Source organism: Pistacia vera, unplaced genomic scaffold, assembly GCF_008641045.1.
Source record: "Pistacia vera cultivar Batoury unplaced genomic scaffold, PisVer_v2 Contig111, whole genome shotgun sequence".
NCBI classification, from domain to species: domain Eukaryota; kingdom Viridiplantae; phylum Streptophyta; class Magnoliopsida; order Sapindales; family Anacardiaceae; genus Pistacia; species Pistacia vera.
This window is the reverse complement of record NW_022195149.1, coordinates 655,335-716,282: the sequence shown is the minus strand read 5'-3', so window position 1 is coordinate 716,282 and position 60,948 is coordinate 655,335. Positions and strand designations below refer to the sequence as shown.

The following is a 60,948-nucleotide window of genomic DNA, read 5'->3' as shown; positions in this document are numbered from 1 at the left end:
CAAGTGTATAAATTGATTTCATGAATATTATCATATAATGTAACACAAAGTTATTATCAAACTATTGAAAAAATAAATCAATAAGTAAAAGTAAAATTCCAACTTTAATATTTTTGGGGATCTTTTCCAATATTTTGATCACATATGCATACAAGTCCAATTGATTGAATTTAAAATATAAAAAACCATTCCAATCTAAAAAAATTCCTATCAAACACTTAAACTTGAAGTTCCCAATTTACCATTATAATACAAACAAATCTAAAAATCTTTTTATTATATTTCATAATTAAATATATTAAAAGAATATGTAGTGTTTGCCTGTTTGGCCACAACAACAGGAGAGAGAAACGACGACCCTTAGTTTCTTCTCCTCGAAGCTCCTACGGCCAAAACATAATTTAATTGCTAATTATTCTTACATAATACAATAGATAGCTTTGAGAGCAACATTTGGTATCAATAGTGTCATCATACACTCTTGGGATACTTTGTTAGTTTCTAGCGTCGGTCACCGACGGTCGACACTCACGGGTAATTATTATTTTATTTTTTATTTTTATATATTTATATATTAAGATAATTATGTTTATATTTCTATTAAATTTATAATATTAACTTATAATTAATGTTTAAAAAATATAATCATAAATAAGGTAATTAATACTTACCTTAATTATTAGGTCAATTAATTAAATGATTCCTAAGATAAAGTAGTTTAATACTAGAACCATAATTAATGTCAATTAATATAGTAATTACTATAATAAAATAATTTTATAATGACATAATTGCTATTTATATAATTATATTAATAAATATAAGGATAAATTAGTAAATATTAGGTCAATTATTTAAACGATTAATAAATGTAAGTATAAAGATTAATGCTTACCTTAATTATTAGGGCAATTTGTGTTAACAGTATTCAATAATTGACCAGTTGCTATTTTCCAAGTCAATGTTACATTACTATTCCAAGTCAACTATGGATCAATGCTGGCTTTAATTTTTATTCCAAGCACATTTTATCTTTGTTTGGGGAGACTTTGGGTCAATGGTAATATAATTGCCTCATTTTATTTTTTCAGTAATTTATTTTTTTAACATATTTTCTATAGATATTAGTATATGGGTCTTTATGTCTTTTAATATTAGTATATAATTGTATTTATGGGTAATAAATTACCAATCACACAAATAATAAGATAATTTAATATGGTTCATAAAAATCATATTCAGGAATAAAAAGAAGAGAAACACACAACTTGATACCCCAACGATATTCCGAAACTTGGTACCAAATTTCCAAAGACTAAGCAAAATAATATGATACCTAATAAAATCTTAAACCTATCTAATAATTACTTTAAAAACCCTTTTCTAGGGGTTAAATTAAAATCTCAACTCTTTTTAATTGGCTCAGTAAATTCACTCCAACAGGTAGTGAAAGCCACTCTAGCACTCAGCTCGCTTCCAATCAACTCTAGCACTAGAGTATAGTCGATTCTTGCACTAGAGTTATTTTTTTTAATTTTTTTTTTACAGTAGCATCCCTAACCTCCTCTCATATTTCCAAAATTCTCTCAAACCTCCTCTCTCCACCATTTGCTAACTGAATTCCTTAGGGGTTTGTATATTTTGAAAACATCGGGGGGTTAAAATAAGTATAGCAATTTTTATTGTTAGGTCATTTTCCAATAGAAATTACTAATAACTAATAATAGCATTAATTAATACAAGAGGGTTAGGATAAAAAGTACTCTTCAGTAATCTCATAGAAACATATTCATTCAAGATTAAAAAATTTGTTAATGATTTTAATAATATAATTACGCATAAGATTACCAAATTATTCATCATTTGTTGCTGTATATTGTTAATGTTTGGCTCAAAGATGTAAAAAAGACTAAAATAATCACATGATGAATAAAAAATATAAAATAATCTTATTTAGCAATAATATTATTTAGTAAAACACTATATTGTGGTTTCAGTAAGCTATGAAAGAAAAAACTGATAATTGATTATCTTATAATATAATATTGTTTTATATATGTATAAAAAAATATGTTGAATAATTTTTAGTAATTTGAATGCTATGTTGATAATTTAATTAAAAAATGGTATATTGATTATTTAAATTAAAAACTCGACTCTGAAAGGTTTAAATAAAAGTCGTTCAACATAAGGGGAGTTAAATGATATTGTGTCGAGTATATATTGTATATTTTGGAAACTATGAAGGGCTAATTGGGGTGCAATATTCCCAAATCTACAACATAAGTCATTCAACAGTTCACCCATTTTCCCAAGTTTTGAAATCCCTAACATCATTTTGTTTCATTTCGATTTTATTGCATCGCCTAGATTCCTTCTCTTCCCCGTCGTCCCCGAGCTCCTCTGCCGTTGTCTCTTTCCCTTTCTTTTAGGTCTTCAGCGTCCAGAGACCGGACATTCGACCTTGGCATCGAAAAGCTTCAGATGCTGTTATTGTTCAAAAAGGAAGCAGCTATTCTGGTTGAGGGCTTGTTTTCTGATCATAAGAGCCTAGTGGAAGCAGTGAAAAAAGTTGATGTTGTAATTTGCACCATGTCTCGGGTTCATTTCTGGAGCCACAACTTTTTTTTTTTTGCAGCTGAAGCTTAAGGAGGCGATCAAAGAAGCTGGAAATGTTAAGGTACGATTGTTATTTGTTGGTTATCGGTACGTGTTCTTGACCTTATAGTTGTTAGCTTTAGCTGTGGAATTTTGATTGCTATAGAAGCAATTAACATATTCTACGCCATTGAAATTAACATAATATATTCTGATCCGAATCCAATCCCTTTGCTTCTGATTAATTATATGAACATTTGATAAAAAAATTTACAATGAATGATGTTCTTGATAATTTATAATTACTTTGCTACAATAGTTTTGTTTCTCTATTTTTATATAATGAATAATTAACCCAGCTTTTTTTATATGCACTTATGGTGCTCTTAAAAGATGTTCTGTAGAATTTATTTGTTAGATAAATAATGATGAAATGTTTTCAGAATTTGTAACCTGTTGCTACTGTAGGATTTATTTCTCATGCTTTTGTGCTAAAGTTTTCTATGCCTTCAACTCTTTGTGGGATTGATGCTTTCATGAGAAGTGACTAGAATCGTTGTGCTCATAAACTTCTTTCTGCGTATATAGAAGGTGAGTCTTTTGATGTGCTTACACTTGGTTTTTCTTTTTGAATTGCATCAGCTTATTTTAACTTACTCTGGATGAGTTTTTTGAATTGGATTAGCTTATCTTAATTAGTCTGGATGGGATATTTTTTGAGTTTTTGAATTGGATTGTTTTGATTCTTTTTCTTTATGTATGGTGAAAAAATATTTGATATCATGTACTTCAAATATTAATTAAGATTTTTTATCTGTTTAGTTTAGGATTACATCTGACAAACATGATGCTTCCGTCTTTTTGCTTTGTTACATAGGACAAAATTCTGATATGAGTTGTTTCTTCAGTATTAAGTATCTTGAGAGTGCTGTTAGGGATCCGTTTGTAATTGAGCTCCTCTTCTATGGTGAGTAGTAGAAAAAATAAATTAGATACTACAGATTATGATACATAAGACAGGATTATGGTGAGTACTCCAGTTTTGCTTATTTTGAGATAGCTCTCAGGATTCAAGAGTTCAGTTTGTATGGAAGTTTTTGTCGGTGGTGAGAGTAAAAAAAAGGTGAGATACTAATTAAATTTGTAATAACAGGAGTAGCATTCCAAATGAATTAGAATAACATTTGTGGCTAGATTGTTATTGGTAAATTTCAAAGTTAAGAGCAATAGATATATTTTAAGCATAGGAGATTTTCAAATCAAATGGTATCTGGTGCTTTCATTAATTTTTTTTAATTAGAAGGTAATTATAATAATTTTCATTTATTGTCATGCATTTAGGTGCATACTCCATACTATTATTTTTCACTTAGCGGGAAATATTTAAACTTCTATATCTTGCTGAATTTCCTATACATGTGATCAGGCCAAATTGGTGGTTGTGATGAAATGCTTAGATAGTTAATGGAAATCTATGGACTGCTTCATGCATCCAGGTATTTATTTTCAAGTATGTAAGTTTATCTGCATTAATTACTTGAGCTATTAACATCTGATAGATTTGGTTGCATAAGTGCCATATCTTAGAAAGTCTTTACTGGTGATATCCTTGGTGAAAAATGAAGAAAATTGAAACAACATCGCACTGAATTTGTCTTTCATTTGTTTAAAGGTAAGAAGTTTAATGATTAAGGAATTTGGTGTGGTGATACAAGAATTGTTGCTGGTGTAGTGTTGAAACACTTGCAGTGTTGTTGATTTAGTATTGATGGGTTTGATATGTACTGCTGATTATGGTCTGTCATTACAATCTGGAGGAGAATTAAAGCTTGAAGGGTATGTGGATGCTGATTAGGCCAGTATTTCTGATCGTCGTTCTACTAGTGGCTATTGTTTATATCTTGGCTCCAATCTAGTTCAATGGAGTTCCAAGAAACATGTTGTTGTGCTCTCATCCGCTGAAGCTGAATATCTGGCACTTGCACAGGCTTCTATTGAGGTTGCATGGATGCAAAATCTGTTTTAGGAACTCAGTATCTCTGTCACTGCCACTCCCATACTTTGGTGTGATAACACTAGTGCTGGTGCACTAGCTTCTAATCCAGTCTTCCATGCTCACACAAAACACAGAGATCGATGTTCATTTTGTGTGAGAAATGATTGCCTCTAGACGTCTGACTGTTCCATATGTCTCTATTGAGTTTCAAACTGCTGATCTTCTCACTAAGCCACTCTCCGGTCCTCGGTTTTAGCGGTTACGAGATCATCTCACCATTCTTCCTATTGCAGGTGTTTCTACTTCCTCTTCTTTTAATTATGATAAGTCTTCTTTGTCCTCCTCAAATGCAAGTTCAATCTAAGGGACGATGTTAGCAGTCATCCAGAACTTGCTTTGAGGGACGACAAGAAGTTTAATGATTAATAAGAAGTTGAAGGAAGGAATTTGGTGTGTTGATACAAGAATTGTTGCTGATGTAGTATTGAAACACTTGCAGTGTTGTTGATGTAGTATTGTTGGGTTTGATATGTGTTGCTAATGTAGTGTTGAAATGCTTGAAGTGTTGCTGATGTAGTATTGATGGGTCTGATATGTAATTACTGATGCAGTGTCAGTGTGTTTGATAAGAAGATTGAAGTCTTGTGGTGTGATGATAGAAGTTGAAGTATTGGTGTGTTTAATTGCTACTGCAATATTGGTATTTTTGATAAGAAGTTGAAGGATTGAATTACGGAGATTGAAGTTCTGTGGTATGTTTGATAGAAGTTAAAGTATTGGTGAACCTGATGTGTATTGCTACTGCAGTGTTGGTGTTTCTTTTTATAAGAAGTTGAAGGATTTTTTTTTTTTTTTTTAATATGTGGTTGAAGTATTACTGAGGTGATATTCGTATGTTTGATAGAAACTGAAGTACTGGTAATTTTTGATGATGGAAGTGTTAGTATCTTTCTTTGGCTAAGTCTGAAGTCAATTTTGAGTTTGCTTGAGGGACAACGTTAAGGACATGAGCAAGCTGCACTCGAAATTAAATCCAAAAGAGGACTAATGCTGCTGTTAGTAAAAAGGGAACTGACGTTAAAGAAATGAAGCTTTTGTTTTTGTACTCTGTTAATTGGCAAACTTTGGTTAAAAAGAAGTTATCCCGCCAGTTTGAAATTCTCCCGCTTTTAGTTGTTCTAACTTCAGAAGGAAGAGTTCAGTTGTAAGTAAAAATAGTGCTGAAGATGCAGTTGATCCGACGAACAATCTTTTCCTTTATTGTGTTAGTTTTCTGTACAATCAACGATCATGATCCTTTTTCACTTGGATCACCATCTTTGTACATATAAAAAGGCTCTTTTTCTGTTAAATGAAGTAAGAAGAAAGATTCTCTGTTTTTCATTAATAGTGTATGTCCTTCTCTTTCGATTCCTAGGGTTTGGTTACTACAATTCTAGAATAAATCTTCACAAAAGGAAGGGTGTGGTCTTACAAGTATTTCTTCTTCTGTGGTTGCATATTTCTACCACTTGGTTTCGGTTTGTTAGCTGCTCAACCTGGAAAGAATTCAGTTTGTATATCATATCAATTTTGGCAGGGTTAAAGGTAATTGTAGTTGTGAAATTTTATTTTCTGAACATCAAAGAAGAGTTTGATGTAATGCTTGATATTGGCTTTAATTAATTCAAATTTGACATTAAAAGTATATTGGTTTTTCCTCAGATGGCAAATATTTTTTTGTCTATAAGTATGTAGTGTGTGCCACGGCACAAATGATGATCGTCAATTTTACTGTACCTGAAGGTGATTGGTTTTGCCATGACTTTGATATTTTCAGGGCTGACCATAACAAAGCTGAAATAGATATTGGATGATGATCAAATTTATGAACCCGAAAGAGAGTCCTGGTTGCCTAATGATGCATGTACAACTTGGCTGCCTGTACCGAATTCAAATCTGAACTATCTTCAAGACAGGCGAGTGAAACACTTGGCTAGTTTTCTCTCTTGTTTTTTTAATCGATTGTGTTTTTCTTTAAATCCAAGTTATTACATTCACATTATTAAAATCAACTTGGTTTGATATCAACCCAATGACTAAGAAAAAAGTAATTAAAATAGGTATGGTAGAGGTTGCAGTGAGCTTCATTCTAGAGAGTTGGGTGCTTTGCTTTTCCTGTTGATCATTAACATTATTAGAAATAATAAAATTAACTTCTTTAAACCTCTCTGTTTGACTTTTTGTCCTTCCTTCAATCTCAAAAGAACCAGAAATTGTTTTCATATCCCACGTTAACTTTTATCGCTACACAGCTCACTGGCATATATATACTTGACAGTCATGGACACAGCTCACTCGACATAGTGAAGAACAATTAGACAACATCTATAGGACCTTTCCAATGAAGTTATTACTATCCAGGTATAACCACACCAAGTTTGTCAGGTTAATTATTTTGGAGAATACAGGACCTTCCAAACTATTGTTTGACAACACAAGATATTGAAGATAGAAACAACCTATATTTAAGTGCTCAGGTATTTCACCAGACAACTGATTGTGTGATAGATCCAGCATGTACAATGAGCTCATATCTCCAAAAGAAGAGGGAATGCTACCATTCAAAGCATTTCTGGAAATGTTTAAATATTCTAGCCTCGGGAAAAATGCGCCAACTTCAATAGGAATTTGTCCACTGAAGGAATTGATAGAGATATCTAATATTGTTAAACTCATGTGAGAATGTGTTGGCAATAAAAAAGGCCCAGAAAGAGAATTATTTGATAGATAAAGTCTTTCCAACTTTGTATTGTTCTCTATCAACCAATTTGGGAATTCTCCATTCAATTTGATGTCAAAGAGATAAACAACTTGCAAATCATATTGATGATAAAGAAATCTTGGAAATGTAGCACCATATCCATAAGTATAACCAGACAAAGTGATGGAATTTAATTGGAATTTTGGGGTCCAAGAATGTGGCATTGTTTCTATATACATCTGGTTATTGGAGCTCTCGAATTCTTTTAGTTTTGATAGGTTGTAGAGTGGTGTGAGTGAAATTGGGATTTGGAGGAGATTGTTTGAAATTCGGAGGACTCTAAGAGATGTCATATCTTTAAGGGGAGATGAAGAGAGGTTTCCAGTAATTTGATTGGAAGATATGTCTAATGATTGAAGTGAAGTCAAATTGGCTAAGCACGGAGACAATGTATCCCGTAAAGCATTATAGCTAATATCTAACTCTTCCAAATGCACCATCTCACACAAACCTGAAATAAAACATTTCCTTGAATTATCAAAATATAATTGGCTAAGCACGAAGGCAAAGTATCCCGTAAAGCATTATAGCTGATATATAAATGTCTAATATCAATTTTCTCACTTTTTAATTTCACTTCAGCCTAAAAATGCAAGTGATTTTTGTAATAAATCATAAATTTTGTAAATTGTTTCTTTATATTTTTTATCTAAGAAAAGGATCAACTTATTTTTTTCTTTATTGGTTATGATAATGAAAATCAGACTTTGTGTAATTTCTAGATATTCCATAATTTTTTAACAACATACAATTATTGGAACAAATGGTATTTTGATACGGTCAATTTTATTGAGTAGCGTAATATTTTAGATATCGTTATAATTTTTAAATTTTTTATCTAACTTTATAACATAAATGCAATTAATGACATCATGCTAATAATAATAATAATAATAATAAAGCATTAAGAATCATAAAAGAAAAAAAAAAGTCATGAGCAATGGAAGAGAAAAAGACGAGGGAGAAAATCACTAACCTTGATCATGTAATGTGCCATTGAGTCCACAATTCTGCAATGATAACTTCTTCAGAGTAGCTATCGGTCTAATGATTTGACGGAAACTATTGTTGAAAGTAGTCCCGTTCATAAATAAACTTTCTAAACTCTTGAAATTAATAGGACCTACAATATTGACATGATTTTTTGTGAATATTCATGAGCAAAAATGTTCCAAAATTTGAAATTATGAAACTACTCATATTAAAAATCATATTAACTTTTCTAAAAGTATATTAAATTCTTCTTAAGGATTAAATAGGGTGGACTTGAATGGTAAAGTTCCACTTAGAATATCGTATGGCAAAGATTTAGACTTTAGGGTAGGTAAATGCTTACTCTCTTAAAATATAAAATATAAATATTCTCGGAATTTCTTACCCAAAGTTTAATAGAAAGGAAAATTACCATTTGATATACATATATTCATTTCATTTTCTCCTTATCTAACTTTGATTGAACATCAATATTCTATGCATATAAAATTTTGTTCATAGCTGATAAATCATTAAGAGCACCGGCAAGTGTTTTATCTACCTATTGAAAGAAATTTTTAGTAACTAGAATAAAGTTCAAAAATTTTGTAGAATACTAAACATTTTTGTTATTTTTAAAGATTAAATGAGGTGGAATTAAACAGTAAAAGGAATTCAATCCAATCCATTCCAAAAGAGGAAAGTTACTACCCTTTTCAATATTTTATGGCCAACATTTAAGGCTAATTAAAAGTCTGCTCCATTAAAATATAAATATTTGATCTTATTTTTAGAATTCCCAAATCTAGAATATTATAATAAAAGAAAAATTAATTTTCAATATGCATAGAATTAATATTTGATCTCATTTTTGTAAATATTTCATTTTTTTTCTGCATCTAACTTGAATATAAATTTTCTATATATACAAAATTTTTATTGATAACTATTAATCATTGAGAACAATACGAGGTGTTTCATCCCCAAATTGAAAACAAATTTTAATATCTAGGATTAAGTTTAAACATTATCTTATATATGAATTAATGCAAATGAAACTAATCTTGAATTTACCTTGAACTTCTGAGATGCCATTGAGTTCACAACCGATCATTGACAAATGTTTCAGTGAAGCACAAGTTGCAACAGTTTGTAGAAAACTTATATGGAGCTTTGACTCATCCAAGTTCAATTCTTCCAAGGTTGTCAAATTATGCAACTCTGTTAAAGCAATACAACAAATTTAAATGATGTTAGGTAAGTAATTGACAAATTGTCAACAACTTTATTTCAACAACATAACTTTAACTTATTTCTTACCTTGAGTAATCATTGTTCGATTAAAACTATTATATGAAAGGTCAAGTGTCTTTAAGAAGGGGAACAACCTCAATGTTGACTGTAGAAAAATAGTTGCATCAGTGGTTTCAATACCACTCCATAGATCAAGGGTATTCAACTTCTTCAAGCCTCTATAACCTGTAAATTAAAAAACTGAATTATAATTAACAATCTTTAACATAATACAAGGAAAGGATTTTACATAGGAATTTATTGTGTATTGAAGTTTCATTCATTTAATAAATAAGATTATATATTGTTTCTAAAACTCAGTTTTCATATTTTGCAAATTCAAGAAATTGATAAAAATAATTTGCTAGTTGGTGTTAGTAAGGCAAATTTAGACTTAAGTCTAAAACACTGCCGTTTAGACTCTTCTATTAAACTGTACCTTTTTTTGTCAGTTAATAAATGTCTTCTCTCTCAAGCTTCTTTTTGTTTCTAGAAACAGAGTTGAACTTCTTCACTTGTACAAGAAGAAGTCAATTACATTTTGTGAATGAAACTTTCGTGTTCTCTCTCAAGCTCTCTTTAAGTTTTTGCAACTTTATTCTCAAAATCCATAGTTGGAGTATAATGATTTAAACTCAAGATTCGGAACTTTTTGTTTTTCTAAAAAAAAGAAAAAAGAAAAAAAAGAAAATTAAACTCAAGAATTATGGCTTCGTTTGGTTGGATTTTGGGAATACTATTTTTAGTATTCCCAAAAAAATTAAACAGTAAAATACCAAAAAACTCACAATATTATTCAACTTTATTCAACTTTTTTTAAACCCTCTAAATTTGTTAATTTAATTAAATACCCCTAAATATTTTTAATATTTTTATTACGACAACTCCGACCACCCTCTAGCGGTGGTGGCCGACTGTCCATATTTGAGGGTGGATTAAGGGTGTTTTTGTTAATTTTTAATGTTTTATTATAGGGGGTGTTTTGTAAAAAAACAAACATAGAAGGTATTTTATTAATTTGTAAATCATACATCGTAATACCCGCCCAATTCAACTTTTTTTTAACTTTTTTCAAAAAACTTTTCTCAAAAACATAAAATTGTGAACCAAACGGAGCCTATGTTTTGCAAAATAATATTTATAGTACACAGAAAATCTTTTTTTTTTTTTTTTAAATTTACCCTACATTTCCAAGTTAAAATTGTCAAATGCATTTGATTTTAAAGATAATACTAATATACAAACTATACCCTACAACATTTTTGTTTAATATTTCAATAATATGAAACAGTTTTCAAATACACAACAAAATAAAATTTTGTTTTTCATTTTTATTTTAGAAAATGATAATATAAAAATAATTTTACATAGTTGTTCTGTACATCACTTAGTATAACAGTCTTAAATATTGTTTTTGTATTAAAAAATAAACTCATTAAATATTATTACTTAAGTTTAGTTATGGGTATGTGGTTATGGAATGAATTGAGTACCTTTGGAATTGACAAATTTGTCAATCCTATTCCTGCCAATGTGCAGCTCTTCTAAGTTTTCCAAGGATTGTAATCCTGGGAAAAAAGGAAACATAGTTAATTAAAAACTCTTTAAGAAGACATGAGGAATTTGATCAAACTTACCTTCAAGATCAACAGTTCCGTTCAATCCAATATCATATAGATACAAAGATTTTAATGAAGAAAAACCATCCAAAGATGATAATATGCTATTGTTGAGCTTGTTATCACTTAAATCGATTGACTCCAGGTTACTCAAACCTGGAAATAGTTAAAAAAATTTATAAAATTAAACAATTTCATATATTTAATTTAAAAAGTACAATTATATTGTGAAAAAAAAAAAAATTTGATATTATGAGAATGAGAAGCTTGCTAATTACATTGAATATTATACTACAAACAAATCTAAAAATCTTTTTATTATATTTAATAATTAAATATATTAAAAAGCATTTACACAGGTAGAGTCAATGGCCACCGATGCCGGTAATCATTTCCGACAACCGTCAACCAATGGCTGGTGACCTACGACGTCATGGAGTGATTCCAGAGACAAAATGAACATCAAAACGACACTCTTGTAACAATCTACATATCTAGATTACGCCCACACAAAAAAAATGCAGCATTTGACCACTAGAAGAGGAGAGAAAAACAGCGACCCTTCGCTTCTTCTCCTCCTACGGCCAAAACATAATTTATTTGCTAATTATTCTTAAGACAACGATAGATCATTTCGTGAGCAACACTCTGGTGCCGACGGTGTCATCGGACGCTCTCCGGTGACTTTGCTATTTTCCCTGCGCCGGTCACCGGCGATCGACACTACTGGTAATACTGGTAATCAATGTTTTTTTCTTTTTCTTTTATATACTTATATATTAAGATAATTGTGTTTATATTTTCTATTAAATTCATAATATTAACTTATAATTAATGTTTAAATAAAGTAATTAATACGTACCCTAATTATTAGGTCAATTAATTAAATGATTCATAAAATAAAGTAGTTTAGTACTAGAGCCATAACTAATGTGAATTAATATGGTAATTACTAAAATAAAATAACTATATAATGACATAATTGCTATATATAATTACATTAATAAATGTAAGGTAAAATTAGAAAATATTAGGTCAATTAATTAAATAATTAATAAATATAAGAATAAAGAAATTAATACTTACCTTAGTTATTAGGCAATTAATGAAATGATTCCTAAAATAAAGTAGTTTAATACCGGAATCATAATTAACGTCAATTACTATAGTAATTACTAAAATAAAATAATAATAGTTATATATAATTATATTAATAAATGTAAGGATAAATTAGTAAACAAATATATAAAAATTTGAACTCAAGAATTATATTTTGGAAATTTTAAAACAAAATTCATAGAACACAATAAATTTATTTTACCCTATATTTTTAGTTAATAATGTCAAAATCCATTTAATTTAATATTTCATTAAAATTAAAAAAAAATCATTTTTAATATAAAAATTATTTTACAAAACTATTCCCGTTGCCCCTTTATATAAGAGTCTCATAAAAGTTAAAAGACTATCCTAATTAAATATAAATAAAATATTTATTAAAATATATTTTTTTCATCATTACTTTTGAGACTGACATATTGGTCAATTCATGTCCAACTCCTTTAAGTTTTTCAAAGAATATAACCTAGGAAAAGATTAAACAATTTCACAAGATTAAAACTCTTTCATATACATAATTTAAAAGTTCAGTTATTAAAAATTCACAAAAAAATGGTTGAAATTAAGAGAATGAGAATGAGCAACATTCTGATATCGATGGTGTCATCAAACGCTTTTCGATGACTTTGCCAGTTTCTGGTGCCGATCACCGGCGATCGGCACTCATTGGAAATCATTATTTTTTTTTTTCTACTTTTATATATTTATATATTAAGATAATTATGTTACATTTTCTATTAAATTCATAATATTAACTAATAAATAATTAATGTTTAAATAAAGTAATTAATACTTATCCTAATTATTAGGTCAATTAATTAAATGATTAGTAAAATAAATTAGTTTAATTCTAGACCATAATTAACGTCAATTAACTTGGTAATTACTAAAATAAAAAATTATATAATGGCATAATTGCTATATATAATTACTTACATTAACAAATATAAGGATAAATTAGTAAATATTAGGTCAATTAATCAAATGATTAATAAATATAAGGATAAAGTAATTAATACTTTCCTTAATTATTAGGCAATTAATGAAATGATTCCTAAAATAAAGTAGTTTAATACTATAACCATAATTAACGTCAATTAATATAGTAATTACTATAACAAAATAATTATATAATAACATAATAGCTATATATAATTACATTAATATAAATATAAGGATAAATTAGTAAATACATATATAAAAAAATTGAACTCAAGAATTATATTTTGGAAATTTTAAAACAAAATTCATAGAACACAAGAAATTTATTTTACCCTACATTTTTTAGTTAATAATATCAAAATCATTTAATTTAATATTTCATTAACATAAAAAAAAAATTTCATTTTTAATATAAAAATAATTTTACAAAACTATTCTCGTTTTCCCTTGATATAAGAGTCTCACAAAAGTTAAGACTATCCTAATTAAATACTAATAAAATACTTATTAGATTAAATACAAATTGGTCAATCTTATTCCAACCCATGTCCAACACTTTCAAAGAATGTAACCCTAGGAAAGGATTACACAATTTCACAAGGTTAAACTCTTTTATATACATAATTTAAAAGTTCAGTCACTAGAAATTCACAAAAAAATGGTTGAAATTAAGAGAATAAGAAGCTAGCTTATTACCTTCAATATTAACAACTCCTTCAAATCCATTTTCATATAGATATAAATACTTTAATGAGGAGACACTAGTTAGAGATGATAAGATACTGTTGTTGAAGTTGTTGAATCCTAAATGCAATTCCTCCAAGTTACTCAACCTTGATAGCCTCTCGAAACCTACAAATACTCAATCATTTTCAAGCGAATAAATTGCTTCATGCATATTATCATATAATGTATCACAAAATTATTCACAAAATATTGAAAACATAAATCAATAAGTAAAAGTAAAATTCCAACTTTAATATTTCTGGGGATCTTTTCCAATATTTTGATTAAATATGCATACAATTCTAATTGATTGAATTTATGCAGATAAATCCAATTGATTGAATATCTACTAAGAATATAACTTTTAAGAGTTTGAAAATATATTGAAATCCTCAAATTTAATTGTAACTGAGAGATTTTTGAGGAATTTATAATAATGTGAAATCATTTTATTAAAATCATATGGTACTAGCTAGATGCAAAGAAATTTACTGGAAATTAAATATGAACCTAAATTTAGAAATAAGAAAGTTGAAGGGAGGAAGACAATTGACCTTCATTCTCAATACAACCAGCTATATAGTTTAAACTTAAATCAAGGGATTGTAGTTGTTGGAAGGGAGAAAACAAAGAAGCATTTAGATACCACTCTTCCTCCCTTATAAAAGAAAGATCGAGTTTGATGACTCTGCTAGTGATGTTGTCACACTTAACACTTTCCCATTCACAACACTTTGAATTTTCCACCCAACTATGAAGATAATTATTAGTATTGAAAAATGGTTTAAGTTGTAACAGAGCAGCTCTCTCTTCCTCCCAACACCCCTCTCCTGAAGAAACCAACATTATTACTAACAACACCCAAAACCACTTACAATCCATCTCTTAATACACTCTAAAACTCTGTGACTCACATAACACTACACTATCCCCTATTTATAATATAATGAGGCCCTAGTTCTCTTGGACTTGCATGTCTTTTTCAATATATATTTTCCTTTCTAAATATCAACAATATTTTATTCACTCAACTCAAAATATTTAATACATTTGATATAAATATGTTAAGAAACACGAGAGAAAAAAACTCAAACAAATTAAAAAAATAGATGAAGGTTCATAATTAGAACAGTAAAGGATATAATTTTTTATTCAAAAATCTATTTCTCTAAATCACATAAGATGGGATTTTTATTCTCTCTAATCATGTTTTCCTCCTATCTTTTTTTATTTGTTTCAAAATTTTCAATTTAAAATTAAAATAACTTAAATATAAAACCAAATAATATTAAATTAAACGAATTGTACAAATTAAAGAAGGATTTGGCAATCCTTGTCAACTTTAGATCAATGAACACAAATTAATTAAAAGAAACACAAATCAATAAATCATTATGATTAGACTTTAAAATTAACTTGAGGTGTAATTTTATCTTATCTAATTCAATAAATCGTAATAATACTTTTTGTCATTATATTTTAAATACATTATACCAAACAAATATTAAATACTTCTTGTTATTTTCCAAGTCAACTATTAGTTAAACTTTAAAGTTTATGGCTAAATATGGTCAATTCTGTATTTAATAGTCAATTACTATTGTATTTATGAATAATAAATCACTAATCACATAAGATAATTTAATGTGATTCACAAAAAGCACATCCACGAATGAAGGGAAGAGAAACACACCACTTGATACGGCAACGGTATTCCAAAACTTGGTACCAAATTTCCAGAGACAAAGCAAAATAATATGATACTTAACAAAGTCTCAAAACTATATAATAATTACTTAAAAAACCTTTTTCCAGAGGTTAAATTAAAATATAAACTCTTTTTTATTGGCTTAGTAAATTTACTCTAACAGATAGTGAAAGTCACTCTAAAGCTCGACTCGCTTCTAGTCAACTCTAATGCTCGATAATAATTTTTTTAATTTCTTTTTCTTAAAAAGCTAAAATAAATTTTATATACATTTATTATTATTTTTTAAAAAACAATATTTTATATTTCTTTTCTTATATATAAAACTCAATAAACTCTTATCTCCGTTATTCATAACGCATTACCTTTATCCTATTTATAATAGAATATTCTACTCAAGTCTTAGTCTCTAGGCCTCGACAAATAAATTTAATATCATTTGGTAAAAATAAAAAATAAAAGAAAAAGGCTGAAACAAAGTGAATTAATTAAATGGTCCGGTTTCCTTACCAACTAATAAATCACTAAAGAATCATTACTCATTTGTAATTAGACTTTAGAATTAACTTTTAGTTTTTTCTTATCTAAATTAACACAACATTATAAAATAATAAATAAAACATAATTTTTATCAATCACTTTATATATATATAATAATAAAATATACCAAACATTTTTGGAACATCAAGCTATATATATATATATATAAAATAAAATATACCAAACATTTTTGGAACATCAAGCTAAAATTTAGTTGTATTGACTAGCTGTCATTTTCCAAGTCAATGTAATTGGTTAAGACTTAATATATCAAAAATAGAACCAAACACATCTTACACGTCAAATACTCTGGCTGCCTAATTAAAAAACAGTAGTTGACCCGATCTTCAATTAGGGAACTTATTATCAACTCCTTAATTCTTTTGGCCATTTTTTCTTTCCTTTTTATTCCCATAATAAAAAGCAATTACTTGACTCTATATTTATATATTTAAAGTTGTACTTGTTAATTTTTCACATATATGAATAATTAAATTACACCTTTTTTGCTTTTTTTAAATAATGAAAAGTTGTTGGATTTAGTGACTCAGCCCATTTAGGAAGTTACAAGTGGAGTAAATATTTTAATATATTGTTACATTTCTAGTTTTTTTAATTTCTTTTTAGTAGACTCATTTGGAAGAAGCAATTTGGTGGGTGCCAAAAAAAAGAAAAAAATTACACTTGATAGGGTTCATTGGAGGTATCGCTTTGCAACTCAAGTACTTGATGTAAATTTATAGTTACATTGATTTGGATGAAGAGGACATATATGTATAGTTTCAGAAAACTTTCTCAAAACTGCAGATCAGAAAACTTTCTCAAAACTGGAAATTTATGCACTCTATGAAACCATAGTCAATCTGGAGATACTATGAATGGACCCTCTCAGTACTGACTTTTGTTGTGTAGCAGAACCCACAGTTAAGATGAAACCTGAGCCCTAAAGAAACTTCTATGAGACTATTTCAGAGGGTCTACCACACAGCATATGAATATATATACCTTGTTCTATATTTTTAATGTGCTCAAATGCTGCAAATTAGCTCTATGCATTAAATTTCATAAAATAACCTGATTAAAGAACAAAGCAAAGTGCGCTAGCTATTTTAAAAGTAAGACTCAGTTAAATAAATCCATTAAATTTAATTGGAAAAAAAGGGTACAAAGGTTACAAACATATGAAAATAGGTTTGTTTAGAAATAATAATATAAAAATACCTATTTTAAAAGTAAGTCCCAGTTAAATTTTGCCACCTATACATTTAAATTAAAAAAATNAATTTTTGGACATCAAGCTAAAATTTAGTTGTATTGACTAGTTGTCATTTTCCAAGTCAATGTAGTTGGTTAAGACTTAATATATCAAAAACAGTACCAAACACATCTTACACGTCAAATACTCTGGATGCCTAATAAAAAAGCACTAGTTGACCCTGTCTTCAATAAGGGAACATATTATCAAATCTTCTTTTGGCCATTTTTTCTTTCCTTTTTATTCTCATAATAAAAAAGCAATTACTTGACTCTATATTTATATATTTAAAGTTGTAATTGTTAAATTTTCCACAAATATGGATAATTAAATTACACCTTTTTTGCCTTCTTTGAAATAATGAAAAGTTGTTGAATTTAGTGACTCAACCCATTTAGGAAGTTATAAGTGGAGTAAATATTTTAATATATTGTTACATTTCTAGTTTTTTCAATTGCTTTTTAGTTGACTCATTGGAAGAAGCAATTTGGTGGGTGCCAAAAAACAAAAAGGAAGAAAAAATTAGACCTATAATATAAAATAACCCATTCCGTTTCTTAAAGATAATAATCATTCGCTGTCTAATTATCATTACATATATTAGGTTTTGGTTGAAATAGTGGCTGTTTACTTTACATCAAAATAGATATTTATTATGTAAAATAACCCATCAACATAAAAGTTTGTGTTAATAATTGATTTTTAAATACCTTTAATTAATACTGATATTGTGGTCTAAAAACAAAAAAAAAATTTGATTCCAAATTAATAGTTTACTTTCCCTAAGAGCATCTTCAATAGTGTTCTTTATTTTGAAGAGCATCTTTATTAATTTTTAAATATAAAGAACACAATTTTTATTCAAATCCAATAGAATCTTTAAATTTATTGAAGATACTCTTTATTTTTGAGAAAGAGATTTAATGGGAGAGAGAATTAAAAAATCAAATGTATAGGAACTTGTAGTTTATTAATTAAAATTATGATAGAAAGTGAAATTTGACTCTCTAAATGTGGAGAGTCAGACTCACTCTCTAATTTATATTTTAAAGATAAAGAATATATTGGACTCTTGTTTTTATGAATATACTATTTATAATAAAGAGTTTGAGTCATATAAAGAGTCATTTGGAGATGTTCTAAATCATTGTCCAGCAAGAGGCAGGAATGTGGCCCATGAAGTGAGAAATTCTTAGACAATTTTTATATATCATGAATTTATTAATTCAATAATTTTTTTTAATATATGAAAATTTATTTTCATAAAATCCAATCATTATAGTAGTTAATTGGAGAACAAATTACACGATCTTTTCTAAAGAAGTAATTTTTGGTCCGGAAAACAATATAAATCAATCAATATTTTGTTTATTTATAGTGACAAATTATTTGTATAAAATAATGTGATATTATTACGTGATTTTCATAATATAAATCTATCAATATTTTGTTTATTTATAGATGATACTTTCTATAGTTCATAATGGAATAACATAGCGAGAAATTTTTATATTTTCTCTAAAATGTACATATAAAATTTATTTTTATTTTCTCAAATCATGTTTTTTCCCTTAAAGATTTTTTGTATGTTTAAAAAAATTAAAATTAAATATTATTTTAAATTTTATACTTCATAAAATTTAAATTTAAAGAGGTTATCTAAATAATTTTGTAAAAAAATTATACATATTGCTAGTCTCTTAGAAATCAAGACTTTAGATTCATAGTCTTATCTCATGTGTTACACATTTCTCGTAATGAAAATTGTAAACATCTTAAGTTGTGATATAATATTGTTATTATGTAATTGTTTATCAAGTAATAAAATTCTATTTTCATGACATATTATAAAATCAGTAATAATAATGATATTAAAAAGTCAAAAACAAAAATTTTAAGTATACATAAAAAGAATTATCGACTTTTGCATTACAATAATAGTAATGATATTAAAGAACATATTAAACACAATGAGCTTTATCATGATTCGTTGTTATGGACCATCAATATATATCATCCACAATTTTTCTTAAAAGTATGATAGTAACCTAATTTTCCAAGTTTTTTTTGTTCGTTGAAGTCAAAAAGTAATGAAAAAGTAGTTAACCTAATTAATTAAATTAACCTTATAGACATATTATAAATCTTTGATTTTCTCTCCATTTTATTCCCTTTATCAAAAAGCAATTCCTTTTACTTTTTATTTAAATTTTAAATATTAATAATTAAATTTAATCTTTTTAGCTTTTTTTTAAATAATGGAAAGTTGTTGGGCTCACCGACTCAACCCCAATGTTTTTAAAGCGGACCGTCATTTGACCCGGTCAATTTACCATGTGTCAAAAAAAAAAATTACAACTATAATCTAAAACAACCCATTTAATTTAGTCAAGATAGTAATCTCTGACTGCCTAATTATTATTTCGCATATTAGTTTGAACAGATTTTATTATATTTGAGATTTTTTCAAAATGTTATGAGAGATTCTTGGATTTCATTAACTGCCAGGGGAATAGTTGGGATAGCAATTCTCCTATTTATAATGAGATTGAATCAACTAAACGTTTCAATTCTGTCTAATAAAATAAGGTTCGATAAATGTGAATAATGAAGGAGTAAAGAGTATTTCAACATCATCAGGGGGCGTTCATAGAATTTGCACTTAGAAATTATTACTCAGTTATTTTATTAGACCACTTTCTTAGAAGTCTCGGTCTTCCACCGGCGTCGTTTTCATGAAAGCAAGGCAAAGTGGCAAAATTTCTTACGTACTATATTTTACATTTTTCTACACGTTCCTCACATATTTCATTGGACTTTGAATTACGCATCCATCCACCCACCCAACAATTGCCTGGAAATTCGTACCAACAACCCCACTGTCTCTCAGCGGCTTTAATTCAATTTCATACCTTTATTATAATTGTTTTTTCAATTTTTCTGAATAATTTATAAATATATAATGTTAATACTCTTTTAGCATTGAATTCAATTACACATGCGATATTTTTTCTTTCATTCATCATCTTAACAAAAATATGATGGGTTATTTTTGTTCAACATAGAGAATATAATAAGTCTGAAGTTTAGATATTTATAAATATTTTTTTCTCTAAATGTACGTGAAACTAAATTTAATTAATCTTAGAATAATACTACCCTTCCAAAATTTGTATACAAAGTGATTAGAAGAGTGAAAAATATAAAGTCAATATGTTAAATAAAGATGAATGATATATCAATTAATGGACAGTATACCACATTACTTTGTATATTATATTTTGTATGCAAACATTGTAAGAGTAGTACTAGTATTTTTGGTGCTTGGCAAGCACCAACCCGTGATATTACTCAATGAATTTAGCCAAGGAAATCTTGTAATTCACAAAACATAATCTTCTGTAGTCTATTAAAATCCATGTACTGAGTCAAATCTTTTTATTAACAAAGCATAATCTTCTATGGCCAAAAATATTATGATTAACAAAGCATAATCTTCTCTAGTCTATCAAAATTCATGTACTTGGCCAAATCTTATGAGAGCATAATCTTTTATGATTTATCAAAAACCATTGACGTTGAACTTGTTTGTATGGATGAATGTTATGTTAAGAGATTTCACAATGGAAAACATCCACAATATATAGTCTATAAGAATTTAAAATCATAACAAAAAAAACACGATATTTAATATGGTTCGACATAATGCACTTACATATATGAATGAAAGAGAAATCAACTATAGTAATATTAACACGGATATGCAAGTGTTTACAACACCATATGCCTAGTATCTAATCTAGTACATAATTAATAGAGTAGAAACAAACTCAATTTCTATGCTCAGCTCATGAATTTTAATCAATCCTTTGCATTACATACTCTATGTAACTCATCATTTATTTCATAATCTTGAATTGATTCTCAAGCTTATATTTATATGTAATACATGAGATATTTTACTCTTTAATAGGATTTACATTCCTTTATAATTATATTCCTCTCTAAATTAATTTCCAAAAAAGATTACAATCTATCAAGGAAATATCTAAGAAATTACATTTTATCAAGGAAATATCTAAGAAAACGAGTCATATAGGAAACGTATGTGAAGCGAATAATATCCCAACGTATTGCACGCAATGAGACTTGTCAGTTTTCTTCACCTAACAAATTCATATAGGAAACGTAAGTTGACTTCAACCAGCCCAGAATTCACAACTTCAACATTCTCCACTGTGGTCTAATGTAATTATTAATTATGCCAAAGTTTACTCATCATTCAGACATGAGCTTCAGCGACTGCCAAAGTTTACTGTTTCCAGTCCAAATACCATAATGACCACTAAGAGCTAGTGAAATAATTTATTAGTAGCCCCATCTTCTATTTCAGCAATGGTAAATGGAATCTTAATTTATATTTAGTCATATATTTTAAAACCACGTTTATTTTCATTAATTGAAATTTATTCTAAAAAAAAAAAAAAAAAAAAAAAAAAATTAACCTCACCAAATCTAAAAAAAATCCATCAATTCAATAACTAAATAAATATTATATACAGAGGGAAGATTTATTTTAATTATATTATTCTATTTCAAATAAACAGTATTTAAAATATTCATTATCTTTAGAAGAAAATAACTTCTTTATAATTCATTGAAAGATAACAAATGAAGCATGAACAAAAAATATCCTCTAATTATTCATAAGGAGAGAATAATAAAAAGTTTGAGTCCACCAATAATTCATAAAATAATAAAAAATAAAAAAGTAATTTGATGAAATCCAAATCAACGCTTATCAAAATTTTTAATCGAAGTCCCAAAAATATTTTGTTTTTTTAACATCAAGCAACTGACAATAATATAACTGGTTCAGATTTTAAAAGAAAAAAGAATGCAGACATACACATTAGAGAAATTAGCCAAAAAACATCCATCGAAAAATAACTTCAATTGTAGAGTTAGAATTTAAAATATGCTTTAGAAAATTTTAATTTGAAGATAATTGGTTAATTTTGGCTAAAAGAAGCAAAAACAAAATATATTGAAGAGAGTTTGAAGTGGGATCATCCATTTGAATATACCATATGATTCTAATTTGATACATAACCTTGATATTCTTTATAATAAACCATTACCCATCATCTTTATAATATTCTCTGATCTACCAAGTTGAAATATTGGAGAGAATTAAATGTCAAGTTATTTGCAGTATAAAATATTGGAGAGAAAATGGGTAATGGGATGAGAGAGCTACTATCACCACTAACACCACTCAATGATATTTGTAACACATAAGTTCTAACAAGTTATACCGATGATGAAGAAATTCTCGAATCAGATCAATCTGAGGGTGATCAACTTCTAACAAGTTATATCAATGACGAAGAGATTTGGAAAATGAGCCATCAACACCACCACCAGACAATTTGATTAAACTTAACCGAAATTTTGGGGCCAAATAATATGACTCAATTCCTGGTTGAAAAATGGTTGAATGAAATCGGAATTTGGAAGTGATTGTTAGAAAGTCTTAAGGACTTTGAGAAAAGTCAGATCTTTATGGGAAGATGATGAGATGTTTTCAGTAATCTGACTGGAAGAGATACCTAATAGTTCAAGAGAAGTCAAATTTGCAGAGCATCAAGGCAAAAAATCCTCTAGATTAATATCATTGCATACAGCTCTGGCATATTCACCATCTCACATATACCTGGAATATATACATATGTCCTTTAATTATTACAACACCAAATTCATAATATATGTTTCAACAATAATTAATCAAATTCGTAAGCTTGGAATCAAATAAAATTTAAAATATATTTTTTGGGGGTATTATTTGTGTTCAAAATGAGGAATTACAATTAAATTACAAATCAGTGGATCCTAAAATACCTGTAATAATTTACCTGGAACATGTGAGGTGTCATTGAGTTCATATAACTCCATGTTCGAACAGTTGAGCGAAGTGAAAGCACCAATGCTTTGCAAAAGGCTTTTATGGAGAGCAGCCATCCAAGGTTAACTCTTTCAAAAATGGGAATGAGCAGCCAAGTGATTGTAAAAGAGTGTTTGTTGGTGCTTTTGATATACTAAACATAACTTGGCTGTTCATTCAATCGGCACACCTGTTGACATAAAGAAGTTTAATTTGCTCTGTTCTATGCCCCTTACTGAAATTCTGAGCAAATTTAAAGATTAGGGCAATAAAGAAAATCACAACAAACAACAACTAGGTTAGCTAGCAACAACAAAACATACCTCATAGAGATGTTTAGAGTTGGTTCATCTCATCACTGTGACCAAACCAATGCCCAATGCATTCTTCATTTGTAGCAGTTGCAACACCATGAACAATTAACACCAAATACAAACTATACTCATGTGAACATAACATAAACCAAATTTACCTCTCTCCGATGATAACCATTGCCGTGAGGCTCCAGATTCACTATGAATAATTCTTATCAAATTTCTTGACAATTGACTCTACATACCAGCTCATTGGATATAAATTGCAAAACAAAATGAAATAACATATATACATACATACAAATTCATCTAAAACAATGTCATTCCTAAAATGAAAATCCACACACTAGGCACATATAAATTTCAACAAAATCACTATTCCTTAAATAAAAATAATACAAAACCAAATGTTCTTATCCGCACACAGGGAAAAGATAATTTAAGCAAAATCATCCTCCCCTAGCAGAATAAAATGTCAAACATTCCCACAAATAAATTTCAACAAAGTTGCCACTTGTTAACAAAAACAAAGCTAAATCAAGCATTTACAGAATGAACAATCTGCACATGAGATATATAAATTTCACCAAATTAAACTATCATTCATCAACAAACAATATAAAATAAAACATTCTGAACATTAACAATCCACACACAACCGCATAAATAAATTTCAACAAAATTATCGCTTGTTAACAATGTGATGTTTTGGGAAAAGTTTTAGCAAAAACCTAAAAACGAGAAGAGACGAGAGAGAGAGCTGAATACTATGCTTTACTTTTACTGATGCCTTTCGGTTAATCAAAATGAGCTGGGTACCCCTATATTGTTTACATGAAAGTAGCAGGTGTTCTAACTAATACTGTTACTTCTAACTAAATTGTTACATTGTAACTGAAAGTAAAACAGAATTGTAACTAATATTTAACAACTAACAGTATTCCAAATGACATTTTACCCTTTCACTAACATCTTCCCTCAAACAAACTTGGGAGAATCAAGTGCTTCTTTACTAACATTTCCCTAAAACTGAGCCTGGGAATATTGAATCAGTTCTGCCCAAAGTTCAGCTTCAGTAGTCAAATAGAAAGCCCCCATCCGGCAGCAACTTCATGAACTTCAATCAATTTTCCAACTTCAACTTTACTAGCACAAAAACACTTACAGGCGCAACTTCATGAACTTCAATCAGTTTTCCAACTTCAACTTTAACTAGAAAAAAAACACCTTACAGGCATCAACTACATAACTTCAACCAATTTTCAACTTCAATCTTCAATTAGCACAAAAACACCTTACAGGCGCAACTTCATGAACTTCAACCATTTTCAACTTCAATCTTCAATTAGCACAAAAACACTTTACAGGCAGCAACTACATATACTCAACCAGTCACATCTCAATTTCAACTTAGCCATACAACTTAGCAGCAACTACATAAACTTCAATCAGTCAAATCTCAACTTCAACTATAGCCATACAACTTAAGATTGACAACAGATTAGAGACTCATCAGATCTCAATCAAAACTTAAACCATAAAACTTCAGCTTCAACTATACAACTTTCAACATAAAACTTCAACCATAAAGTTTCAACTTAGCCATACAACTTCAAAAAAAAACTTCAACCATAGAACTTCAACTTCAACCATACAATTTCAAATTTTCAACAGATCAGAATCTCACAGATCATATCCACCAGAAAATTCATAAAACAACTTCAACTATACAACTTCAGATGACAATCAGAACAGAAACACATCAGATCTCAACCATAAAAAAAGACAAAATTCAGTGCAATATACTGTACAGTTATGAAAACAGAGATCACAACTCTCAGGATGACAAATTCAAGCAGACAATTTATCCAGCCTTCTACAGACATCAACCTTCATTCTTTTCTCTGGTTGTTTGTTTTCAATACTTTCAATAGGTTCAGAGTTACTGCAATCATAAACATCAACAACAGTAGCTGCTGCAGTAGTAATTTTATCTGCCATTTGATCATTGTTGGCAGATTTAGTATTGTATTGTAGAATAACCAACTACTGTCAATTGTCCCGAAGAGCCTCAAATGGTAGTTGATAATCTTTGGTGAAAATGTCAGCCTTTTGGTAGTCAGTGGGTACATATTGAACTTTGATATGGTTGGCAGCAACTGCTCTCGAACATAGTGAGCATCCAATTCTATATGTTTAGTTCTTGCATGAAAAACTGGATTAGAGGCTAAGGATCAGCACTCTGATTATCACACCAAATGATGGGTGTAGTGTGAAGAATCAGTCCCATTTCAGAAAAAAGACTTCTGAACCAAGCTATTTCTGTGGCCCCTTATGCAAGAGCACGATATTCAGCTTCAGTGGAGGATAGAGCTACTACTCTTTGTTTCTTGAACTCCACTGAAGCAGATTTGGACCAAGGAATAAGCAGCAACCACTGTAATCTCCATCTTGGAACAACCTGCCCAGTCAGCATCGGAAAGCAGTCCAGGTGAAATCTGCCAATTTTTTGAAATATAACACTAAAGTCCATAGTTCCTTGATGTATCTAAGGAGTCTCTTGCAGGCCTGCCCGTGAAGCTGAGTAAGGGCCTTAAGAAACTGATTAGCTTATTTACTGAATAAGCAATGTCAGGTTGGTATGTCAATATTGCAGGGCCCCAATTGTACTTCTATACAAACCTGGGTTGTCAAAACTTCACTGTTCAAGAGTGAGTTTGTTGCTGCTGCCATAGGAGTTAACACTGTGTACAGTCCAGCCTTCCTGTTTTGACTAGGAGATCTCGAGCATATTTAGGTTGACTCATGTGAATGCTGGAGGCTGTTCTATGTTTCAAAACCTAGAAAGTACTTAAGAGACCCTAGAGTTTTCAATGCAAACTCAACTTTCAGTTTTTGAACCATGTTTTCAACAAACTCAGGATCATTCTGTTATTAGTATGTCATCACATAATAAACACAGCATACAATGTCTGACTATTCATATAAACAAACAGACTTGAGTCAGCTATGGAAGACACAAATCCCCATTTAAGAAAAGAGTTTTCAGTTTTTCAAACCAGGCTCTAGGGGCCTGTTTTAACCCATATAAAGTTAACTAGTTTGCAAACATGCAAGGGTTTTTGAGGATCAACAAATCCTGTAGGTTGAGTCATGTAGACTGTCTCACTTAATTCACCATTAAAAGCATTATTAATATCCAACTGCTGAATATCCCAATCATATGTGATAGCAAGACTAACACAACACGAATGGTAGCTGATTTAATAACAGGACTGAAAGTTTCAAGATAGTCAACTCCAGGGGTTTGTTGGAAACCTTTTGCAACTAACCTTGCCTTAAACCGTTGAATGGAACCATCTGAATTATGTTTCACCCGAAAAAAAAACCACTTACAGCTATATATTCATGTTAGGTTCAGTAGGGACAAGTTCCACAGTATTGTTGGATTGAAGGCATCAAACTCACTTTGCATGGCAGCTTTCCAGGAAGGATGTTGAGAGCTTCATAGACACTGTAGGTTAGTTGAATTAGGAGAGGAAGATGAGACTGGGGAGAGGTTATCATGGAACTATGAATTTTGGCCTTGGACTCAGTTAGCATAGGATGAATGTTGCAGAGTGGGAGTTAAAAGGCAGTTCTACTGTGAGATTTATCCTTTCAATGTATCAGTTTGGTGAGATGGATGAGAGGGCTGTGAGGACTGAGGGTCAAAAGGAGATCAACTATCAAATGAATATTTTTAGAAGAGGTATCTAAGGAAGGTGAGCTGTTGGAGACTGATCAGATTGTGAGGTAGACTTTGTAGGGCTTGGATTAGAAATAGAAGGCTGAGTATTTGTAGGTGGACTGTGATTCAGATCAGAACAGGGTAGGGAGTTAACGTAGGAGAGGACAGAGGAGGTACAGACTTGGTGTTTTCTGATAAAGGGCAGGAAGTGGACACTTGAATTTGCTGATCACATGTAGGTAAGACAGTGGGTATAAGAAAGAATTAGGAAAAATAGAACAGGACCTGGTGGGGATGACAAAGAAGAATTATTTGGTGATAAAGAAGAGATATTGTGATTAAAAGGAAATGTAGACTCATCCAATTTAGCACTAGAGCAGATATAAATCTTTCCATTTGAATCCATACACTTGTATCCCTTGTGATGCATACTAAAACCAATAAAGGTGCATTGAGTTGTATGAAATGCAAAATATGATAGTTATAGGGTCGAATGAATGGGTAGACTGCACAACCAAACACTTTAATAACAGAATATCTGGGTTTGTCTAAACAGAACCTGAAAGGGGGAAGAATTGGATAGGACAGGGGTAGGTAACCTGTTGTGAGATAAGTTGCTGTTTGAAAAGCATGCCAGTACTTTAAAGGCATGCTGGCTTGAGCTAATAAGGTAACCCTTGCTCAACTATTGCCTATGTTTTCGCTCAACCCTTCCATTATGTTGATGTGTATATGGACAAGGATGTCTAACAAAAATACCGTGAGTGGCAAAATAAGATGTTAGACTTCTAAACCTACCCCCCAATCTGTTTGGACACTCTTTAGGGGGCTTATTAAACTGTCTCTACAAGCTTATGAAACTGCTGAAAAATCAAGCTTGTTTCAGATTTAGCTTTTAAGGGGAATATCAGGTGAACCTGCTATATCATCTAAAACTGGATATATATTAAACCTTCAGGAGATGAGATGGGTGCTGGTCCCCAAAGGTCTGAATGAACTAATTCTAAGGTTGAGAAGCTCTAGAAGCTGATCTAGGAAATGTAGACTGATGTAGTTTTCCAAATTGACAGGTGTGCCGAATTCTAAAGAGCCTGAACTGAGTTATTAGGGTTTAAAGAACTTAGGACTTTGTTAAGAACAGTAGCATTAGGGTGCCCATATCGTTTATGCAAACATGCAACTTGTTTTTTCTACTGGAAATGATTGAAAAAGTTATCTTTATAGTAATAGCAGCATCATTACAAGCAGATACAAGATTGGACTGACTGAATATATCTGAACCAGTATTAACAGAGACTGAACTAACAACATTATTTTTAACAGAAACTGAACTATTATTAAAAATCTATATCAGTAGCAGCAGTGTTTGACGATTGTGAGTACCGTAAGGAAGATTGCTCAAGATGCAATGGACTTGAAGTCTTGGCAAGTGTGTTGAAAGCTGAAGTGGAAGAGATAGACTGACCAGAAGACAGATTTGAGTTTGGAGGATGTACTGGTTGACGTTTGAAGTTGGTATAGGCCAGCTTTAAGCTTTCCTTGAAGAAGAATAGCTTTGGAGTGCTTGTCCTTTACCACACAGTGATCAGCAAAGAATTCAACAATGACATTATTTTCTTTTGTGATTTTGAGATAATAAGTTTTTGGTAATAGAAGGCACACATAACACATTTTTTAATGAAGAGATCTAGATGGACATGAAAAGGAAGTAAAACCAGTGTGAGAGATAGGAGAAGCTCACCATTTCAACCTGAGCTGCTCATTGCCAGTGTAGTTTGAATTCAGTGTGAGTTGAGAAATATCAGAGGTTACATGGTCTGTTGCTCCAGAATCATGTACCATGAAACATCTTGAACTGTGGCTGGAGTGGCAGTGTAATGTGCAACTGGATTAGGACCAGGAGAGGTATGTGTTTGAGACAGAAGTGCTTGATTTGAGGATTATTCATAGGTGGTTGAGATTGCACTGAGACTGACTGAGAATTGTTTGTAAACCCAATGGATTAGCCTTCGAATGTTGGTGAAGTCAAGTTGAGAATGCATAGGTTGATGTGAACTAGAGGAGTCATAGGATTATTGGAAGTGTAGAATGAGGGCTGAAAACTTTCTGGTGTTCTGATATAGTGCTGATGAGAAAACTGATTTCTGCCTGATACATTATTAGCTCCAGTGAAATTAGCATCAAATCTGTGGTAGCAGTTTATGCTAAGTGACCATTTTTTCCACAAACCTGACATACCAACCTGTTTCTTCCAAATCCCTGCCTCTACCTCGGCCACCCCCAAATGTTGGAGAATAGGATGGGTTAAAAGTGAATGGGTTGACAGGGTGATTAGGATTAGGAATGGATTGTAAAGGAATGTATGGATGAGGTGAACCCATGATGAAAGGTTGGACTAGAAACTTGAGACTGTCCAAAACCAGATCCAAATCAGATTGTTCAGAACTGAACTTAGAGTGCAGATCATTTTGAAGTTTCTATCTGTTTTTTGAAGAGACATTTGCAAGATGTACTGACCCCCCACTAAACTCAGTGTTGATGACAGAATTCAGAGAGATTTGCTTTTTCTAACTAAGTTCATATTTCTGGAGAATGATTTGTGCTCTGAATTGTTAGAGGATCTAAACGGGACTCTAATCTGGTGGTTATATTCACTATAGCTGGATCATATTCAGCGGTAATCCATCAAGTATATAATCAAAAGTTCCTCATCAGTCACAATAATTCACTACCAGACAACACCTCAGCAAATCCTTTTATTTTGACAAAATACTCATGCATATTTAGACTGTCTTTTAGTATTTTGCAGCAAATTCTTAATATGCAGAGTTTTGGTCTAGACTCAGTAAGAAACTCTTTTTCTAGGGTTATCACATATCAGCCGAAAACTGACACTTTGAGAATACATTAAACATGGATTCAGAAATTGAGCTAAGAAGCCAGCTTACAAGTAGTTTGTCGGTTTCTTCCACTGATTGTACTCTGGATTGGTTCTTTTCTCTACAGTTCCTTCCGAGTTTTCAGTTTGAATCTTGACAAATGGAGCTGGGCATGATACTAGTCCAGTAAGATGTTCTTCTAAATCGTGAGATCCAACTGCGAATAGAATCTGTGACTTCCAAAATCTGTAGTTATCTCTCGTTAGTTTAGGAGAAATAACAGGAAGAGTTGAATAGACCATTGATGATGAATTCATACAATCGACTGAACCAGTAGGTACTTTGTGAGCTGAATTAACTGAATTGGAGGAGAAGTGTGTCAAATCAACCATTTTTGACGCTAGTCAATGGCTCTGATACCATGTGATGTTTTGGGAAAAGTTTAGCAAAAACCTAAAAACAGAGAAGAAGACGAGAGAGAGAGCTGAATACTATGCTTTACTTTTACTGATGCCTTTTCGGTTAATACAAAATGAGCTACTGTACACCTTTATATTGTTTACATGAAAGTAGCAGTGTTCTAACTAATACTATTACTTCTAACTAATATTGTTACATTGTAACTGAAAGTAAAACAGAATTGTAACTAATATTTAACAACTAACAGTATTCCAAATGACATTTTTACCCTTTTACTAACAAACAAGAATAATGCAAAATCAAACATTCCCAACATGAACAATCAACACACTAAGGGACGTATAATTATCAACAACATATCCATTCCTTAAGAAAAACATTGCGAAATCAAACTTTCTCAAAATGAACATCAACACACAAGGGAAAAAATAAATTTCAACAAACTTTATCAATATGATGACAATAAATTGATCAATAACATTATTAGAAACAATGTTTTATAATACAAAATATTACAAATGTTTAAATTACATTACCAAAATATTTAAAGTAATAACCACATTAATTATCTAAGAGTAACTTGATCCCTTCACTTCAATTGTAGAGATGGGAGATTATCTAAAGCAATTATTGTATATATGGCCATCCAATATCCAATTTGGATCCAAGTCCAATATTCAACAATAAGAAACCATTAACATCAATACTACAACTCTATCAGAATACCTTTTAGAAATTAAATTGCACTGTCATATATATTGAATTCAGAGAAAAAAAAAATAGTTTTATAGCAATTCAACTCAATTACATTATTAATTAGTAATGGTAAGGAAGGCAGCCATAATTTAAGAGATATTCTCAGAAAAGATGAATACAGATAGGATTTCCAATCATATGGAATACCAAAAGTAGCTTATATTATTACTTCTTAGATAAAGTAGACATTATTATTCGCTAACTAAATTAGTAATAACAACAAAATATGGGATTAAGAAAAAACAGAAAAAACTGCACTAAGCCCACAAAGTGCTAAACCAAGACATAGTAGTAATATGGTAGACAGTTAACTTTAAGAATTTACAAATTCTTGAAATGAAAAACTAAAATTATACTTCAATTGCATTGATTAGGTATTGCTTCAAGCCAGTAAATCAGGATTGCAAAAGAAAAGGAAGTGGACAAGGAAGTAAAGATTAAGAACCGCATCCATCTCAAGACTTATAATATAGTCTAAAAACATTGGAGTACTCATTGTTGCACCAAAATAACTCATGATTAGAACTTAAACACCCATGATGATACAATCAATCCTGCCCAGACTCAATTTGTACATAAGAATCTCTCATCTTTAATTTATAAAACTTTTTAAAATAATCAGTGAGTAGAACTATAAAGACCATACATTAATAAAAGAATAATTTAAGTCTTACTTTATTCAATCTAAAATTTCTTCAACCTGTACTTTAGTGATTCTATAGATTTTTGAATCCTGGTGTCATCTGTCTGCTTCACTTTCTGAGATGCCTCACGTAGATATTGAATCCCATGCCCTGAATTGGGAATTAAAGGAGCCACGGGCAAAGATTCAGCAACACATTCAATTCCATCTCCATACACAAGCAATTCCACGCAAGTTGCAGTAGTACCCCCAAATGTTGCCCATGGTAGGACACCAATTGGACGTACTCACCTTTTTCTCATTATCTCATAAAATGCTATTCTCATTGTTGAAAACTGGTCTTCTCAACAGATGCTATGACAGCGTGGGCCACTGCCTGAATTTTCTCAATAGAAGTTACTGCCTTTAAGATAGATGTATTTGACCCAAAAGTTGCTAGCCTCGGGGCAAAAACTTGAGTCTTGCCTAAAGCTATCAACATTGCTTTCTAGGCTTGGGTAAGAAAAAGCATAAGCGAAACAGGAGCTTTAAACATTATAACCTTCATGAAGGTTGGTGTAGGAAAAAGTTTAGTAAGAGATGAAGATCCTAAGACAACAGTTGCTTCAGCACCCACAGCCATGATAGGTTTATTAGATAATGAACGCTTCTTATCCATGTGATTTGAAATATCCCCCATCACCTTTGTAGCTTGTAACTGACTCTCCAATCAAATCTTTGACTTTATCAGGAATAGGAGTATTCTAATGTTTTCGAAGTGCAGCTAAGTAACTAGCATCCACAACTGCCACCATAGTCTTGAACATCTTAGCTTGACTTTGAAGAGACTGTTCAAGGAGTGCTTGCGATTTATCCTCATGTGGAAGCTTAGAAAAATAAGTATTAGATGAGTTAGAATCCCTTAATTTATTGATAGGTAGCTGACCAACATTGTTAAGAGCCATTCTCAACCCCTCTCAACTACAATTTGGAAGGGGTAAACTTCATAAATAACTTAAGTATCCACAACTTCTCCTGTTCACATCAAAAAGCATCTTTTGTGCAAGGGCAAGAGCTCTTGACATTGATGGGAGATCAGCAAATATATATCATGCAAATCCAAGAGTAATGGACAAATGGACCGTGCAAATGAAGGAATCAAATAACCACGTCTCAACTGAAATTCCTTTGACAAATATAAATTAGATTTGGGAGGCCTCAACCTCAACCCAAACAATCCATATCTGAAGTTGACAATCTCACCATCTATACTCAACGTCATTAGTAAGATAAAACCTCCTCGAAGTTGATGACACAACTGAGCCCACATTCTGCGGAACCCAAACTACTAACCAAACATTGACCTTTATTACCTGATTTACTCCCCCAAAAGATTTATCTGCAACAGGGTCTCTGAACCATAGATGATTCAAGTACTATAAAGACCAACCTCCTTGACTGCCTTTTTGGCAACCGAAAAAGGACCATTGAAACCAATTCCAAAAATCTCCCTCAAAACCAAGTTCCCAGCCCCATTCTCATACACTTTCCTATCAATTCTATCAACAAAACATCCTTTAGTCACTCCAAACAAAGAACTAGGAACCAAATCATCACTTTTATCTCCTAATTCAATCTCCTCACATTGCACTTTATTCTGAACACCCACTTGAGCTACAACTCCATCAGGTCGCACTTCCCTGATAAGACACTCAACATCTAAACTCGATCTCTCCCATAAATTCTGGGCACAAAGTATATACACCACAGATTTTGGTTCAGGTTCTCTAATCGCGAAAACGAACATTTTTCGTGTGTTCCGGTAGGCAAAGCCTGCAAAGTAACTCATCAGGAGCTTTTTAAGTCATCAGATTTTAATAACGACAAATATTGATAATAACAAAAAGAGTATCTGACAATATATGGATATTATATTAGTCATGCAAAATTTTCGGTCGAAGAATGAAATAAAAAAAAATCGAGATTTGCAATTTTACAAATTTTAGAATAACACTAATACAATAAAAATAACGAAAAAAATAATATAAAAACACATACCGCCCTGACAGCTTCCTTGTCACCAGAAAAGTTTACGACGGCGCGACGTCGTGATGGAGAGTTTGACGGTAGTTACGGTGGATCTAAAAACTTTGATGAAGCTCGCGAATGATTAATGTTGGTTTTTATATGAGTAATCTGGTGTGATAAGGACTAGTATTGTAGAATGAGTTCAGATATAAGGACACATAATGTTAGTATGTCACGCCACGTGAAAGAGATATTTGCAGTCTGTTTTTTCGTTATTAACGTTCTGGGCAATTTTAGTCGCAATCTTTCAAAAAGTAATGCTTTAGTCCCAAAAACAACCTAAGCTGACCTTTGGGAACAAATAAGTTATAAATTCAATAGTTTAAAACAACAGTTGTCCTTCTCTTGACTTGAAGACAACTATTGACGTCGGTGTCAAAAAAAATTAAATGTTTCAAGGTCATAGTAATGTTGCATATTACAAACTATATATAATGGTTGAACATATATTCGACCCATAGGCCCGGCCACTCACATAAAATTTGGATTTTTTTTTTCTTCAATTTGGATGTGGGGATTAAAACTTGATACCTTCTGTTCTAATACCATGTTAAGTTGTCATTTCACCTAAAAGCTTAAATTAGTAGGTTTGTATGAAATAATTTATATATCTAGTATTATTCTTTTACTTATAATAGAAAGAGTAAACAACATTTTCCCACCCAAGGTTTGGCGAATCTACAAGTTTCCACCCTTGATTTCATAAATTGTAGATTCCCACCCTTAAATTAACACCGTTACTTTTCTCTCAAAATAACCCCTACATCTCAAATTTCTCTCAAATAACCCCCAGAGGATCTGGCCCAGCCAAGAATTTGGCACCATTGGACCTCCGCGACACTACCATTAGCATCCCCTTATCTTGCTCACCAAAACCCCTAACTTTTCCACCCGATTGCACCTCGGCGAGGTGTAAGAATTTGGTTGGAAAGGGGCGAAAAACACGAAAACCTAAGGGAGAGGCAGTGGCAATTGGCAAGCAATTGCAGTCAGTGATGTTGGGGGTTTTGGTGGGTAGAAGTCGGTGATGCTATTGGTGGTCTTGGGGGTGGTTTTCAGTGCTAGGACTTGTCAAAATTTGGATGAAACATTGATTGACACTAAAAGCAACGGTTGGCGATTGGGGGGTTCAATCAGGCGAGGAGGTTAGGGGTTTTGATTTGGGGGTTGAGGGGATTGTAATTGTGGTGTCAAGAGGGGTCAATTATGCCGGAAACATGCCAAAATGGCCTGAAATCGCCGGTGGGGTGAATTTGAGAAGTGAAGGATTATTTTTTAAATGACCATTTTACCCTTTTAACTATTAGATTAAACAGTTATCTATTAATTTAAGGGTGGGAATCTGCAATTTATGAAACAAGGGATGGGAACTTGCAGATTCGCCAAACCTTGGGTGGGAAAATGTCGTTTGCTCTAATAGAAATTATTTTAAAGTCAAGATATGTGTTGACATTAGACTGAAGATATGCGCAATTAATGGAAGATTTGATATGGTCTAATTGAAGTATGATTAGCTGAAAATTTAACATTGCATTCTATGTAATGGTCATGTAATTATTTCTTTTATTTCATTCCATATAAGTCATATTTCTACTTGTATAAATTAGTGTAAAGTGTACATGAAGAATATATCAAATACATAAACATTTCTTCCTCTTATCTTTGTTCTTCTTTCTCTCTCTCTCTCTCAGCATACTTAGCAACCAAGTTACTTCTCTTGCCTCTCCAACCTTAACCTCTCAACATACTTCGGTAGTTCAACTACCTCTCTTGCTTCTCCAGATCCAAATTCTGACAATATGCATATAAAATTGGGATCGCAAGTGATGTGGCTACCTATAATTTAGCCCCATATTGATTATAGGATCTCAACTTTGATCATAGAAATATAATATATTTTTTTCATCAGGTATATGAATTTCATTTAAGATGAATCTTTAACAAAATTTGTAGAACATATATATATATGTGTATGTGTGTGTGTGTACCAAAACACAATGTTCAATAAAATAGTAAAGCTGTTATTTGATTGGTTGGGTTAGTAAGAAAACGGAGACTTTCATTAAATAGTTGAATTTTTTCACAGAATCTTTAAAATATGTTTTGAATAATATTTTTAATTAATGTCATATTTAAATTATGCTATGATAAATATTACAAAAGACTTTTTTCAAATATTTCTACAATTTAAAATCCCCATACTCACCAGTCACCACCATTACTAAGCCTAGTCAAGACTTTTCTAGCAGGAGTAAAACTGAATAGAATTAATAAAAGGGGTAAAGAGGATTGGGAAATTAGGGTTTTTATTTAGGTGGGTGTTGTGAAAAGCAGAGCTGAGATGTTTAGGCTTCTGTAAAAGAGAAGGGCTTTTGCGAAAGTGTGAGTATTAAATCCTATTCGGTGAGGGGTAACATGTCATTTTGGTTTTGTTTGAGACTTGGGGGATTTTTACAACCCTTGGGTGTAAATGTCATGGTATTGGTTGTTTGGGACTTGATTGAGACATTGCTTCCATCAGTCTAATTCTTTTTATTATTTCGGTTGGAATTAAATGCTTGGGGTAGAAGCGGTCCAATTGAATTGGAGTTTTTTTTTTTTTTTTTTTCTTTTTTATAATATACAATAATGATTTAAATATTGAATATATTATTTCATTTTATTTATGAATATTTTATACATTACTAATTAGAATATCATCAATTCCAGAAAAAAATTAATACATAGGAAGTGTTAATTTTCATATAAAGCATTGAAAATGTAAAGGTGTTATAGAATTACAAACATATAATTATTTTAGTTGTGTGAATCATTACATTTACAAGTAAGATATGAAAATGTAAAGGTGTTTGTTTAAGCATGTATGTTATGCATAATGTTTCTTAAGATTTTTCTAACATAAATAACATGCAAAATTTCCATTTGAAGAAGGAAAGAAAATTAAAAAAAAAAAAAAAAAAAGGAAAAATAAATAATAGAAAAATACATACCGGCCATATGGCGTCCTTTTAAATGGCGTGACAGGAAGTTTGAGGGCTGTTTTTTGGTGGATCCGATGTGGTAAGGACTTAGGACTAGGGCTGTTCAAATCCAGATATCCGATCCGAATAGGGCTTTTCCTGATCCGATCCGAATTTTCGGACCAGGCTATATATTGATCCGAATCCGATCCAAATTATGTGGATATCCGGTTTTACGGATATCTGATTATTCGGATCGGATAATCAGATATCCGAAATTTATCTGAATTTTAAGATTTTCTTATTAAAATCAAATAATTCAATCCTTAAGGCTAATAATGCTCCAAAGCCATATTGCAAGGACATATGCAATCCATCACATTTCATAGGAACAACATCAAAGTGAACAATAATAATAATCTAAGATGCAAGCAGTTTCAATGAACTACAAACATAAGCACTAAGCAGCACTACAGCACAGAGGAAACCCAGGCTATTACGGTGTGGCGACAGTCGCACTAGGCTATGATAACAATCGATTTGGGGCTTCAATCGTCAGAGAGACTGAGATCTGAGAGTGTTCGAGCGAGAGAGAGTGAGACACCGAGAGAGTTGAGAGTGTTCGAGCGAGAGAGAGTGAGACACCGAGAGAGTGGCTGACTGACTGTGTGTCTGTGCGTGTTGGAGCGAGAGAGATCGAGAGAGTCAGAGAGTTGAGCAAGAGAGACAAAGTGAGATTGAGATGAGATCTGGTCTGAGAGAGTGAAAGGCTATGCGTGTTTGAGCGAGAGAGACAGTGAGAGACTGAGACGACAGACGAGATCTGGTCTAAGAGAGTGAAAGGCTGTGCGTGTTTGAGCGAGAGAGACAGTGAGAGACTGAGACGACAAACGAGATCTGGTCTGAGAGACTGAGACTGTGACTCTGTGAGAGGCTGTGCGACTGTGCATGACTGCATGTTCGTGTTCGAGCGAGAGGCCGAGAGAGACAGAGAGTGAGAGAGATAGAGAGTTGACTTAATTGTGTTAGAGTTAGACTCTTAGTGTTAGGGTTAATTTAATTTTTTAAAACTCAAAACGACATAGTTTTGTAAAATCCAGATCGGATACGAATATCCGATTTTTTAATCATCCCGATCCGGTATCCGATCCGAATATTCAGATTTTGCTAAATTCCGATCCATATCCGATCCGAATTTTCGGATATCCGATTTTTCCAGAGCAGAGCGGAGCCGATTAGGATCAGATATCAGATATCGGATTTTTTTGCACAGCCCTACTTAGGACTATTCTTGATGAATGCGAATGATGAATGTTGGCTTTATATAAGTAATCTGGTGTGGTAAGGACTATTCTTGTAGGATGAGTTCAAATATAAAAACCATTAATTGTCTATATTTCATTAGTCCCAGAAACTACTTGACCTGACATTACCTTGAACTCTACAAGAGCTTTGCTTTCGAGCTCGCTCGATCATGTTATATGCCTCTTCTAACCTTCCAATATGACTTAGAGGGGCAACCATGCAAGCATAATGCTTCATTTCGAAAACATTCAACGCCTTTCATACCCTCAAATCACTCAATTCATCTCACATTCTCAAAACCGACGTCTCTAATGATGCAGATCTCGTAACAGAGCTTCTGTCTCAATATGCAAATCACCAAGACTTCGATGACAATGTGATTCATATGGTGTTTGTATACGGGTTTAATTTAGATTCGTTTGTTCAGTCTTCTTTGATTCATTTGTACATTAAATGTCAGGACATTGGGGACGCTCACTAAGTGTTTGACAGATTAGTCCAACCGGATGTGAATACTTTTAGTGCTCTGCTTGCAGCTTACGCGCGACAAGGGTGTGTGGATGTAGCGAAAAAACCCTTTAACGAGATGGGTCATTTAAGAGTGGATCCCAATGTGTTGTCTTGGAATGGTATGATTGCAGGGTTTAATCATAGTGGACATTATGAAGAGGCGATTCTTTTGTTTCAAAGGATGCATTTGGAAGGATTTACGCCTGAGAAGCATAGTGTTGTCTATTGTTCTTTCCGCTGTGGGCGACTTTGAGAATCCCAAACTTGGGATTCAGATTCATGGTTTTGTGATTAAGGAGGTTTATTGGAGAACAAGTGCGTTAGTAGTTCACTTATTGATATGTACGGAAAGTGTGGGTGTACATGGAAGATGCCCAAAGTGTTTCATGAAATGGAAAATTTGGATGTAAGTGATTGCAATGCTTTTGTTACAGGTCTCTATTGGAAATTGTCTTATTGACAATGCATTGGAGGTCTTTAGGCAATTCGAGAGCCGAGGAATGGAATTAAATGTTGTGTCTTGGACGTCAATGGTAGCTGGTTTTTCACAAAATGGAAAGGTATTGAGGCATTTGATCAACATTTGAGCAGATAGTGGGGATGACACCAAACAATGTTACAATGCCTTGCTTGTTATCAGCCTATGGAAGTGTTGCGTATCAATAGGAATATACAAGTGTATTTGATTGATGTACAAGTATAGAGTATCAAAATTTTGTAATCTAGTTATTGAGGATGTTGAGAAGAGAGACTCTAGTTTTGATCAGACGCCTGCTCAAGGAATCAAATCCATCTTCAAAATCTTGAATGCTTGACTCCAATTCCTTAAGCTGGTTTTGAATGTTATCGGATTTGCTTGTCTTGTGAGCGATGATGGTAGACAATTCAGCATCCAACTTTTCAAACTCATTAATGCCTATTTCTTCACCTGCTACCTTTTTTGAGTGGATTAGCTTGGAAACTACTGACCAGCTGTTTAGCTTTGATGGAACCTTTGGCCCTGAGATAAGGAACAACAAGGATTCGATCACATTGAAAGTGACTGCTTCAACCACTCTTAATATGCAAATTGTGGCGTTTGACTCATCTTCCTCATAGATTGGAGAGATTCTTTGGTTTTTCATGGCTTTCAAATTCTTCAAGGCCTTTTGGATGGTCATTTTTACTGTCTTCCTGGAGGTCAAGTATTTCTTAACCTCACTTGTAAGCTCAATATCATAACATCTTCTTTTGCGGAAAATTGATTGAAGGCCTTGTACAGCTTCTTTGGTTTGTACCAAGGAATCCTTAGCAATGCCATATATTGGAAACAAGTATGAGAAGCAGGGTTGTCTCTGCAAAGATTAGAAGTTAAGTAGGGTTGATTTTGTAAAGAAATAAAACTGTCACCACACGGTGCGTTTTGTATCAGACTATATAATGTCTTCTGTAGCTAATATTGCAGTTCAACTCTCAAAATTTCTAATAACAGAATTGTTCTTATTTTTCTCTCAATTCATTCATTTTCGTTTATTTTCTTTTCAAGTCCATACAATTTCAAATTTTCAACAGATCAGAATCTCACAGATCATATCCACCAGAAAATTCATAAAACAACTTCAACTATACAACTTCAGATGACAATCAGAACAGAAACACATCAGATCTCAACCATAAAAAAGACAAAATTCAGTGCAATATACTGTACATTACTGAAAACAGAGATCAAACCTTCTCAGGATGACAAATTCAAGCAGACAATTTATCCAGCCTTCTACAGACATCAACCTTCATTCTTTTCTCTGGTTGTTTGTTTTCAATACTTCTCAATAGGTTCAGAGTTACTGCAATCATAAACATCAACAACAGTAGCTGCTGCAGTAGTAATTTTATCTGCCATTTGATCATTGTTGGCAGATTTAGTATTGTATTGTAGAATAACCAACTACTGTCAATTGTCCCGAAGAGCCTCAAATGGTAGTTGATAATTGCTTTGGTGAAAATGTCAGCCTTTTGGTAGTCAGTGGGTACATATTGAACTTTGATATGGTTGGCAGCAACTGCTCTCGAACATAGTGAGCATCCAATTCTATATGTTTAGTTCTTGCATGAAAAACTGGATTAGAGGCTAAGGATCAGCACTCTGATTATCACACCAAATGATGGGTGTAGTGTGAAGAATCAGTCCCATTTCAGAAAAAAGACTTCTGAACCAAGCTATTTCTGTGGCCCCTTATGCAAGAGCACGATATTCAGCTTCAGTGGAGGATAGAGCTACTACTCTTTGTTTCTTGAACTCCACTGAAGCAGATTTGGACCAAGGAATAAGCAGCAACCACTGTAATCTCCATCTTGGAACAACCTGCCCAGTCAGCATCGGAAAGCAGTCCAGGTGAAATCTGCCAATTTTTTGAAATATAACACTAAAGTCCATAGTTCCTTGATGTATCTAAGGAGTCTCTTGCAGGCCTGCCCGTGAAGCTGAGTAAGGGCCTTAAGAAACTGATTAGCTTATTTACTGAATAAGCAATGTCAGGTTGGTATGTCAATATTGCAGGGCCCCAATTGTACTTCTATACAAACCTGGGTTGTCAAAACATTCACTGTTCAAGAGTGAGTTTGTTGCTGCTGCCATAGGAGTTACACTGTGTACAGTCCAGCTTCCTGTTTTGACTAGGAGATCTCGAGCATATTTAGGTTGACTCATGTGAATGCTGGAGGCTGTTCTATGTCTCTCAAAACCTAGAAAGTACTTAAGAGACCCTAGAGTTTTCAATGCAAACTCAACTTTCAGTTTTTGAACCATGTTTTCAAAACACTCAGGATCATTCTGTTATTAGTATGTCATCACATAATAAACACAGCATACAATGTCTGACTATTCATATAAACAAACAGACTTGAGTCAGCTATGGAAGACACAAATCCCCATTTAAGAAAAGAGTTTTCAGTTTTCAAACCAGGCTCTAGGGGCCTGTTTTAACCCATATAAAGTTAACTAGTTTGCAAACATGCAAGGGTTTTTGAGGATCAACAAATCCTGTAGGTTGAGTCATGTAGACTGTCTCACTTAATTCACCATTAAAAGCATTATTAATATCCAACTGCTGAATATCCCAATCATATGTGATAGCAAGACTAACACAACACGAATGGTAGCTGATTTAATAACAGGACTGAAAGTTTCAAGATAGTCAACTCCAGGGGTTTGTTGGAAACCTTTTGCAACTAACCTTGCCTTAAACCGTTGAATGGAACCATCTGAATTATGTTTCACCCGAAAAAAAACCACTTACAGCACTATATATTCATGTTAGGTTCAGTAGGGACAAGTTCCAGTATTGTTGGATTGAAGGCATCAAACTCACTTTGCATGGCAGCTTTCCAGGAAGGATGTTGAGAGCTTCATAGACACTGTAGGTTAGTTGAATTAGGAGAGGAAGATGAGACTGGGGAGAGGTTATCATGGAACTATGAATTTTGGCCTTGGACCAGTTAGCATAGGATGAATGTTGCAGAGTGGGAGTTAAAAGGCAGTTCTACTGTGAGATTTATCCTTTCAATGTATCAGTTTGGTGAGATGGATGAGAGGGCTGTGAGGACTGAGGGTCAAAAGGCGAGATCAACTATCAAATGAATTTTTTAGAAGAGGTATCTAAGGAAGGTGAGCTGTTGGAGACTGATCAGATTGTGAGGTAGACTTTGTAGGGCTTGGATTAGAAATAGAAGGCTGAGTATTTGTAGGTGGACTGTGATTCAGATCAGAACAGGGTAGGGAGTTAACGTAGGAGAGGACAGAGGAGGTACAGACTTGGTGTTTTCTGATAAAGGGCAGGAAGTGGACACTTGAATTTGCTGATCACATGTAGGTAAGACAGTGGGTATAAGAAAGAATTAGGAAAAATAGAACAGGACCTGGTGGGATGACAAAGAAGAATTATTTGGTGATAAAGAAGAGATATTGTGATTAAAAGGAAATGTAGACTCATCCAATTTAGCACTAGAGCAGATATAAATCTTTCCATTTGAATCCATACACTTGTATCCCTTGTGATGCATACTAAAACCAATAAAGGTGCATTGAGTTGTATGAAATGCAAAATTATGATAGTTATAGGGTCGAATGAATGGGTAGACTGCACAACCAAACACTTTAATAACAGAATATCTGGGTTTGTCTAAACAGAACCTGAAAGGGGGAAGAATTGGATAGGACAGGGTAGGTAACCTGTTGTGAGATAAGTTGCTGTTTGAAAAGCATGCCAGTACTTTAAAGGCATGCTGGCTTGAGCTAATAAGGTAACCCTTGCTCAACTATTGCCTATGTTTTCGCTCAACCCTTCCATTATGTTGATGTGTATATGGACAAGGATGTCTAACAAAAATACCGTGAGTGGCAAAATAAGATGTTAGACTTCTAAACTCACCCCCCAATCTGTTTGGACACTCTTTAGGGGGCTTATTAAACTGTCTCTACAAGCTTATGAAACTGCTGAAAAATCAAGCTTGTTTCAGATTTAGCTTTTAAGGGGAATATCAGGTGAACCTGCTATATCATCTAAAACTGGATATATATTAAAACCTTCAGGAGATGAGATGGGTGCTGGTCCCCAAGGTCTGAATGAACTAATTCTAAGGTTGAGAAGCTCTAGAAGCTGATCTAGGAAATGTAGACTGATGTAGTTTTCCAAATTGACAGGTGTGCCGAATTCTAAAGAGCCTGAACTGAGTTATTAGGGTTTAAAGAACTTAGGACTTTGTTAAGAACAGTAGCATTAGGGTGCCCATAATCGTTTATGCAAACATGCAACTTGTTTTTTCTACTGGAAATGATTGAAAAAGTTATCTTTATAGTAATAGCAGCATCATTACAAGCAGATACAAGATTGGACTGACTGAATATATCTGAACCAGTATTAACAGAGACTGAACTAACAACATTATTTTTAACAGAAACTGAACTATTATTAAAAATCTATATCAGTAGCAGCAGTGTTTTGACACGATTGTGAGTACCCGTAAGGAAGATTGCTCAAGATGCAATGGACTTGAAGTCTTGGCAAGTGTGTTGAAAGCTGAAGTGGAAGAGATAGACTGACCAGAAGACAGATTTGAGTTTGGAGGATGTACTGGTTGACGTTTGAAGTTGTATAGGCCAGCTTTAAGCTTTCCTTGAAGAAGAATAGCTTTGGAGTGCTTGTCCTTTACCACACAGTGATCAGCAAAGAATTCAACAAGACATTATTTTCTTTTGTGATTTTGAGATAATAAGTTTTTGGTAATAGAAGGCACACATAACACATTTTTTAATGAAGAGATCTAGATGGACATGAAAAGGAAGTAAAACCAGTGTGAGAGATAGGAGAAGCTCACCATTTCAACCTGAGCTGCTCATTGCCAGTGTAGTTTGAATTCAGTGTGAGTTGAGAAATATCAGAGGTTACATGGTCTGTTGCTCCAGAATCATGTACCATGAAACATCTTGAACTGTGGCTGGAGTGGCAGTGTAATGTGCAACTGGATTAGGACCAGGAGAGGTATGTGTTTGAGACAGAAGTGCTTGATTTGAGGATTATTCATAGGTGGTTGAGATTGCACTGAGACTGACTGAGAATTGTTTGTAAACCCAATGGATTAGCCTTCGAACTGTTGGTGAAGTCAAGTTGAGAATGCATAGGTTGATGTGAACTAGAGGAGTCATAGGATTATTGGAAGTGTAGAATGAGGGCTGAAAACTTTCTGGTGTTCTGATATAGTGCTGATGAGAAAACTGATTTCTGCCTGATACATTATTAGCTCCAGTGAAATTAGCATCAAATCTGTGGTAGCAGTTTATGCTAAGTGACCATTTTTTCCACAAACCTGACATACCAACCTGTTTCTTCCAAATCCCTGCCTCTACCTCGGCCACCCCCAAATGTTGGAGAATAGGATGGGTTAAAAGTGAATGGGTTGACAGGGTGATTAGGATTAGGAATGGATTGTAAAGGAATGTATGGATGAGGTGAACCCATGATGAAAGGTTGGACTAGAAACTTGAGACTGTCCAAAACCAGATCCAAATCAGATTGTTCAGAACTGAACTTAGAGTGCAGATCATTTTGAAGTTTCTATCTGTTTTTTGAAGAGACATTTGCAAGATGTACTGACCCCCCACTAAACTCAGTGTTGATGACAGAATTCAGAGAGATTTGCTTTTTCTAACTAAGTTCATATTTCTGGAGAATGATTTGTGCTCTGAATTGTTAGAGGATCTAAACGGGACTCTAATCTGGTGGTTATATTCACTATAGCTGGATCATATTCAGCGGTAATCCATCAAGTATATAATCAAAAGTTCCTCATCAGTCACAATAATTCACTACCAGACAACACCTCAGCAAATCCTTTTATTTTGACAAAATACTCATGCATATTTAGACTGTCTTTTAGTATTTTGCAGCAAATTCTTAATATGCAGAGTTTTGGTCTAGACTCAGTAAGAAACTCTTTTTCTAGGGTTATCCACATATCAGCCGAAAACTGACACTTTGAGAATACATTAAACATGGATTCAGAAATTGAGCTAAGAAGCCAGCTTACAAGTAGTTTGTCGGTTTTCTTCCACCTGATTGTACTGGATTGGTTCTTTTCTCTACAGTTCCTTCCGAGTTTTCAGTTTGAATTTGACAAATGGAGCTGGGCATGATACTAGTCCAGTAAGATGTTCTTCTAAATCGTGAGATCCAACTGCGAAAGAATCTGTGACTTCCAAAATCTGTAGTTATCTCTCGTAGTTTAGGAGAAATAACAGGAAGAGTGGAATAGCCATTGATGATGAATTCATACATCGACTGAACCAGTAGGGACTTTGTGAGCTGAATTAACTGATTGGAGGAGAAGTGTGTCAAATCAACCATTTTTGACGCTAGTCAATGGCTCTGATACCATGTGATGTTTTGGGAAAAGTTTAGCAAAAACCTAAAAACAGAGAAGAAGACGGAGAGAGAGCTGAATACTATGCTTTACTTTTACTGATGCCTTTTCGGTAATACAAAATGAGCTACTGTACACCTATATTGTTTACATGAAAGTAGCAGTGTTCATAACTAATACTATTACTTCTAACTAATATTGTCATTGTACTGAAAGTAAAACAGAATTGTAACTAATATTTAACAACTAACAGTATTCCAAATGACATTTTTACCCTTTTACTAACAAACAAGAATAATGCAAAATCAAACATTCCACATGAACAATCAACACACTAAGGGACGTATAATTATCACAACATATCCATTCCTTAAGAAAAACATTGCGAAATCAAACTTTTCCAAAATGAACAAACACACAAGGAAAAAATAAATTTCAACAAACTTTATCAATATGATGACATAAATTGATCAATAACATTATTAGAAACAATGTTTTATAATACAAAATATTAAAATGTTTAAATTACATTACCAAAATATTAAAGTAATAACCACATTAATTATCTAAGCGTAACTTGATCCCTTCACTTCAATTGTAGAGATGGGAGATTATCTAAAGCAATTATTGTATATATGGCCATCCAATATCCAATTTGGATCAAGTCCAATATTCAACAATAAGAAACCATAACATCAATACTACAACTCTATCAGAATACCTTTTAGAAATTAAATTGCACTGTCATATATATTGAATTCAGAGAAAAAAAAAATAGTTTTATAGCAATTCAACTCAATTCATTATTAATTAGTAATGGTAAGGAAGGCAGCCCTAATTTAAGAGATTTCTCAGAAAAGATGAATACAGATAGGATTCCAATCTAGGAATACCAAAAGTAGCTTATTATTAATTCTTAGATAAAGTAAACATATTATTCGCTAACTAAATGTAATAACAACAAAATTATGGGTAAGAAAAAACTGCACAAGCCCACAAAGTGCTAAACCAAGACATCGTAGTAATATGGTGCAGTAACAGTTAACTTTAAGAATTTACAAATTCTTGAAATGAAAAACTAAAATTATATTCAATTGCATTGATTAGGTATTGCTTCAAGCCAGTAAATCAGGATTGAAAAAGAAAAGGAAGTAGACAAGGAAGTAAAGATTAAGAACCGCATCCATTCAAGACTATAATATAGTCTAAAAACTTGGAGTACTCATCGTTGCACCAAAAGAACTCATGATTAGAACTTGAACACCATGATGATACAATCAATCTTGCCCAGACTCAATTTGTACATAAGAATCTCTCATCTTTAATTTATAGAACTTTTTAAAATAATCAGTGAGTAGAACTATAAAGACCATACATTAATAAAAGAATAATTTAAGTCTTACTTTATTCAATCTAAATCTTCAACCTGTACTTTAGTGATTCATAGATTTTTGAATCCTGGTGTCATTGTCGTGTTCACTTTCTGAGATGCCTCACGTAGATATTGAATCCCATGCCCTGAATTGGGAATTAAAGGACCACGGGCAAAGATTCAGCAACACATTCAATTCCATCTCCATACACAAGCAATTCCACGCAAGTTGCAGTAGTACCCCCAAATGTTGCATGGTAGGACACCAATTGGACGTACTCACTTTTCTCATATCTCTAAAATGCTATTCTCATTGTTGAAAACTGGTCTTCTCAACAGATGCTATGACAGCGTGGGCCACTGCCTGAATTTTCTCAATAGAAGTTACTGCCTTTAAGATAGGTATTTGACCCAAAAGTTGCTCGCTCGGGGCAAAAACTTGAGTCTTGCCTAAAGCTATCACCATTGCTTTCTAGGCTTGGGTAAGAAAAAGCATAAGCGAAAAGGAGCTTAAACATTATAACCTTCATGAAGGTTGGTGTAGGAAAAAGTTTAGTAAGAGATGAAGATCCTAAGACAACAGTTGCTTCAGCACCCACAGCCATGATAGGTTTATTAGATAATGAACGCTTCTTATCCATGTGATTTGAAATATCCCCATCACCTTTGTAGCTTGTAACTGACTCTCCAATCAAATCTTTGACTTTATCAGGAATAGGAGTATTCTAATGTTTTCGAAGTGCAGCTAAGTAACTAGCATCACAACTGCCACCATAGTCTTGAACATCTTAGCTTGACTTTGAAGAGACTGTTCAAGGAGTGCTTGCGATTTATCCTCATGTGGAAGCTTAGAAAAATAAGTATTAGATGAGTTTGAATCTTAATTATTGATAGGTAGCTGACCAACATTGTTAAGCCATTCTCAACCCCTCTCAACTACAATTTGGAAGGGGTAAACTTCATAAATAACTTAAGTATCCACAACTTCTCCTGTTCACATCAAAAAGCATCTTTTGTGCAAGGGCAAGAGCTCTTGACATTGATGGGAGATCAGCAAATATATATCATGCAAATCCAAGAGTAATGGACAAAGACCGTGCAAATGATGGAATCGAATACCACGTCTCAACTGAAATTCCTTGACAAATATAAATTAGATGTGGAGGCCTCAACCTCAACCCAAACAATCCATATCTGAAGTTGACAATCTCACCACTATACTCAACGTCATTAGTAAGATAAAACCTCCTCGAAGTTGATGACACAACTGAGCCCACATTCTGCGGACCCAAACTACTAACCAAACATTGACTTTATTACCTGATTACTCCCCCAAAAGATTTATCTGCAACAGGGTCTCTGAACCAAGATGTTCAAGTACTAAAGAACAACCTCTTGACTGCCTTTTTGGCAACCGAAAAAGGACCATTGAAACCAATTCAAAAATCTCCCTCAAAACCAAGTTCCCAGCCCCATTCTCATACACTTCCTATCAATTCTATCAACAAAACATCCTTTAGTCACTCCAAACAAAGAACTAGAACCAAATCATCATTTTATCTCCAATTCAATTCCTCACATTGCACTTATTCTGAACACCCACTGAGCTACAACTCCATCAGGTCGCACTCCCTGATAAGACACTCAAATCTAACTCGATCTCTCCCATAAATTCTGGGCACAAAGTATATACACCACAGATTTTGGTTCAGGTTCTCTAATCGCGAAAACGAACATTTTTCGTGTGTTCCGGTAGGCAAAGCCTGCAAAGTAACTCATCAGGAGCTTTTTAAGTCATCAGATTTTAATAACGACAAATATTGATAATAACAAAAAGAGTATCTGACAAATATGGATTATAATAGTCATGCAAAATTTTCTGCGAAGAAAAATAAAAAAAAAATCGAGATTTGCAATTTTACAAATTTTAGAATAACACTAATACAATAAAAATAACGAAAAAATATATAAAAACACATACCGCCCTGACAGCTTCCTTGTCACCAGAAAAGTTTACGACGGCGCGACGTCGTGATGGAGAGTTGACGGTAGTTACGGTGGATCTAAAAACTTTGATGAAGCCGCGAATGATGAATGTTGGTTTTATATGAGTAATCGTGGTGTGATAGGACTAGTATTGTAGAATGAGTTCAGATATAAGGACACATAATGTTAGTTGTCAGCCACGTGAAAGAGATTTGCAGTCTGTTTTTTCGTTATTAACGTTCTGGGCAATTTTAGTCGCAATCTTTCAAAAAGTAATGCTTTAGTCCAAAAACAACTAAGCTGACCTTGGGAACAAATAAGTTATAATTCAATAGTTTAAAACAAACAGTTGTCCTTGACTTGAAGAACAACTATGACGTCGGTGTCAAAAAAAATTAAATGTTTCAAGGTCATAGTAATGTTGCATATTAAAAACATATATAATGGTTGAACATATATTCGACCCAAGGCCGGCCACTCACATAAATTTGGATTTTTTTCTTCAATTTGGATGTGGGGATTAAAACTTGATACCTTCTGTTTCTATACCATGTTAGTTGTCATTTCACCTAAAGCTTAATTAGTAGGTTTGTACGGAATAGTATATAAAAGTTTATATATCTAGTATTTCTTTTACTATAATAGAAGAGTAAACAACATTTTCCCACCAAGGTTTGGCGAATCTACAAGTTTCCACCCTGATTTCATAAGTAGATTCACCCTTAAATTAAACACCGTTACTTTTCTTCAAAATAACCCTACATCTCAAATTTCTCTCAAATAACCCCCAGAGGATCTGGCCCAGCCAAGAATTTGGCACCATTGGCCTCGCGGACACTACCATTAGCATCCCCTTATCTTGCTCACCAAAACCCCTAACTTTTCCACCCGATTGCACCTCGGCGAGGTGTAAGAATTGGTTGGAAAGGGGCGAAAAACACGAAAACCTAAGGAGAGGCAAGTGGCAATTGGCAAGCAATTGCAGTCAGTGATGTTGGGGGTTTTGGTGGGTAGAAGTGGTGATGCTATTGGTGGTCTTGGGGGTGGTTTTCAGTGCTAGGACTTGTCAAAATTTGGATGAAACATTGATTGACACTAAAAGCAACGGTTGGCGATTGGGGGGTTCATCAGGCGAGGAGGTTAGGGGTTTTGATTTGGGGGTTGAGGGGATTGTAATTGTGGTGTCAAGAGGGGTCAATTATGCCGGAAACATGCCAAAATGCCGAAATCGCCGGTGGGGTGAATTTGAGAAGTGAGGATTATTTTTTAAATGACCATTTTACCCTTTTAACTATTAGATTAAACAGTTATCTATTAATTTAAGGGTGGGAATCTGCAATTTATGAAACAAGGGATGGGAACTTGCAGATTCGCCAAACCTTGGGTGGGAAAATGTCGTTTGCTCTAATAGAATTTTAAAGTCAAGATATGTGTTGACATTAGAACTGAAGATATGCGCAATTAATGGAAGATTTGATATGTGTCTATGAAGTATGATTAGCTGAAAATTTAACATTGCATTCTATGTAGGTCATGAATTTTTTCTTTATTTCATTCCATATAAGTCATTTTCTACTTGTATAATTAGTGTAAAGTGTACATGAAGAAATATACAAATACATAAACATTTTCCTCTTATCTTTGTTCTTTTCTCTCTCTCTCTCTCAGCATACTTAGAAACCAAGTTACTTCTCTTGCCCTCCAACCTTAACCTCTCAACATACTTCGGTAGTTCAACTATCTCTTGCTTCTCCAGATCCAAATTCTGACAATATGCATATAAAATTGGGATCGCAAGTGATGTGGCTACCTATAATTTAGCCCATATTGATTATAGGATCAACTTTGATCATAGAAATAAATATTTTTTTCATCAGGTATATGAATTTCATTTAAGTGAATCTTTAACAAAATTTGTAGAACATATATATATAGTGTATGTGTGTGTGTGTACCAAAACACAATGTTCAATAATAGTAAAGCTGTTATTTGATTGGTTGGGTTAGTAAGAAACGGAGACTTTCATTAAATAGTTGAATTTTTTCACAGAATCTTTAAAATATGTTTTGAATAATATTTTTAATAATGTCATATTTAAATTATGCTATGATAAATATTACAAAGACTTTTTTCAAATATTTCTACAATTTAAAATCCCATACTCACCAGTCCACCACATACTAAGCCTAGGTCAAGACTTTTTAGCAGGAGTAAAACTGAATAGAATTAATAAAAGGGGTAAGAGGATTGGGAAATTAGGGTTTTATTTAGGTGGGGTGTTGTGAAAAGCAGAGCTGAGATGTTTAGGCTTCTGTAAAAGAGAGGTTTGCGAAAGTGTGAGTATTAAATCCTATTCGGTGAGGGGTAACATGTCATTTTGGTTTTGTTTGAGACTTGGGGGATTTTACAACCCTGGGTGTAAATGTCATGGTATTGGTTGTTTGGGACTTGATTGAGACATTGTTCCATCAGTCTAATTCTTTTTATTATTTCGGTTGGAATTAAATGCTGGGGTAGAAGCGGTCCAATTGATTGGAGTTGTTTTTTTTTTTTTTTTTTCTTTTTTATATACAATAATGATTTAAATATTGAATATATTATTTCATTTTATTTATGAATATTTTATACATTACTAATTAGAATATCATCAATTCCAGAAAAAAATTAATAATAGGAAGTGTTAATTTTCATATAAAGCATTGAAAAGTAAAGGTGTTATAGATTACAAACATATAATTATTTTAGTTGTGTGAATCATTACATTACAAGTAAGATATGAAAATGTAAAGGTGTTTGTTTAAGCATGTATGTTATGCATAATGTTTCTTAAGATTTTTCAACATAAATAACATGCAAAATTCCATTTGAAGAAGGAAAGAAAATTAAAAAAAAAAAAAAAAAAAGGAAAAATAATAATAGAAAAATACATACCGGCCATATGGCGTCCTTTTAAATGGCGTGACAGGAAGTTTGAGGGCTGTTTTTGGTGGATCCGATGGGTAAGGACTTAGGACTAGGGCTGTTCAAATCCAGATATCCGATCCGAATAGGGCTTTTCCTGATCCGATCCGAATTTTCGGACCAGGCTATATATTGATCCGAATCCGATCCAAATTATGTGGATATCCGGTTTTACGGATATCTGATTATTCGGATCGGATAATAGATATCCGAAATTATCTGAATTTTAAGATTTCTTATTAAAATCAAATAATTCAATCCTTAAGGCTAATAATGCTCCAAAGCCATATTGCAAGGACATATGCAATCCATCACATTTCATAGGAACAACATCAAAGTGAACAAAATAATAATCTAAGATGCAAGCAGTTTCAATGAACTACAAACATAAGCACTAAGCAGCAATACAGCACAGAGGAAACCCAGGCTATTACGGTGTGGCGACATGCGCACTAGGCTATGATAACAATCGATTTGGGGCTTCAATCGCAGAGAGACTGAGATCTGAGAGTGTTCGAGCGAGAGAGAGTGAGACACCGAGAGAGTTGAGAGTGTTCGAGCGAGAGAGAGTGAGACACCGAGAGAGTGGCTGACTGACTGTGTGTCTGTGCGTGTTGGAGCGAGAGAGATCGAGAGAGTCAGAGAGTTGAGCAAGGAGACAAAGTGAGATTGAGATGAGATCTGGTCTGAGAGAGTGAAAGTAGGCTATGCGTGTTTGAGAGAGGAGACAGTGAGAGACTGAGACGACAGACGAGATCGGTCTAAGAGAGTGAAAGGGATTTCTTTCTTTGACAAACCTCATCACTTTCTTTGTTGCCTTGCCCCTTTAATTCCTCCCTTTATCTATATTATCGTGAATTGTAATCCTCTATCAATAAATTGAAATCAAACTTTTATTTCTTTAAATAAGAATCAAATTACTTTCTAAGAACAATAAGAAAATAAACAAAATAAATTTATTCTATAGTGTAAAATATGACATTGAGAAGTGTTATGCCTGGAAAAATAGGGCTGACGCAGAACCCTGTCAGTTTAAGAGGTCAAAGCTTAGGTAAATCCTGCAGCCGTTCAGACGTAATCACGTCGCACGCTGATGCAAGCGGCATGCTCCTGCCAGTGCAGTGGGTGTGCGCCAGGCTGGTGAAAGGCTGGAGATGATCCGCATGTCCAATCCCTGCAAACGTCGAGTAAATCACTCGAGCAGGTGAGCAACAAGACGCAAGGAAGGATTTGCACGACAATCTGACCCACTCCTTGATTTAGTAATCATTACCTCAACTTATCTCACTATAAATAAAGGGATCCTCTCCCATTTGTGAGATTAACTAATTTCTCTCTAGAATAGCGTATATATACTCTCTCTCTCTCTCTCTCTCTCTCTCTCTCTCTCTCTCTCTCTCTTGTAATCTCTTGTAAATTAGCTCGTTGAATGCGACCTGACCTTATATATTAATACGATACCAGTGGACGTAAGATTCGCTTACTTAAGCATCCGAACAACTTTAAACACTGTTCTTCATCTTCTATTCAGTTCAATACCCCCGTACACGTGTGTCTTGTGAGTCAACTCAATATTTCCCATGTGCGTTTAGTTGGTGTCAAAATCACGCATCAACAAGAAGCATGAGGAGACTTTGATTCAAGTTTACCAACTTGAAAAAATGATCTAACTTTACTGTATCAAACACCTAATGCATTCTTCATTTGTTACAACTGCAACACCATGAACAATTAACACCAAATACAAACTGTACTCGTGTGAACATAACATAAACTAAATTTACCTCTCTCCAATTAACCATTGCCGTGAGGCTCCAAATTCACTATGAATAGTTCTTATCGAATTTCTTGACAATTGACTCCGCAAACCAGCACATTGGATATAAATTGCAAAACAAAATGAAATAAGATATATATACATACATACAAATTCATCTAAAACAATGTCATTCCTAAAATGAAAATCCACACATTAGGCACAAATAAATTTCAACAAAATCACTAATCCTTAAATAAAATATAATATAAAACCAAATGTTCCCATCCGCACATAGGGCACAGATAATTTAAACAAAATCATACTCTGCTAGCAGAATATAATGTCAAAACATTCCCACAAAGTTGCCACTTGTTAAATCAAGCATGTACAGAATGAACAATCTGCACATGAGCATATATAAATTTCACCAAATTAAACTATCATTCATCAACAAAAACAATATAAAATAAAACATTCTGAACATTAACAATCCACACACAACCGCATAAATAAATTTCAACAAAATTATCGCTTGTTAACAATGTGATGTTTTGGGAAAAGTTTAGCAAAAACCTAAAAACAGAGAAGAAGACGAGAGAGAGAGCTGAATACTATGCTTTACTTTTACTGATGCCTTTTCGGTTAATACAAAATGAGCTGCTGTACACCTTTATATTGTTTACATGAAAGTAGCAGTGTTCTAACTAATACTGTTACTTCTAACTAATATTGTTACATTGTAACTGAAAGTAAAACAGAATTGTAACTAATATTTAACAACTAACAGTATTCCAAATGACATTTTTACCCTTTCACTAACATCTTCCCTCAAACTAAACTTGGGAGAATCAATGTTGCTTCTTTACTAACATCTTCCCTTAAACTGAGCCTGGGAATATTGAATCAGTTCTGCCCAAAAGTTCAGCTTCAGTAGTCAAATAGAAAGCCACTTCCAGGCAGCAACTTCATGAACTTCAATCAATTTTCCAACTTCAACTTTCACTAGCACAAAAACACCTTACAGGCAGCAACTTCATGAACTTCAATCAGTTTTCCAACTTCAACTTTAACTAGCACAAAAACACCTTACAGGCATCAACTACATAACTTCAACCAATTTTCAACTTCAATCTTCAATTAGCACAAAAACACCTTACAGGCAGCAACTTCATGAACTTCAACCAATTTTCAACTTCAATCTTCAATTAGCACAAAAACACTTTACAGGCAGCAACTACATATACTTCAACCAGTCACATCTCAATTTCAACTTCAGCCATACAACTTAGCAGCAACTACATAAACTTCAATCAGTCACATCTCAACTTCAACTATAGCCATACAACTTAAGATTGACAACAGATTAGAGACTCATCAGATCTCAATCAAAACTTCAACCATAAAACTTCAACTTCAACTATACAACTTTCAACTATAAAACTTCAACCAAAAAGTTTCAACTTCAGCCATACAACTTCAAAAAAAAAACTTCAACCATAGAACTTCAACTTCAATCATACAATTTCAAAATTTTCAACAGATCAGAATCTCATCAGATCATATCCACCAGAAAATTCATAAAAACAACTTCAACTATACAACTTCAGATTGATAATCAGAACAGAAACACATCAGATCTCATCCAAAAAAAAAACAAAATTCAGTGCAATATACTGTCAGATTACTGGAAACAGAGATCCAACCTTCTCAGGATGACAAATTCAAGCAGACAATTTATCCAGCCTTCTACAGACATCAACCTTCATTCTGTTCTCTGGTTGTTTGTTTTCAAAACTTCTCAACAGATTCAGNGTAACTGACTCTCCAATCAAATCTTTGACTTTATCAGTAATAGGAGTATTCCAATGTTTTCGAAGGCAGCTAAGTAACTAGCATCCACCACTGCTACCATAGTCTTGAACTTCTTAGCTTGACTTTGAAGAGACTGTGCAAGGAGTGCTTGCGATTTATCCTCATGTGGAAGCTCAGAAAAATAAAAAATTAGATGAGTAAGAATCCCTTAATTTATTGATAGGTAGCTGAGCAACATTGTTAAGAGTCATTCTCAACCCCTCTCAACTGCAATTTGAAAGGTGTGAACTTCAGAAATAACTTAAGTATCCACAACTTCTCCTCTGTTCACATCAAAAAGCATCTTTTGTGCAAGGGCAAGAGCTCTTGACATTGATGGGAGATCAGCAAATATATATCATGCAAATCCAAGAGTAATGGACAAATGGATTGTGCAAATGACGGAATTGAATAACGGCGTCTCAACTGAAATTCCTTTGACAAATATAAATTATAATTGGGAGGCCTCAATCTCAACCCAGACAATCCATATCTGAAGTTGTCAATCTCACCATTTGTAACTCAACGTCATTAGTAAGATAAAACCTCCTCAAAGTTGATGACACAACCGAGCCCACATTCTGCGGAACCAAACTACTAACCAAACATTGACCTTTATTCCCTGATTTACTCCCCCAAAAGATTTATATGCAATAGGGTCTCTAAACCATAGATGATTCAAGCACTATAAACAATCGACCAACATCCTTGATTGCCTTTTTGGCAGCCAAAAAAGGACCATTAAAACCAATCCCAAAAATCTCCCTCAAAACCAAGTTCCCAGCCCCATTCTCATACACTTCCCTATCAATCCTATCAACAAAACATCCTTTAGTCACTCCAAACAGGAACCAAATCATCACTTTTATCTCCTAATTCAATCTCCTCACATTGCACTTTATTCTGAACGCCCACTTGAGCTACAACCCCATCAGGTAGCACTTCCCTGATAAGACACTTGACATCTAAACTCGATCTCTCCCATAAATTCTGGGCACAAAGTATATACACCATAGATTTTGATTCAGGTTCTCTAATTGCGAAACAAACATTTTTCGTGTGTTCCGGCAGGCAAAGCCTGGGAAGTAACTCATCGGGAGCTTTTTAAGTCATCAGATCTTAATAATGACAAAAATTGATACTAACAAAAGAGTATCTGACAATATATGGATATTTTATTAGTCGTGCAAAATTTTCATTCGAAGAATGAAAGAAAAAAAAATCGAGATTTGCAATTTTACAAATATCAACAAATTTCAGAATAACACTAATACAATAAAAAAAATGAAAAAAATAATAGAAAAATACATACCGGCCTGACAGCTTCCTTATCAGCGAAAACGCTTGCGATGGCGTGACGAAGAGTTTGACGGCAGTTTACGGTGGATCTAAAAACATTGACGAAGGTCGCGAATGATGAATTCGGTATATGAATTCGGTGCGTATTCTTCAATAACTGTATTATCTTCCAAAATTAAATGTTTCAAGGTCATCAGTAATGCTACATACTACAAACTATATATAATAGCTAAACGTATATTCGATCTGTATGCTTGCTCACATAAAATTAAATTTTTTTTTTTTCAGTTTGGATGTGTGGATTAAAACTTGATATCTTCAATTCTAAAACCATGGTAAGTTATCATTTTATCTAAAAGCTTAAATTACCATACATATATCAAATATATAAACATTTCTTTATGTTATAAGTTAGCGCCATATTGATTATAGGATCCCAAATTTGATTATAGAAATATAATTTTTTTTTTTTTTTNAATAAAAAAAAATGAAAAAAATAATAGAAAAATACATACCGGCCTGACGGCTTCCTTATCAGCGAAAACGTTTGCGATGGCGTGACGGAGAGTTTGACGGCAGTTTACGGTGGCTCTAAAAACATTGACGAAGGTCGCGAATGATGAATGTTGGCTTTTATATGAGTAATCTGGTGTGATAAGGACTAGTATTGTAGAATGAGTTCAGATATAAGGACACATAATGTTACGCCACGTGAAAGAGATATTTGCAGTCTATTTTTTCGTTATTAACGTTGTGGGTTTTTTTTAGTCCCAATCTTTCAAAAAGTAATATTTTAGTCCCAAGAACTACCTGACCTGACCTTCAGGAACAACTAAGTTATAAATTTAATAATTTAAAACAATTGTTGTCCTTCTCTTGACTTGAGGACAACTATTCACGTCCGTGTGTCCGTAAAAATTAAAGAACAATGCTACAGTTATCGAAAAATGCGTATCGGATTCATGCATCGAATGACGTGACGTCATCTTGTTTTCTTAAAAAAAAATTCATAATTAATTGATGGTCAAGATGGCGCTACGTCATTCAGTGCATGAATTCAGTGCGCATTCTTCGGCAACTGTATTATTTTCCAAAATTAAATGTTTCAAGGTCATCAGTAATGCTGCATACTATAAACTATATATAATAGCTAAACGTATAGTCGATCTGTATGCCTGCTCACATAAAATTAAATCTTTTTTTTTTTTTTTCAGTTTGGATGTGTGGATTAAAACTTGATATCTTCATTTCTAATACCATGTTAAGTTATCATTTCACCTAAAAGCTTAAATTAATGGGTTTTTATAAAATAGTTTATATATCTAATATTATTCTTTTACTCATAATAGAAATTATTTTACAATCATGACATGTGTTGACATTAGAGTGAAGATATGCGCAATTAATGGAGGATTTTATATGGTATTATTAAAGTATGATTAGCTGAAAATATAACATTCCCTTCTATGTAAGTCATGTAATTATTTCTTTTATTTCATTCCTTATAAGCTACATTTCTTCTTGTATAAATTAGCATAAACTATACATATATCAAATATATAAACATTTCTTTATGTTATAAGTTAGCGCCATATTGATTATAGGATCCCAACTTTGATTATAGAAATATAATTTTTTTTTTTTTTTAATCAGGTATATGAATTTCATTTAAGATGAATCTTTAACAAGATTCGCAGAACGTAAATAGATTTATATATATTTATGTGTTTGTACCAAAACACAATGTTCAATAAAATAGTAAAGCAGTTATTAGATTGGCTGGGTTAGTAAGAAGACGGAGACTTTCATTAAATAGTTGAATTNAAGAAATAAGGTTTTTCTAGTAGTGAGGATTGAAGCTCTTCGCTAATATGATGTTGGCATCAATGATTGTGAACAAATTGTTTGAAACTTTGGGAAATTTGATGGATGTAAGATCTATAAGGAGAGATGAAGAAATATTAACGGTAATTTGATTGGAAGAGATATCTAATTGTTGAAGTAAAGATTAATTTGTAAAGCAGGGAGGCAAGGTAACCCTTATATCATTATAGTCTAACTTCAGGGGAACTATTTTAATTACCCCTTTTATGATGAAGGGCTATGAGGATTCAAACCAATATATCCATCTTCACGTCCGGTTTTAACAATTTGCAGTTTAAAGCTTCGAGATGAATGAAAATATGGACAATGCAATAATTTGAACAGATTGAATCCTTATTGAAGCTGGCATCCATTTGTAAAGTGTTTACCCATTAGTTATGAAAATGGATCACTAAAGTAAGAGAAGTTATCTCTTTGTGGAAGCATCAATCATATATAGTTCAATTGAAGTGGCATTAAACTTATAAGTGTTAAGCACCTCTTGTGGCATTATGGAGTGAAGGATGGATTTAGGAGTTAAGAGACTAAGAGGTCTTGGATTCAAATTGTAGCAAGGGCAAGAGATGGCCACCAATTATTATACCCACAAAAAACTTATAAAGTGTTTGAAATCCAAATTTTCCACAAGTAATGAGAAAATTGGAAAATGCTCCAGATCAAATGCTCGAACAACAGAAAGAACTTGTTTTCTCTAGCTAGTATGCATAATTTTTCTAGCTAGTAAAGAAGACGTTATTGGTGGAAAAGTAATGATTTGAGTTATTGAAGTTTGTCCTGAACGAAGATCTGTAGCATGAAGCACTTCTTTTTTGTATAGTATATAGCTTAGGGTGTCCCTTAACTAGTTAGATGTGTTTTGGCTTGAAAAGTCCGAAGGTAAAACTGTGAAGAATATTGGGGGTCCAAATCTAACAAGTGGAACTCTGGTTTGCTACAAAGAACGTATATAATAATGCAAACTTTATTATTTGTCTACCACCTAATATGAGAGTAATTAGTTGCATTTTTGATTGGTTAAAATTGGATTATGAAAGGCTATATCTTTTTAATGGAAGATTTAATTTCTATCAGCAACCATTGATCTTGACTTGTAAAAATCAACCAAAGACCTGATGGTCTATACTTTCTAATGGTAGCCTCAAGTTTCGTTAGTCATCCGTTAGTTACTTAAATAAAACACTGCGTTTTGTTTATACTCTTTTGAAGAATAAGCTGCTCATGAAGATCGGAAGTACAAAAAGAAAAGCTGGGAGATGATCAGGTTGTAGACTGTTTAAAGGCATTTATCATTTGTGTTTGATTAGGTGGCCATCTTGTACTCAAGGTCATGTATATAAACAATTGGCTCATGTATATTATTTGTGCTTGACTTTCAGCTTCTCAGAGTGAATTTTTCTTGCTGAATTTGCTTTGGCGTTGCTGTGAGTGAATTTTGCTGGATAAATTCCAGACAGTGTTGCCAGCACTGAATTTATGGTGGTGATGAACGGTNGTTTGGGAACTGGGAAAGAAAAAGCTGAATGAGAAAAGACGAAAGCTAACTTTTCAGTTTTTAACCTTTTATTTATTTTTTTAATCTTCCAAAAAAAATAAAAAAAAAACTTTGCAATTTTTTTTTAAAATCTGAGGGCAGGCCTGGGCCTACCCTCAAGGGGCCTGGGTCCGCCCCTGCTACCATGGGCAACATTTGGAGCATAGCCCCTTCAATTGTGTATAGAGATGGGACTGAATGTGTTGCTGAATCAACCAGATTGGGGCATTGATTCAATATCTACATGAGGCATGTTAGAAAGTGAAGCAAACAGATGGCACCAAGATTCAAAAATCTATAGAATCACTGAAG

The 60,948-nt window shown here is 32.8% G+C and overlaps 1 protein-coding gene and 1 long non-coding RNA gene across 3 annotated transcripts; one reads left to right on the top strand and one right to left on the bottom strand.

Moving 5' to 3' along the window:
* Positions 1–2,274: 2,274 nt before the first annotated feature.
* Positions 2,275–5,977, top strand: LOC116140691. 2 transcript variants are annotated; one of them, XR_004129684.1, is made up of 3 exons: positions 2,275–2,680; positions 3,067–3,189; positions 4,025–5,977. It is a non-coding gene; the product is annotated as an uncharacterized LOC116140691 (long non-coding RNA). The 2 variants fall into 2 exon arrangements; XR_004129683.1 differs by having other exon boundaries at positions 2,275–3,189.
* Positions 5,978–6,961: 984 nt separating this feature from the next.
* Positions 6,962–25,830, bottom strand: LOC116140583 (receptor-like protein 1). Its single transcript, XM_031426201.1, has 8 exons — positions 25,755–25,830; positions 14,039–14,194; positions 11,300–11,437; positions 11,156–11,230; positions 9,690–9,848; positions 9,444–9,590; positions 8,374–8,520; positions 6,962–7,848 (listed from the first exon to the last, which is right to left on the bottom strand). Exons 1-8 carry the CDS (start codon positions 25,828–25,830, stop codon positions 6,962–6,964), a joined length of 1,785 nt encoding a protein of 594 aa, XP_031282061.1.
* Positions 25,831–60,948: the final 35,118 nt, after the last annotated feature.

Coding starts and splice junctions, on each gene's coding strand:
- LOC116140583 (XM_031426201.1), bottom strand. CDS start 25,830: ATGGCAGATAAAATTACTACTGCAGCAGCTACTGTTGTTGATGTTTAT. Junction 9,849..11,155: donor CAAATTTGTCAATTCCAAAG/GTACTCAATTCA, acceptor TTTAATTTACAG/GTTATAGAGGCTTGAAGAAG. Junction 8,521..9,443: donor TGGCATCTCAGAAGTTCAAG/GTAAATTCAAGA, acceptor TCAATATTGTAG/GTCCTATTAATTTCAAGAGT.